The 72,089-nt window shown below is 39.9% G+C and overlaps 1 protein-coding gene across 1 annotated transcript; it reads right to left on the bottom strand.

Annotated features, from left to right (window-relative positions):
• Positions 1 to 10,312: 10,312 nt before the first annotated feature.
• Positions 10,313 to 49,702, bottom strand: UQCC1 (ubiquinol-cytochrome c reductase complex assembly factor 1). The gene is made up of 10 exons (XM_060772427.2): positions 49,607 to 49,702; positions 44,711 to 44,815; positions 43,369 to 43,473; positions 40,277 to 40,384; positions 39,202 to 39,274; positions 37,929 to 37,986; positions 32,029 to 32,137; positions 15,684 to 15,761; positions 15,107 to 15,220; positions 10,313 to 11,842 (listed from the first exon to the last, which is right to left on the bottom strand). The coding sequence occupies exons 1-10, from the start codon at positions 49,628 to 49,630 to the stop codon at positions 11,708 to 11,710; spliced, it is 909 nt and encodes a 302-aa protein (XP_060628410.2). The 5' UTR covers positions 49,631 to 49,702; the 3' UTR covers positions 10,313 to 11,707.
• Positions 49,703 to 72,089: the final 22,387 nt, after the last annotated feature.

Raw genomic sequence — 72,089 nt, forward strand, 5'->3', positions numbered from 1 at the left:
TTAATTTTAAAAAATTGTCAGGAATTGCACAATTTTGCTATATTAGCACTTAGCTATTGCTATATTTTCCCCATTTTAGACCTACATTTCAGATTTCTGCAATTCTGAGGTTTTGAAAATTGAAAATAAAGGAAGCATAATGGGCGGGGACTACACTTGTCCATGTGATAGCTCAGAACGTGGAGAATTACTGTAGAAATGGACAATAGTATGTCATGTATGATGGGAATGAATATGGGAGTGAATATCTGTTTTCATTATAAATGCAATTGAATGAAATACTACAGTAAAATTATTTCCCCCGCTTCCTACCGCTCGCCCTGCTTCCACAATGGATGAGGTCCTTAGTCAGCCAAAACACATGTCTAAGTATATGGATCCAATCTTTCTATTCAAGCAGGCTTTTAAAGAATAATGGGTTATTCCCACTGAAAACCCAGATTTGCACTTTGGGGATACTCCAGGATTTGGTTATGAACCTGAAGGCCCAGGTTTGTCCATGTCCAGGAATGGTTTTGGACATCTAAAGCTAGTTGTTGCTTGGATTATTATATATTTGTACCCTACTTTTTCTCTGTTAAAGGAGACTCCAAGTGGCTGGTGTGCCAACTGCGGCTGTTCCTGGAGAAGTTGATCTGACCACAGTGGTACATGCCTTGGTTACATCCCATTTGGATTACTATAAAACACTCTAAATCAGCTTGTCTTTTAAAAATTGCTTAAAAATCCCAGCTGGCCCAAAGAGCTGTGGCCAGATTATTAACTGGGTCTGGCTACCAGGAGTGACTACTCCCCTGTTGCAACAACTCCAGTGGCTGTCATCTAATTTCTGGGCCCAATTCTGGTTTAGACTTATAAAGCCCTATATGGCATGGGTCTAGGTTATTTCAGGGACCATATCTCTCTTTATGAACCTATTAGAACATTATCATCATCATCCAGAGAGGGTGTTCTCTTTGACCCACCACTCTCTCAACTCAATTGGTGGGAACAAGGGAGAGGATCGTTTTGGTGGCTGCTCCCAAACTCTGGAATTTGCTCCCTTGAGAGACCAGGATGGCTCCGTCTCTGCTTGCCTCTCATAGGCAGGTAAAAACATTCCTCTGCTACCAGGCATGTATAAGCTGGTAATGGGCGGGCTTTTAAAGATGGTGTGATTGAGATTTTAAGATGGGTATATAGTTTTGATAATTTTAATATTTCATTGTTTTAATAACAAATGGTTTGTGTTTTAATTTTTATAATTTAATGTATTCACATTGTTTTTAATTTGCATTTGTTTTATATTTATTGTTAGCTATCTAGAGGCACTATGTGAGGAGAAAGGTGGGATAAAAATAAAGTAAGAAAATAAATACATAAATAAACCTGGCTTCAAATTAAGCCTCGATCAAAGCACTTTAAAATGGAAGCGGAGCATAAATTTATGTGCTGTCAGCTACATTTTGAAACCGTGAAGGCAATTAGGATTCAGGTTTACAGACTTCAGCTTACGGAATTCACTTGGAAAAACAGTTTCAGGAAATTGTCTTGGACTTTTGCTGTAAAAAAGCTGCAGTGACGGCATTCTACTTTGTAGTTGGTTGCTTTGAAGCATTGCTGTGATTGTAGGGTTATTGTGGAAGAAGTGCAACCGGTGCAGACCTCGTGCTTGTTAATATAAATCCTGTCTTTGGAGCTGTAGTCATTAAAGGTACAAGACCACTTCCTCCTGCTGATGGATGTCTCAGCTGATACACTGTGTTTTTCCTAATGAGCCATGGCTTATACAAAATTAATACACCAAGCCACTGCTTCTTAAACTGTGGCTCTCAACCACAAATGGGGTCCCCTTAGCTCCCATGTTGGGGGCATGGAAAAATTGGCAACGGTAAAAGTTTTCTGAACAACCCTTAGTGGCTGTTTTAGTCATTTACACAGATCTGGCAGTGGACTCTGCAGAAGATGCTTCAGTTGTACTTCAGAAAAAGGAGAATCAGTCTGTTTAGCAAGCTTTGTAAATGCTGATGTCTTATCAGTAAACCTTTGTTTTTTATATCTATTTTATATACCTATACACCTGGGGTCATGCAAATATTTCTTGGTCTGAAAAAAAGTGGAAACTTTAAGAAAAGCCTGCACTAAGTCGCCCATTGCAAATACATTAATATTTATTTCCATCACCAAGCAAACTCTCCTTAAAACCATTCCGGGATAAGAATACATTTATTTGTGTTGGTCATTAGAATGACTGGATCAGTCTACCTTTTGTGGTTTTGCTACACAATTGTGGGAACTGCAATCTCTGCATATGCATATGTTGAATTCTAACTGCTAGTAACCCTAACTTGCATGGGCAATGATCATACAGAGAATAATTTTTTCCCTAGTGAGCAGAAACCTATACGTAACCACTCAAATAGCATATAGTGCAAGCCTATACATATCCACTCAGAGGCAAGCCTATACATATCCAGTCACAACCATTTTTCATTAGATAAACAACAACAACATTTTATTATGGTCCAAAGACCCTTATTGCACCGCAGGTGTACAAGGTATGCAGATCAATGAGATTAACAACATCCGGTTGATTAAACACACAAATTGATAAAATTTACAAAAGTTAAAAACTTCTTAAAATACATGTTGGCTAAAAACATAGGTAAAATACTACAAGAAGTGCCAGCGTGTTTCAGCCTGTGTCAGACATTGAGAATTGTCTAATCTTGGCTGCTTTCAGAAAGAAACTTGGCAACTGCCAAGGTCATGTGGGGAAGGCTGTCACTAAGTAGAAACTTCACATAAAATTTCACTGGACTTGCTGGTAAGTTTCTTAGTAGGAGCTTGATTATATATGTGCTCAGGCCTGTTCATAGAAATTGCATGACAGTAGAATGTTGTGGATGCATTTTACTTCCTATTTGTTACATGGGCAGAGTCTTTCATTATATGGGGTACCTGCAAATCTCCCACACAGCAATTCAGACAGGAGCACATTGCACCTTGCTTTGGAAAATAGGCAGTAGTCTTTTGCCACAGTCAAGTTCTTTAGATAGTTTGCTACATGGAAAGGTCCAACATAATGTATGGACAGGGCACTAGGGGAGCAAGATGCATAAGAGCGAGAGTGCAGCTCATAAAAGGCAATGTCCCATAGTCTCTGTTTGATTGACTTGAGAGCCATGTCAAAACCCAGATGCGTTAGGATGGAAGGCTGATGGAGGAGGCTTTTTTAGAATTTATCTTAAACCAACTGCTTATGTACTCATCCTGAGGTAAGTGATGAATCAAACTGGACCCTTACCTAAAAACTAGATCAGAAATAATGAGAAAAAATGTTGTTGTTGACAATCTAATCACAGGGTTTTCATGGCAGGATTTTTTCAGAGCGAGGTTCACCTTTCCCTTCCCAAGTATTAGAAAGTGTGCCTTGTGCATCACCCATTGAGTTCCTATGGCTAAGCAGGATTTGAACCCTCATCTCCAAAATCACAGTCCAACACTCAAGCCACTGGCAGTTGTGGAAATTGAAGAAATTCAAACTGACCATTAGAGAGAAGGAGAGAAAGCTATGAATAAATTAGAAGAATGAGTTTCAGTAGCAAAGGTAAAATGCTACATCTAGAGATACCTGAGAAAATAACTTTCTCTGATCACCTATTAAAGGAGCAGGACAAAATAATGAATTATAAATACCCAAGTTCAAGAGCAGTGAGTGGCACCCACAATAATTTAGACCAGTGTTACTCGTTGCTATATGGAAATGAATCCTATTGAGATTTAAAGATGGGTTCAAAGCCAACCTTAAAAACTCTGGCATAGACACTGAGAACTGGGAAGCCCTGGCCCTTGAGCGCTCCAGCTGGAGGTCAGCTGTGACTAGCAGTGCTGTAGAATTTGAAGAGGCATGAATAGAGGGCTAAAGAGAGAAGCATGCCAAGAAAAAGACGCGTCAAGCCAACTCTGACCGGAACAACTTTCCACCTGGAAACCAATGCCCTCACTGCGGGAGAACATGCAGATCAAGAATAGGGCCCCACAGTCACCTACGGACCCACTGCCAGTACACTGATCTTGGAAGACAGTTCTACTCGGACAACGAGGGATCACCTAAGTAGTAAGTAAGTAAGAATCCTATTGAACTCAAGAGGATTTGAGTTAACTTACATTAATTGCTAAGTATTGAATGACATAGGACTGAAAATAAGAGATTAAAGACATGAAATAATGAAATCATTTGGAAATAAAATTGAAGAGAAATCCAGCTTGAAAGATTTAGGCACACTTTATTCTCAAGAACCAAAGTAATATAATTAATATTTTGGATATTTAAAATCTTAACTGTAATAAAGTCAGAGACTAGTTGCAATACTTCTAAGAAGTTAAGTAAACTGAGTAAACTGAGAGATGTGTCAGTGAAATGAGTGACTGTCAGACTGAAAAAGAACATTGTTTCCTGGAAAAAATAATAATAATTACCAAGCTGAACAGAGTAGTAATTTTGCCTAGTTTCATGTTTAAACAGATGGAAAGTTCCGACTTGTCCCAATCTCTTCTATAATGAATGAATCATCCAAACTGGGAAATGTTTGAAACAACTACTACTTCTAAGTGGAAGTAGCACAAGGGTGAGGTTGAAGGTGCTCACATATTCACGTGAATTGCTGTCATAAAATGATGCTTGTATCATGAAAGCAATAGGTCATACCCTTACCTGTGCTGTTGCTTCACAGAAATTACCTTCCAAATGTTAAAAAAGTAGTCTCAGTATGATATAACTAGAAAGACCTACCTCAAAGAACTGTGGCAACCTTGCACATTGTAATGCACTTAGCGTGTTAAAGAGGACCACACAAATAACAGCAATGAAAATATATGCAACCCTTGCAGAAATTTATTTCGATACTGCAAATTACACAATTGTTTATTATGTTCTATATTGCTTATATTCTTTCAAAATTGCTTAAGTCTGATTCTAATGGAAGCTGCTTAAGGTGTTGTGACATAGGACGGGACATACACATTTAAAATTATCTACATACATTTTTAATCAGAGTCTCCTGAATTAAATTCAGCCTCACCCTCTGCTTCATAAAGAAAAGTACTGCAGTGCATATTGCCTCCTTCAATTCGGAGCTGCCTGTCAGCTTGCTTTACTACTCGCTTTCTCCTAAACAGTAAGCAACAACGTGGTAGGAATTAAGACACCAAGGATTTCCCCAGCCAGCCCCACTTCCCAGTTCAGGAAGCTTTGAGGCTATTTAGTCATATGAGGAAATACCTCTGCAGTCAGAAAACTGAAAGCAAAATCTGAGAAGGAAATATCTTTTTATGGTGAAGAGAAGGGCGTGTGGCTAAATTTATTTGCCCCTGAAAGCTACAATATAAAACATATTTGCCTCAAAGACAAGTTTTGACAGGGTTCTTCTCTAGTTGTTTGAAGAGAAGGAGGTTCATAATAGTATTTTTTTTAATATGCCAAGAATATTGGAATATTTTCCATATCCTCATGATGAACCGTGGTTTCTATTCTAATGGAATTAATAAGCCAGAGACTTGCCTAAACAAATTCATGGCTAGGCTAAGATTTACCTGTAGGCATTATACTGCATAAATCCATGCCTAAAATCCTTCACTGAAGGCACTACAAGAACAATTGCTTAATACCTCTTTGAAAAAAAAGCATCCTTCAGAAATGGAGTTTGCATCTATGCATATCTATTAATACAGTGGGGCAAAGGCTGTGTGCATCACTGATAGCAATATAAGAATCTGCTTTATATTTAGTCAGAAAATTGATCCACTTTGCCCAGTATTTGCCAACTCTGATGAGTAGTGGCTTCCCAGAGTTTCCAAGCAGGATTTGTTCCTAGTCCTATTGAGAAATGCTGGGGAAGGCACCCAGGACAGTAATCATGCAAAAAAGCATGCACTCCACGAAAGAGCTACAGTCTGTCCACACAGCATTCCTCTAATCTGCCCTTGACTCGCTGGAGGGTGTCACAAAATCCTGGAACAGTTTTCAGAAAACATAAGGGGCTTTCAGGTAAAGGTGAAGAGGAAGACTCAGCAATTTCGACAGCTGTTTCTAATGAGGCAGATCCCTGGGTCCCTGACCTTCTGTGCTTCCACTGTGGCATCAGATACAAGCCAACGCACGGCCAGCCTCTCCTCCTTGGAACTCCTCCTGACCAGGCAGGTGAAAAGGGCACCAGAGCTTCCTGCTGAGCGACTGGCCAAGAGCGGGAACAAGGGAGCATGACTTTAGCTTAAAGTGTGGCTTTTGCTCTGCCAGCATTGGCACACAAGGCCAGAGTCCTCTTTCTCGCAAACTTCCTGTTCCTGTGGTCTGTTTAAATCATGAAGTGGGCCATCACTTTTTTTCTTTTATTTTTCTGTTGACCAGTACTAGCTACTTTTGAACTGTGGTGTTAGAGGAAAATTCTGAGAGTGCATTGGACCGCGAGAAGATCCAACCAGTCCATACTTCAGGAAATAAAGCCCGACTGCTCATTGGAGGGAAGGATATTAGAGGCAAAGATGAAGTACTTTGGCCACATCATGAGAAGACAGAAAAGCTTAGAGAAGACAATGATGCTGCGGAAAATGGAAGGAAAAAGGAAGAGGGGCCGACCAAGGATAAGGTGGATGGATGGTATCCTTGAAGTGACTGGCTTGTCTCTGAAGGAGCTGGGGGTGGTGACGGCCTACAGGGAGCTGTGGTGTGGGCTGGTCCATGAAGTCACAGAGTCAGAGGCAACTGAACGAATAAACAGCAATACCAGCTATCTCTATGTTAGAATAAGACAGGTGGTTGCATCAGTGCAGGGGCTCCAATATTAAACCCCTCATAGCCAACAATACAATCTTGCTTCCAAGGAAGCAAGCAAACTGGACTCATATAGACATCATCATCATTCAGCAACTCACAATCTTAGTACCCTAATCTCTTAAGCTCTTGTTGTTATTCACAGTGGTTGTATAAATGCAGGGGTTCTAATATTTAATACCTCCTCCTTAATTCTGATCACATATTCATAGCCAACAATATAGTTTTGTTGCCAAAAAAGCATGCAATCTGATTCCTATCATCTCACAATCCAAGCAGGACCCTAATCTCTTGGAATCATAGAATACTAAGAGTTGGAAAAGACCACATGGGCCATCTAGTCCAACCCCCTGCCATGCAGGAAAAGCACAAAGCAACCCAACAGATGGTCACTCAGCCTCTGTTTTAAAGTTTCCAAGGAAGGCACTTCCACCACACTCCAAAGCAGAGAGTTCCACTGTTGAACACCTTGTACGGTCAGGAGGTTCTTCTCAATATTCAGGTGGAATCTCCTTTCTTGTAATTCGAACCCATTGCTCTGAGTCCTAGTTTAAATGCTAGCAGGAAACAAAACTGCTTCCTCTTCTTTATGGCATCCTTTCCACATATTTATACATGACTATCATGTATTCTCTCAACCTTTTCTTCTGCAGGCTAAACATACCCAGTTCTTTAAGATGCTTCTCATAGGGCATAGTCTCTAGACCTTTGATCATTTCAGTCCCCCTCCTCTGGACACCTTCCAGCTTGTCAACATCTCTTTTGGACATGTGGTGCCCAGAATTGGACCCAGTATTCCAGGTGAGGTCTGACCAAAGTAGAATAGAGAGGCACCATGACTTCCTTCGATTTAGACACTATACTCCTTTTGATGAAGCCCAAAATCCCATTAGCTTTTTAAAGCTGCTGCATCACACTGTTGGCTCATGTTCAACTTGTTGTCCACAAGGACTCTAAGATCTTTCTCACATGGATTGTTGTTACCTACAGTGTTTGCTCCAATGCAGGGGCTCTGATACTAGATGCCTCATTAATTCTGGTCATGTATTCATAGCCAACAATGTGGCCTTGCTTCCAAGGAACCACACAATCTGGGCACATATAGACATCATCAGCATCATCTCACAAACTAATTGGTACTCTCTTTATCTCTTTTTGTTTCTCATAGTTGTACATGGACAGTGACACCATTCCAAGCACTCTGTTTTGCACTGGTGGTGATAGTAGGAACAACAACATTGGCCAACATACATTTTGGAACCTCAAATGTTTGACCTGTTTCTGGGTACATTTGACCTGCTGGTTCCAAAAATGGCATGTGTTTCCCCTATCGGCTCTAGTTTTTGAGATACAGGACATACAGTCTTCTCACCCATAAAGAATCAAGATAACCATATCTAAGAAACTAGAGCTGATGCAGTCTATCCAATGCAATTTTCCAAATCAGTGTCCCAAATAACCCCAGGAACTGTTTAAAGACCAAGATGTCAAGATTTTTTTTTTGTTGAGTTGTGTAATAATAAGTTGTATTTGTTACCCATCGCTACTCTTAACTCAAGGCAAAGTACAACATGATTAAACCATACTACCACTATATTCTGTGGCCAGAAGACATTGCTTTCTACTTTATTTAGTGTAAAGGATGGTACTAATTCCTTCCAACAGTATAAAACAGGTTGAAGTCAGGGTCCCCTGGGCTCCACATGGTTCCAGGGCATTCAAAAGTCTTCAGTGATTCTGGATCATAGGCTCTGCATATCTAGTATATAAGGACTAGATATGCATAAAGCAGAGGCATGTCCCATCCCAGTCCTTTATGGGGTAGACTGGTAGTGCTGTTCTCCCAGGTGTGTCTCCACTACACTGCAGGGTGACAAGTGTCCTGGATGCAGAGGAGTTAAGACTAAAATGAGTATTTCTGAATATGAATTAATGTTTGAAGCTTGGTGCCAAAATATCTACCATTACATTTTCCATCTATTCCAGGAGCAGCAAGGTACACAAAGTAAAGTTTATTTTGGTCCTTGGTATACTTCATTCCCATTAAAAATAAATTAATCAGCAAATTCCTACACAGCTAAACCTTTTTTTTTAATGTAAATACAACACAGCTGTAATGAATTACAAGGTGTTATTATCTCACACATACACTGCATAATACTTCACACATAAGACGTTTCTCTCCTTAGCTCAGCTTGCAACAAAAGCATCTTAAATAAACTGAGAAAAAAACGTTGGGTTTGTAATGTTTTCATAGAAGTGGAATATACCTCACACATATAAAGTTTCTTTATATGACTCATTTTATAACAAGTTAAATTGAGGAAGTTTGCTTTAGGGGGAAAAATAACAAATTGGCTTTTCATGTACAAAGAAAATTAACTGGTAGCTGTTGCCAGAGCAAAGGGTCTAAGGATGTGTCCGGAGCCGCCATCATGTTATATCTAATTTCATTTTAGCTTTGACCCTTACTATCCTGGTACTAATTTTGAAACGCTTCCCATACAAGCCTGCTTCCTACTTTTGGAATTTGTATTTTAAAGCACCCTCAACACAATGACTTTCAAAACTATATATTCATATAGTAAAGGTTTCCCCGACATTAAGTGTAATTGTGTCCGACTCAGGGGAGTTGTGCTGATCTCCATTTCTAAGCCGAAGAGCTGGCGTTATCCGTGGACACCTCCAAGATAATGTAGCCAGCATGACTGCACTGAGCACCATTACGTTCCTGCCATGGCAGTACCTATTGATCTACTCACATTTGTAGGTTTTCGAACTGCTAGGTCGGCAGGAGCTGGAGCTAACAGCGGGAGCTCACTCTGCTCCCCGCATTTGAACTGCCAACCTTTTGGTCAGCAGGTTCAGCTGCTCAGTGGTTTAACCTGCTGCACCACCAAGGGGGGAGGGGGCTTATATTCGTATACATCCCAATAAATCTGATTCTGTTTGTACAAAGGAAGTTTTTACAATTTCGACATCCGATCAAGATGTAACCAAGTTTAGTTTTTATTGAAATAAGTTAAAAGTTATTTAATAGGATATTTCCTTTAAAGAGTTAACACGTTTACAACTTAAATGTATGTTTTAAAATCAAAGAGAAGCAGAACACCAACCCAGATTTAAGGCCCTCTACTTAAGCCAGTAACGAGAATATTTTCTTCCTCTTTAGATAGAGATTTTATGAAGACAACTTGCAGGAAGAAGAGCAGCACATAATGCACTTTTGTACATTTCCAATTTCCCAGAAAAATATAGGTTTCTATGAAGATCATGTCTCTATTTTCCTTATCCCCAGGGATGAGAAATAAATACTGATCTGGAATTGATATTAAAGATCATCCAGTCTTCCACTGCATGCCATAGGAAATTCACTTCTACAGTATTGTGGCTGTAGTTTGGAAAAGTGTTATAAAAAAGGCAGAGGAATCAATGTGCAATCTTGGTCAAACAAGGAAGTGATGCAGAAACACTCTCACATCAAAATGAAAAACATCTATATCCTTTTCACCAAATTTATTAGGATCAAACTCTAAGTTTTGTGGAGACCTATTCTCTCAACATTTCACAAAAGGCATTACATGGTAAAGAGGATTGTATCTCAGTTTATAGTTATGTGCATGAGAGGGGGTTGCATCTTTATAAAGAAGCCAACTTTAATGAAATGCATACAAAAGCCATTTTGAAGTGAAGATACAACTGGAAAACGAGATTAGGAGAAAGAACCACCACTTGGTCAAATTGTTAGTCAGAGATCCTGAGTCACTATTTTAAAGGGAGATGACCTGAGAAAAACAAACTCATAAACCAGAAATGTTCATGCTGCAGAGCTTTGAGAGAGAGAAATGGCTGGCTGAAAAATGTTTTCTAGCCACTGCCTCAGGGTCAAGTTGGACCTTGACATTGACTGTATATTGCATCTAACATGCAGGTTTCTTTAAAAAAGTGCGAAGTGCATCATTGATGAGAGCAGGGAAAGAAATGGCTGAAATAATTGACTAGGATCATTGTAATTTAATGTTCCCTCCTCTCTTGTGAAACCCATCCTCTGAAGATACTATTGTTTTGGTAGGAATCCTTTAATAGCTCCAATGGGGACCCTCCACCCTCCCAGCAATAACAAGTAGCAGAAAGAGATGCTTTTCCTCCCAGGACCATGGTAGGGAAAGAATGGGCTGCAGTTCTTTTCCCAACTGATGCCATTGATTCCATCTCCCCAGCTGCAAATACTGTCTGCACTTTGTAAAACCTGCACATTACATATGTAAATGTATTTCACTTCTATTTGGTTCTTGGACCCTTCCCCAGATCATTAACAAACAAACAAGTTCTACTTTTATGCTGCTGAAGCAAGCAAGAAAACTGTCCCATACCAGCAGTATCGGTTTCAACTTTATCTTAGAAGGCATGCTGCAGGACATCCTCATTACAACCTCAGACACTTGCTGGGTTTTGCATAGCCCGAAGCACCCAATACATGTAAAGGAAGGATTTTCACATTCACACGTGTGTTTTTCACAGGAGAGTAAGTCCCCTGATCCCCTTACCAGACAAAAGGCAGCTTGCTTATCACTTTGGTAAACTATTTTGCTCTTGAAAGATGAACTCTCCCTCTGAGAACCAGTGTGCTGGGACCTGGGTAATGTAATGGCGAGGGAGTCTCCAAATGAAGTAGCAGCATTTAACTACACATGTAATACTAAAAATAGCAGGTTGTTCAGATTTACTAAGGTAGAAACAACTACAAAAGAGTGGCATTTTAACCACTCTTTCGCAGAGTAACACAGCATTTCTTATTCTCTCTTTTAAAAGTCCTATAGCATACACCAAGTCCCACTTCCAGGAATTGTTCCACACAGTCAGCAGCAAACAGTTTCAATCTGTCTGAAAACTATTTCAGAGTCCTTCGTCATTGTATGTCGGTAAAGCAGGCTTCACGATGCTCTGTGCGTTGGTTTCCACCAGGGGGCGCCAGCTCACTTCGCCAGACAGCAGGAGGTCTTCTCCCGGAATCGCATCCAGGTGCTGCAGCTGAGAGTTGCAAGAGGAGAATGGAAATTAATGGCAGCTTAACTACAAAGATGATACATCCAATGGAAGGTTGGATGATTTTGCTATCACCAAAGAAGCAGAACAGTCTACACTCCTAGATACTTACCACGAGTACCCCCAATTGTAACGTGAAGAGGAGCAATCAAATAAGGAAATGATGCAGAAATACTCTCAAGCCACAATGAAAAACAAACTGTGTCCCATGGAACCCTAGGGTTCCACAAAAGTACCACTGGGGTTCCACAAAACAGGTATTTTGTGCTACTCCTATTGCTATGAGATATGTAATCATTGGATACACAGTTTACAGTAAGAGTGATTCACATGTAGTTTGTTTTTCCACATTAATACCATGTTTCTTTTTTATTATTTTTTCTTGTACATTTTTTGCGAGAAAAGACATTTGGGATATTGGGATATTATTCACAAAATATCAGAGAGTAAAATTCACTCAAAAACTAGATGTAACATAAAATATCAGTAGATGTATCTGAATTAGCATAAAATGATCCAGAATATAAATTATGATCAAACAAATCAGGGATAGAGTTAGGGTTCCATGAAAACAAATGCATTCTAAAGAGTTCCATGACCAGAAAACCTTGGGAACCGCTGGCCTAGATTACTCTCTCTTACAGTTTAGATATCAGGCCTGTGCAATCAATGTAGAATATACCTGATTAAGAAGAACACTCAGGGAAGGGAAGGGAAGATAGAATGCCCCATACAGGCAGTGCTGGTCTATTGGAACTGTTAACTTCTTTCCTTGGACTTTGATTTTTTAAAAGGAAATATCAAAAGAAAATGAAAATGAGTCTGTATATCACAGAGAAGCCATAGGGATGCTGAGATTGCATTTCAGAGTATTAGATTAAGCACCTGTTCTGGTTCAAAGACACCTGTTCCAGTTCCATGTTTGTTTAGAATATCAGTATGCACCTTAGAGAAAGAAATTGGGAACATAAGCTTTCACAGACTAAGTGTACTTCCTGTGGGCATGTGAAGAAGTAGTTTTAATTATGAAAACTTATGCTACTGATTTCTTTCTCTTAGTCTCTAAGGCTCTACTTGTTCCAGTGTAATCCCACCTGTCTTCAGTCTCTACATTCAATGTATTTGCAACTCATCTTCTTCAGCATCTGGCAAATGCTGGCCTTCTGGATATCATATATTCTAGAGCATTGCTTCCTTAAATTCCAAATCAAGTCCCATTGGCTCAATGTTGGTGCCATGAAAAAACTGGCAATAGTAAAAGATTTTCAAACACCACCCATTTACACCAATCTGTTAACACCAACATGTAGTGTTTACAGTGGACTCTGCAGAAAATGCTTCAGCTACACTCCATAAAAAGAAAAGAAAATCAGCCTGTTTAGCAAGCCTTGCAAATGCTAACTTATTACCAGTAAATGTTTGGTTTTATACCTATTTTATATATCTGGGGTTGCATAAACATTTATCAGGTGGAAAGAGGTTGTGAGTGGAAAAAAATTATGAAGTCCTGTTCTAGAGCATGAAACCCATGGTAAGTCTTGATGGTATCCATGATTTATGTTCACAGATGCCACAAAACTCCACCTTCATTGTTTTATATCAGTCAGGCAAAAGAATCTAGTCTGGATATATGTAGCAATTATCTAATTGATGAGCCAATCCAAATTCCAGAAAGGGGATCTGATAACCTTTCCAGTGAAGATCTATGAACCACCTCGAAGATTAAGATTGTCTGGGGAGGCCCTGTCCTCAGTACCGCTTTCCTGGCAAACATGACTGGTGGGGATGAGAGACAGGGCCTTCTCAGCGGTGGCCCCTCCACTATGAAACTCCCTCCCCAGTGACATTAGATCAGCCCCCTCCCTCCTAGCCTTCAGAAGGAAAGTAAAAACTTGGCTTTGAGATCAGGCTTTGGGAGAATAGAGCACTGCAATAACAGATTTGGAAAAAGTGCAATGTGTATGAAATGGCATTGGAACTACGATTATGGATGGTGTGATTTTAATATTGAATGTAATGTTTTTAAATGCTTAATATGTATTTTTTTATTTTAATCTTATTAGAATTGTATGTGTTTCAAGGCACTGAATACTTACCTATATGTAAGCCGCCTTACATTTAGGGGTAGAGAAAGGCAGAGTATAAATAGGGTAAATAAATAAATCTATGAAGCACATTTCTTATTACAGCCATATTCACTATGAGAGAGCTCACTGTTCAAATTAATATGGTGATCAATAGTTTCATGTTTTTGTTTATATACACTATATTTACTATTCTAAGTTTTGTTTTCAGTATTTGCCTTGATACTGTTTGAAATGTTCTTGAGCTGTAAATATAAGTTTTTCAGTTTCTTTTTTCAGCCTCCTATTCTGTAACCATTTCCAGATGTTCCCTTTCTCAATTTGTCCTCTTGTACTTTTAATGTGTGACCTGTAATGGTTTGTTTTGCCAGGCTTCAAGATGATTTTTCATAATTTTTCGCTATATGTGCCTTTTGTTTCATCAGTGTTCAATAAATTCTCTCTATATACACATCAATTAACATTTTTCTTTGCTTTCTTTGATGTATTCAACTCAAGGATTTTTCTTCTGCTTCAGTAGTTTGTTTCACTTGTAATAACCCTTGACCACCAATATTACGTGACAGAGATGATCAATATCACTTGAAGGATGCAAAGCACGATTTGCTGTAAACATTTCTAGGGGTTTTTTTTTTTTTTTGAGTGCACCTAGTCAATGCAAGGAATGCAACAAAATGGTTCATCCTGTTTGGCAGGTCATCTCTGTGCTCTGAGAAGATAAGATCAAGGCAATGGTTACGTAAACTATAGGTGAACAAGTATTTTTCACTTGCACCAGTGACTCAACAAAGAAGCACAGAAACACTGTTCTCGTGAAACCTGAAGAAACTAGAGGATTCCCATATTACAGAATGTAAGAGTTTTTTCCTCTCTCAGCGAGTCTTAAACTCATGACAAAGACAGCTGTCACGAGCCCTATAGATCTCCCATCAAAGGACTTATGTGGTTGCTGTTCCATACATTGCCTCAGATAAATTATTTTGCTTATAGCACTGAAACTATATATATGATGATTTCCTGTGGCTAGATAGACGAACCCTAACCTAAATAGAGGGTTTGAGGAGAATTTTGTATCAAATAGCCAGTGTTTTTCACACAATAACACTGAACACTTTAAAAGCAACTGGGGAAAAAGGCAATGCTCAAGTTTCAAATAGTTGCCCACCTGTTTGCGCACGTATTCTACCATTATTTCCAACTCTCTTGGATCATCGCAGTGTTTATTGAACAGATTTCTCCAGATGGCTGCTGCGAGGACATGATCATCTGATAAAATTCCCTAAAATTAAGAAAAAATAAAACAAAAATTTTGGCAAAACAGAGGACCAAGCAGGAAGTGGTTTATATTTCAACAAATTGCTCTTTAACTGGTATTAACATAATCTCAAACTGTAGCAAGCTGAAACTTTTCAACATGATATTCACTTCCAACCACCTTTCATTCACAACAAAAAGCAGTGCTACACAGGGATTATTTGTAGGGAGCAATGTAAGCTTCTGTTACCCACAGCTGAAAAGATACTGGGCTTTTGGTGAACACACAATGTTGTTATACCATACTCCTTCGTCTCATCCCTGTCCTCAGCATTAGACAAGCCAATTTAACAGGTTAGCAAGCAGATTGATTTAGTTTGCAAAAACCAATACAATCAATTCAGAAATCAGGCCAATGCAAGCATACCAGACTCCATTATTTGTTTACCTTCTCTACAGATGTAATATGAAACATATTTTAACATTACCTCATCATATCCAAAAATAGCTGCATAGAAATTCTCTGTCATGCTTCTCATGCTTTCTTTCAGGGAAACAGAATCAATCTGAAAAATAAAACAAAGATCTGAGTCAATGGGGAAGTCAGAAATTATAGCATCATCACAAACCTGAAGTTGATTGCCTGTGTCAGCCACTTTTGGATGGAGCTGAACTACCATATTTCAGACATTCTAAGATGCACACTAATTTCGGAACCACCAACAGAAAAAAAAATTATTTAGACATATAAAAAGCAACTGCAATTCAAAGACACCCATTTCACCCACAGTTCATATGGTCAAAAAGTGTGTCTTATAAGCGATATAATATATTATTATCATAATTGTTGCCCGAGACTTGAGGGGATCCGTTTTTTTTTATTGTAAGGACGATACAAAATAATACTCAGAAAGATAAAGGTTGGGTGTTGATACATTTTGCATATATTAGCAATGCATAGACAGTATATTATCCTTCCAAATACTGAAGGAATATAGAAAATGATATTTGCAGGATAATAATAATAATAATAATAATAATAATAATTATTATTATTATTATTATTATTATTTCAGACATTTATGTCCCCTCCTTCCCACCCCCCGAAGGAGGACTCAGGGCGGCTTACAACCGGGCACCATTAGATGCCAACAACAACAATAATAATAACACAGTTAAACATTAATTAAAACATCGTCATAAGTTTAAAAGAACATTTAAAAGAGACAATCCAAGTCCAGAACCATAATTCAAAATCCATCCATTGTCAATCACATGATTCCTTTATAATTGTTACATGATATGACACCTACTCCACAATGGTAGCAGTTTCATATTGAACATAAGGTGCTTGACATAGAAAATTCCATATTGAATGTCCCTCAAGGGAAACACATAAAGAGACACGGTGATGCTATAGGTAGAAGAGATGCCACAGGACACAGCGAGAAAGAGAAAGCAACTGCAGGATTAAGGACTTTGCCTGCAGAGATCATTCTAGCATATCACTTGCCATATCTGACATACAAAGGAAAGCCATGAATAGCGCCATACACAAACCTGAGAGCTTTGATAAAACAGACCAGTACTGCTTCATCAATGATGTCATCAAAGCCCTATTAATATGCATATAGGCTTGCGGTTACTGCCTTGTAATAATTTCCCCCTCAAACAGCTAATTAGTTCATGTCATAGTATCAAACCTATGGCTTATATATAGTCTTCCATTAAACTGCTATCCTTCATAACTTTATTTTTATAATACATACATACAGCGCAACCACAAGGAAAAAGTTCTTTTATGTCAGTTACTCATATTTTTCCATTTATACAAACTATTAAAATCCATGCATTTATTTTATAGGCTATCAAGATTTGGTCACTGGACTATTACTGAATGTTTAATGAAAAAGTGCTAAACTGAAGAAATCACAGGGTTAAATGATGACTGCAACCTCTGTAATGACTTAATTAAATTTTTATTGAGTACATAAACTATGATGTCACTTTTAGCCAACCAGTCTTGTTCTTTCTAGGCATGTCAGAGACCATGGCTTTTCTCAATAGAACATACTCCTAAATAAGCAGCATTTCTATACTCTAATAAGGGGAGCAGCTCTCATGTAACACACTCAATAAATTATCCTTCCATTTTTAAAACAAACAAATTCCATGAGTTATAATATATTTGCCATGCACTTTTTATGACATAATAAAAATGTTACCTTAAGGATTACTTAACACATACTACAAATGTTACAGCAGGCAATGGCAAGGGGGCAAAGAAAATAAACAGTGCCATTATAGGGACAAGTCCTGGACTTTGCATCCCTAGGGGAGCAGCTCACTGTATAAAAGCAAAAAGCAGCAGCTTTAAGAAAGAGATTAATAAGGAGATAACAAAGCTAAACAAACACGGCAATAAATAAAAATATGACTCTTGCATTGGAAAGGGAGGCAGTACCCTGGATAACATCACATTTTAAAGAGGGCTCTCACCGTACCTGGAGGAAACTGGTTAATACTAGAGAAACACCATCTCATTAAAATAAGTAAATAAACTAAAAGAGGGGCTCTTTAGGAGCATTTGTTTCTCAATCCTGTCTTCCCAACACTGGCAAATCTCAACACCTTGCTTTCAATAGCAATGACTTCACTGGCTACAAGCCTGTTTCAAGTGTCCAGGGTACTAGAGAATTTTAATTTGCTAGCCAGTGATAAAGCTACTACTAAGAGCCACTGGATTTCTCTGGCATTGACAAAAACAAATGTTGGGCCATCAATATGGCAGTCCCTACTCTGGTTCAAAGTAGTTTAGGAACCTTAGGAGGATCAAGCGACAACACCCAAGGCTCTGGGATCCTAGAAGCTAATCAAAAGCCAATGGTTAAGCTTTACATCCAAAAATCCGAAAGCAACTTTAAAGTGTGTGTGTGTGTGTGTGTGTGTGTGAGAGAGAGAGAGAGAGAGAGAGAGAGAGAGAGAGAATACATGTGTGCCCTTGTGTGTATCTATTGAGACTTTTCAAGCTTACTTCTGAAGAAAACACACAGAAATATGCTTCAGTGACTGTTGCAACACTAACTCCATCGTAACAGTGTATTAAATTGGAACCTAAGTTGTTTCTCAGCATAAAGTATCAATGGCTCTCATTTAGAAAAGTATTGAGGTTTTTCTTCTTGTATACGTGCCTTCAAGTCACTTGCTGTCTTACAGTGATTTCATATTATTTCATAAGGTTTTCTTAGGCAAGGAATACTCAAAGGTAGTTTGCCAGTTTCTTCCTCTGAAATATAGTCTACATCAATTGGAGTTTCTGGATGGTCATCCTAGTACAAACTAGAGCAAACCCTGCTTCACTTTCAAAATCAAATAGGATCTGGTGCGTTTGGGGTATTTAGGTTCTTGGCTATATGACATTCAACTGCAAGACGGGTACTTGTAAACAATGTTTTGTTGCACTGAGATGTAATAAATCATGGAACATCATTACAGGAAGAAGTCACAGCAAACCTTGGGCTCATGCACTCCCCTCATGCTGCATCTACAAAAAGTCTGAAGTTTTCACTTTGTTGTTGCTTGTTCTAATCAACTCTCAACTTGGACGAACTGCATATTATATTGGTTTATTTACACCTTTCTCTTCCACAAAGCTCGGTCTAAAGGGCATATCCAAAACAAAAAGAAACACAGTTAATTTTAACTGTGATTTCCTGAAACAAGTCAGCTTGAAGTTATGAAGCTGGCTTGTCTCAAGCAATTCACAGGTAAGTTTAAACACATCCCTTGGGTTTCAGACGCAACACCAAGTGCAACTAATCAGAAATAAAAGCAAGAGCTTCTGAATTATTCTTTCTGGCTGCACATGCCTGAGGTCTAATACAACTCATCCCTGTAGTGAAAGACCATTGTTTAGCATCATGTCCAAACAGTTCTCATAGCAAAATTTGCATTTGACTTCTGAAAGCAGAAGGATACATGTAAAGACTAGTCTCTTCTGGCAGGAATAACCAGATGATTTTTAAATTATGAATTTTGAACTAATTATTGCAATATGTATTCATATTTTGCCATATATTATTTTAAACATATGTATTCCAACTATTGCGATATGTGTTTAGTGATGTGATTTGAGTGTATTTTGATCTGTTGTTGTTCCCTGTCCTGATCCATGAAGAGGGATGGGTAAGAAATAAATATATGATCATCATCATTATCATCATTATAACACTATCTCATTTCTATTCAGTTTCCATTCACATTATCAGTTCTGTCCACACCTGCTACTGTGTTTCTTTTATTTCAACTTTGTATTTATAACTGTAGGCATTTCAGACTTCAGATGTACGTAAAATTCTGACATATACGCTGCCTGAGTTTGTACCTTTCCCCCCTCTTATAAACAGAGATATTTCTAGAATGAATAAATCTTTGCTTCCTCAAATGTTCCTTCTTCCCAGCTCAAGCTTGCCACAAAACAGTTAACAGTTAAATATTTTCTTGCCAATATTTTAAGAGTGCAGAAGGTTCCAAATTGCTGGTAAAACAAACAATGCCAGACTGTGAAAACTCCTGGCTGCCATGCTCTCTGATGTTAACAAGAGTCTCTTTATTACTGTAACCTTTCTGAAGTGAATAAAAGTTATTTCTCTGCCCTACTTCTGCCCCCAAGTAAAAGGAAAAGAAGGAAAGTGAACCACAAAAAGTTACATAGTAAGATGTCCAGAATCCTAGAGAATTCTACTTTTAAACATTTATTTATATATTATTATGTAAACAAAATTTGCTCCGTCGCAAAAAAAATATGATCCATCAATGCAATGTTTTTATTGCTTTTTCAAACTCCAAAACGTTTTTTTTTAATTACTAATGATTGGAGATATATACAATAGACACTTTATGGTGACATTTTCATCTGATGACTTCTGGAGACAGACAAATATTTTTCTTTCTAATATTGGGGGGGGGGGTGTTGTCTTCATTTGAAGCAACATTTATCTCAACTAAGAAGCACAAGAGGTAGATTGCCAGTGTTAAAATTTAAAAACCATTTAATTTGCAGTATTTTTGGATGCACCTTAATTTGCACATTAACAGCAGAATCTAGCCACAATTAAGGACAATTTATTTTGAGAGAGAGAATTATCTACTCTATATAGTCATGTCTAAGTCTAGAAGTTTTAGTTAAAAAATCAACCCCTAAAACCTGGGTCAACTTATCCATGCGTCAATGTAAATACTATACCTTAACAAAGGGAAATAGTTTATCACTTAAATAAGAAAGGGAGAGAAACACGCATTGACCACTGAAAGAGCAGGCTGTTCGGAGGACCAATTTGAGTCCCAGAAAAGGCCGGTTGACAAATCCATTAGTGTGGCTCTTACAATGATATGGGCTCCAGATCATGATCAATTCATGCTCAAGGTCTGTGCCTGTGGCACCTGTTAGCCTCCAGATATCTATGAACAAGGAGAGTTCATTAAAGATTCCCCCTGACCCACTTCTCTTTATCACAGGACACTGAAACTACACATGTATAATGATATATCTTTAGGTTACCTGCCAATTTACAACTCTGAACTGGTAACAGTCTTGATTTTACAGGTGCTGAAGTGGTGTGAAGTTTGATAATGGACCCAGTGCAATACAGAGTAGTCATCAAGTTCCTTTACTTTAAAGGCTGCACACCAAAGGAGACATTCAATGAGAACAAAGAGATTTATGGTGATAAATATAGTAAGTAAATAAATAAATAATTCCCCATCATATGATGTAGTCAAGAACTGGCATTGTCAATTCCAATGTGGTCGGACTTTGGTGGAAACAGCTCCAATTCCAGGGCAACCCCACTCTGCTATTGATGAATACATCATCCAGCAAGTAGAGGTTGCCATTTTGGAAAATTACCACAGAACCATGTCAAGATTAGTGTAAGGTCCATGGAAAAAATCATCCAAGACCATCTTTGCATGTATAAAGTATCTATCTGCTCCCTGGGTCCCTTGGGTCTCAGGCTCTATTGACTATGTGCCATGGAAACCAGGAGGACTATTTCAACAGACTGAACACACAGGATGAAAGCTGAGTCCGTCACTATGATTCTGAGACTAAAGTCAAGTCAATACAATGGAAGCATCAAGGCTCACCACCTCCAAAGAAGGCAAGTGCCCAACTCTTGGCAGGCAAGATCATGCTCATACTATTTTGGAACCAAGACGGAGTAGTATTGATGAATTTCCTAGCAAAGGGTACAGTTATTATTGGAGCATACTATGCTTCACAACTGCGGAAATTGCAGGAAGCCATCAAAATCAAGAGACGTGGCATTCTCACCAAAGGTGTCCACCTTCTGCAAGACAATGCAACAGTTCACAATTCACATGCTGCCCAAATGGAAGCATGCTCCTGTAGCTTTGAAATTCTACCGCATCCCCCTTATTCACCTGACCTCGCACCATCGGATTTCCACCTCTTTCCAATAATGAAGTTATTTTCTCAGATGATGAGACTCTGATTTCCAAAGTCACAAGTAACCTGTTGACTTCTACAAGCGAGGTGTTTACAATTGCTTAAAAAGATGGGGGAAGTGTGTGTCCCTAGGTGGCACCTATGCAGAGGATTAATAACTGTGCCAAATTTAATTGCCCTCAATCCACAGGAAGTGGGTCTGGAGAAATCTTCAATGAATGCCCCTTGTAACCAAGTGGTCTTTAGCTCCTGCCAAAGGATTTTTAGGTAGAGTGGGGTAGAAAAATGTCCAACCTTGATGATGGCCAAAGTCTTCTTTCAAAACCAGTAGCACCTTCCAAACAATAAGAGGCAGAGTAGATGGAGTGGCTCTGCTCAAAATAAGTGTTATAAGCTTGAAAGAGGTTTTGATGCAAGGAAGGATAATCTGATTGATGAGGATCAGGTCAAAATATTTTTAAAAGTAAGGATTTAAGAAAGTATCATGTTTTCAAATACTTCAAAGGGAAGAAAGGATAATGGGATGGAATCATTGCATACAAAATAATGAGAACCAGACAAAGTTTAAGAAATAAAAAGATTCAATCACGATACCGTAGACGCCTGATGCTACATGAACAGTACCCAGATTGATCAAACATAGTATGAAGAATATGAATACACTTCTTCATATTTGACTATATTTCTGAGGCAGTTACAGTTCTCCAAAATTTGTGTATGATGTAAATTCCATTTGGCCTTTCCAAGGCATATTACTGATGAAAAGCCTTTTCATGGTACCCAATGAACTAGCCACCACCACTTCTTACACCATTGCATCTTCCAGCCACTTGGAAATGACCTTTTACAGCATGGAATCAATGTCTATTTTAGACAAATATGTGGCTTTGGGTGGAGACTATTCCAAGAAAACTATACAAACCACTTTCACCCCCACATACTGACTTACTGATTCAACAAGACTGGCTTTACTGCTGAACATTATAGCTCTGACCACAAGCAGAAGGAGAAGCAGAAGAGCAAGTGAGAAGGCTAGAACTATAAGAAATATGTTTAAAATCTGGGCTCTCTATATGATATACTTTCCCCCTTTTCTAGTCTTTCTATCTCTTGCATGTATTTATGAATTGCCATTCCCACAGCAATTACATCCAAAAGTCATCATGAGGTAAGTCTGGGGTTTCTAAATGTACTTTTGCTGTCAAAAATGCTGAAAACAAAGGCATTCTATTCCAATATTTAGAAAACAGAAATAGCTCCATACCACATCCAATATTAAAAGACATTTCTGTCTCTGACATTCCCATTGTACAGTACATACTAGGAAAGATAGAGAACAAAACTTTTTCCCTATTGTCCCTTTGCTCTATTCAAACTATATGAAGAAGCAAATGGAATTGTAGCTGCTTCTCTTTTGATTGCTACATATTGGATGAAAAGCGTGAATGAGCTGTTCATTTTTTCAGTACTGTTCACTGCTTAGAGTCCATGTTAAGAGAAAAGGTGGGTAAAGGTAAAGGTTTTCCCCTGACATTAAGCCCAGACGTGTCCGACTCTGGGGTGTGGTGCTCATCTCCATTTCTACGCCGAAGAGCCGGTGTTGTCCATAGACAACTCCAAGGTCATGTGGCCGTTACCTTCCCGCCGGAGCGGTACCTATTGATCTACTCACATTTGCATGTTTTCGAACTGCTAGGTTGGCAGAAGCTGGGCTGACAGTGGAAAGAGTAAAAGCTGCATATAAATGATCATGATGATACTATGGTATTTCACTGATTCTACAATGTATTTTCTCTCCAGAAAAATTAAGTTCAACAAAAGGGATGTGTCTTAGAATTACTGGCTTCCTAGAATTACAGATTTGTTTGTTGTTTTAAATAAAGAGGATCAGGAGGGAAGCCTGGTGTCATGGCCAGAAAGCCTTTGTGCCCCTGCAATAACTGCTGCCACCATATCCTCAACCTCCACACCTCTCATGCTGCCAGTGCTTGGGTGCATGGGGCTTCTGCATTCCAGGTTGTTGCTACTGGCCTGGTCATTGCTGTTGCCTCATTGTTGCTGGGTTTGTCACAAAGAGAGAGGATTGGAGCAGTGGTGTTGTCTTTCTGGAAGCAGCAAGGACCAAGAGGAATCCCTGTGTGCCAGGAGCGTGAGGCTTGAGCTCTCTATTGCTCCTGACACACAGAGCATCCTCTCACTCTTCACCACCTCCTCTCCTGATGGAGAACCTGAACTTCTCTCTCTCTCTCTCGCTGGGCTGCATGCATGGTGCTATCGGAAGTGGAGATGGCTGCACAGAAAGAGAGCATAGAGAGTAAGAAGTCCAGGCCCTCCATAATTGACACCTTTCATATGCAAATCCTATCAACTCTAGGAAGAGTTGTCAAAGGTGAGAGATCATAGGAGCTGCCGCCCAACAACTTCTGGAGGAACACACTGGTCAACTCTGCGCAACCTAGCCCTTTCCTTGCTTTACCTTTGGGTCTGTAGTGAAATGTCTCCACATCTATACTTTCAATATAGCACAATGAGTCAATTCCACAAAACTATATTTAAAGTGCCCGCTTTGCAATTGTTTATATGCACTGATGCAGCCTCCCTCTACGGTAAAAAGGGAACACTACATAATTCTCCCACCAAAAATCAGAACCTAGCAGACAGCTGTCAGTTATGCAGTTCTGAACTAAATGCACTGCACACTTTGTCCTGAGTTATCAATTCTAAACATAGTGGTTCCCTTTCTTGCTATTAAGAAATGCTGTCTGTTGTCAGATGATATCCAAACTGAAAGTGTAACACCTATGAAATAGAGGAAAATACAATGAATCCTGTATTGATCTTGAGTGCTACAGCTACTGTTATTTTAAGCCAAGACTAACTGTACTGGGGACATGGAAGGGGGAGAGGGGAGTGTGACTTTTATTTCAATTAGTTGGAGAATACCAAGCCAGATTCTCTTTTTAGCTTCACTGGTGTAACCCTGGTAAACTTCAGCCGAACCACACTAGAGAAACTGAACACAGAATAAGGGCTACTGTGTATAAATAACTCCTGTTAAAATATAACAAAGAATTCATTGTACTCTAAAGTGCAGAGCCAATAAATGAATTCAAGAGACACTTAGATGTGTTTCTGGAAAAGGAGGGGCTTGAGTGGTCTGGTGGGAAAGCAGGAAGGTGGGATTAAGATAAATTAAAATGTGGTTGGCATGTTGGTCTGGATGGCCCCTTCCTGCTCCAATCATCTTGTACAGCTTTTAAAACATGCTCAGCTACAAATCAGGAGTTTACACTGAACAAACAAGTCTTATGCGTTACGGGATTAAAGTGTCCCTCCAACTGGAGAGCAAGACTTTTGTTAAAAGGATGTTTATTCGCCATAAATCTTATCTTAAGCTTTTCTATAGCATTTCAATTTCTACATAGAAAGTCAAAATTGTCAAGAGAGAAGAGGATAGGACACAAACAGACAAAATAAAATGGAGCTGAAGAACTGGGAGCAGGTTGTAGAACTGCATGTTTCCCACCACTTTCTATTCTGTTGTTGTATGCAAACTCCAAAGTTCCTTTCAAATCAGAAATCTCAAAGAGAGTTTAGGAGCAATGTGGAAATTATTTAAAAGGAGCTAATGGTCAAAGAACATGTAGTTATATTAACAAAAAAGGGATTTAGTGTCATGGGGCACCAAACCAGAATATAGAGCAAGTCAAATAAAGGGGCGGCTAAAAACAAAGGAGTCCCAGAAGACTCCCCAAATCCTACTTAACTTTTACATCAGCAGAGCATCTATGATCATTTGGGGATACTTATAGTATAGTTTCTAATGAACTATACTTGGGGTGAGGGGAGGAACAAAAGAAAAAATAATGATTAGACCAAATCAAAGGTTAAAAAGTTACAGGTTTTCAAGTTTTCCAGAACACTGAAGAGTGAAACTGTGTTGCCAGTAAGCCACAGTATTAAACCAACTTCATATCATAGTTTAATATTCTAAATTGTGTCAAAGCTGCAGGAGAGACTCTGGGGCCTGAGTATTTGCCATCTGGCTTTGTTGCCGTGCTCAGCCCTGGGCTTACCCACAAGGAGACCACGAGGCCAGCGGATGTGCTCCAGTACATGTAGTGTTGCTGGCATGTGGCTATCTCAGCTGTTCCGGGGTCTTTTCCATTTCCCGTCCGCTGCCTTTGCTGCTTCCCGTGCCACCAGCGCCCATCCCTTCTTGGCCTAAGCCCGCTGGGCTGCTCCTGAGGGCCCTCTCCATCTGGTCTTAGATATCATCCCAGAGTTCTTTTGACTATTGTCCACTCAAGTTCTAATTAGGCTTCATCATTGTGCCTGGTCGGTGAATTCCACTCTAAACTGGACATTGAGTATTGATATCAAATACTTTACTTCGCAATTTAAACCTCAGCACTCCTGCACTTTAAGATCTTGTGTTTTAAAATTGTGGCACCTGTATCCTAACCCTGTTGCCTTCTACACTCACACTTTACATCGCCTTACCCCATGGTAAAAATGCATAAGACCACTTTTACTAGCAGGCTCATGTTTGGCCTGTGGGGGCAGGGTGATTGGAAAACTATGTTTTTAATCTGTTTTATTGCATTTATATGTTTTAACTGTTTTATAATTTGAAATGTTATACAGTGCTTCTTCACAACTTCGCAGTTCCTTTTTTTGTGGACTCGCTGTTTCATGGTTTTTCAATATGGGCTTAAGAACATTTGTTTGTATGGAGAGGTTGCCACTGCGGATAAAGCTGGAGCCCAAGATTACATGAACAAGGAGAGTTATGGAGTGTATAAGTGTGTGAGGAGGGTTTATAAAGACTTAAAATAGTGTATAATTACTAAAATAATGTATAAATATTAAAATAAATATAACGTCCCTACTTCACAGATATTCACTTTTCGCAGGTGGTCCTGGAATGTAACACCAGTGATAAGTGAGAAAACACCGTATTTATCCAGTTCTTGTGGGTTTTTTTGGGCTATATGGCCATGTTCTAGAGGCATTTCTCCTGACGTTTCGCCTGCATCTATGGCAGGCATCCTCAGAGGGTGAGGTCTGGAGCTGGGAAAAAGGGGGTTTATATATCTGTGGAAAGACCAGGGTGAGACAAAAGGCTACTGTAAGATGGGCTAGGTGTGAATCTTTTCAATTGACCACCTTGATTAGCATACAATGGGCTGACTGTGCCTGGAGCAAACTCTTAATGAAAGGTGATTAGATGTCCCTGCCTGTTTTTCTCTCTGTTGTTTTAATTTTAGAATTTTTTAAAACTGGTAGCCAAATTTTGTTAATTTTCATGGTTTCTTCCTTTCTGTTGAAATTGTCCACATGTTTGTGGATTTCAATGGCTTCTCTGTGTAGCCTGACATGGTGGTTGTGAGAGTGGTCCAGCATTTTTGTGTTCTCAAATAGAATGCTGTGTCCAGGTTGGTTCATCAGGTGCTCTGCTATGGCTGATTTCTCTGGTTGGAGTAGTCTGCAGTGCCTTTCATGTTCCTTGATGCGTGTCTGGGCGCTGCGTTTGGTGGTCCCTATGTAGACTTGTCCACAGCTGCATGGTACACGGTAGACTCCTGCAGAGGTGAGAGGATCCCTCTTGTCCTTTGCTGAACGTAGCATTTGTTGAATTTTCTTGGTGGGTTTGTAGATTGTTTGTATGTTGTGTTTCCTCATCAGCTTCCCTATGCGGTCAGTGGTTCCCTTGATGTATGGCAGGGACACTTTTCCTCTGGGTGGATCTTCATCTTTATTCTTGTGGCTTGTTCTTGGTCTTGCAGCTCTTCTGATGTCTGAGGTGGAGTATCCATTGGCCTGTAGAGCCCAGTTGAGGTGGTTCAGTTCATCTTGGAGGAGGTGGGGTTCACAGATTCTTTTTGCACGGTCTGCCAAGGCTTTGATGGTGCTTCTTTTTTGACTTGGGTGATGGTTGGAGTTTTTATGTAGATATCTATCTGTGTGTGTGGGTTTTCTGTAGACGGTGTGACCCAATTGTTGATCTGGTTTGCGGATGACTAGGACATCTAGAAAAGGCAGTCTTCCTTCCTTTTCTATTTCCATAGTGAACTGGATGTTAGGGTGGATGCTGTTAAGATGTTCCAGGAACCTGTTGAGTTCTTCTTCTCCATGGCTCCAAATGGTGAAAGTGTCATCCACATATCTGAACCATATAGTGGGCTTTTTGGTTGCTGTTTCAAGAGCTTGTTTTTCAAATTGTTCCATGCAGAAGTTAGCTATGACTGGGCTGAGAGGGCTCCCCATAGCTACTCCATCTTTCTGTTCGTAGAATTCATTGTCCCACTGAAAATAGCTGGTGGTGAGGCAATGGTGAAACAGCGCCGTGATGTCTTCTGGGAACCTCTGGTTGATGAGTGCCATGGTGTCTGCAACTGGGACCATGGTAAATAGAGACACCACATCGAAGCTGATCAGTTTATCATTTGTATTTAGCTTGAGATTGCTGATTTTTTCAATGAAGTGGGCTGAATACAAATGATAAACTGATCAGCTTCGATGTGGTGTCTCTATTTACCATGGTCCCAGTTGCAGATCTAGCAACTAAAACATAATTATTCTTGTTATTCATATATTTTAAGAGGGATTAGATGACTCACATGATAATTTTCAATGAGCAACTGTTTTAATTTAAGCCTTTACAGAATAAAGGCACACATTGTTTTTCTGGGTTCCATCCCCGGCTCTCGTTCACAAAAGCTGGTAGTTTAGGCAACTCATGTCTACTAGATGGAAGGCAGAGACAAGGGCTGGACAAGATCAAAAGGGGATCTTTATCAAGCCTTGTGTTTCTACTAACAAGCGGAATCACTGCATCTAGCCAATGTTCATGTTTGTTTTTAAGTTTGGGTAGAAAAGTCACAAGTGGAAAAATTAGGTAAAGAACACTGGTTAGCCACAAAACTGGACACACCTGGCTGCATAACCACCGAAAGAAACTGACTTCATTAGTTCTAGGGGCAGCAGAGTAAAATTTATATATGAAATCTGCCTGCACCAGTAGAATTGCTGAGGCCAAAGGCTTTCTTTATGTTTTTACAGCTGTGTCAAGTTTTGGTTCCCACTTCTGCCAACAATCGGGAGTGCTGAAGGAGCCCAGGTTAAAGGGTCCCAAAACTTTGCAGCTGAGATTCAAACTGTAACAATTTTAAAGCTAATCTATGAATTAATATGCTATTTAAAACTGGGATAAGCATACGTTTGAAGTGAAAAATAGTGGATTCTATTAGTTCAAGTCATGATGTCTTTACGCCTGTATGTAATACCAGATGGCACATTCTAGCATGAAACAAAGCTACCAGTTCAAAAAGTTCATTTTAACTTTAATTTTCTTCATTGCCTGTATGATTTTACTTACTTCCTCAAAAATATTATCTCAATTTCATTTTATTCATCAAAGTTACCTTTCAATGGTAGACTAATTCATTTTCAGCCTTTTAATAAACTCTAAATAAAGCTTGTATCGAAAGAGTGCTTCCTTGATACAAATATTTCCCAGTATCTGTCATTGACACTAACAACCTTACTGTCCATGATTACTAAATCATAAGCTCCTAAACTCAAAATTGATATATCCCAAGTAAAATTAGAACTGCTAGAAGATATTCTTCTACTTTGGGAGCAGCATGCTGTTTTACCATTCTTGTGGGAGGTTTCTCGAATGTCCCCGCATGAGAAGCTGGAGCTGACAGATGGGAGCTCACCTCGCTCCCCAGATTTAAACCACCGACCTTTCAGTTGGCAGTCCTGTCAGCACAAGGGTATAACCCATTGCGCCACCAGGCATCACCATAGTGAATGATGGATAGGAGAGAAAGGAGTAGCCACAACTACACCCCTGAGTCCTGTTACTGAAGAACTGATGGGATATAAAGGTATGAAATAAATAAGGAATTTGAGAAGCTACTTCTTGGCAATGATCCAATGGGAGTAATAAGTACCTGGTAGAAGCTATGAAAGGAAATGGAGCAGCTTTTAATAACAGGGCTTAATGGGAAAATTATTCTCAAAATAATGCATCTTTTAACAATATGAAAAGGATTTGGTAACCTTATAAAGTAGACAGTGCCCGGCTCCACAAAGGTTAAATACGTTAATGTGTAACTGTTGGAGATGTATGGAAGTAGGCACATATAATAGTCATATGCTTGCTTCTACTTTTTCACAAGAAAATGTTGGCTATTTTGGAAGAAACTGAAAATTTGACACATTTTGTTTTGCTAATGGATTCATTAATAGTATTGTTTTGTTATGTTATGTGAAAACAACAGCAGAATCAGAAGATGAACAGTGAACTGCAGACTTATCAACATTTACACAATACTGAATTTCTAATACCTGGGAAAACTTTCCCTCAACAAGGACAACATGTATGCTCAGATTATATAATTTGCTTTATACCTGAAGGAGCACCTCTTTGTATATATATTATACCTGCCCAAGAATCGAGGCCAAGAGGGGTCCTCCTCTGCATTCCACCCAGGCGGGTAATATGAATGCACGGAGGAGCGCCTTCACAAGTATGGCGCTGCAACTGTGCAATGTACTTCCCTTAGAGCAGAGGTTCTCAACCTTTTTTTGACCAGGGACTACTTGACCAGGGACCACTCTCCAACATTAGTACCAAAAGGGTTACGAATCAGTTTTTGGTCAACTTTAGATTCAGTTTGGTTATTTGGGGTGCTGATTCAGAAAACTGCATTGGATAAGCCACATCAGCTCTAGTTTCTGATATAGAACATATGCCGTCCAGTAGTTGCCATCTGCTCACCCACAGAAAACCATATTTAATCATTTAGAGCTGATGTGGTAGTAGTAATATTTCGTAGGTGGTAAGTCTCTCCCCTCCTAATATCCTCATTGCCTCGGCACTGTAAAAGGGTTTTGAGAAAACTAGTCACTCTCATTGCCGCATAGTTTCAAGCCAACGGTGTAGTAATGGTGAGGCCGCGGACCATATTTCCGTTCTTGTGGACCACTAGTGGTCCACAGACCACAGGCTGGGAACCACTGCCTTAGAGATTGACTGACATTAATATCATTCTTACCAGGATCAAGCCAAAATGCATTTTTTTTATCAAGGTCTTCAGAGACTAAGTTCATACATATACATATGCTTATACATAATTCTAAGTACATGATCTTCACGCTCAGACTGTGCTTACTATTTATTTTTATTTTATTTGCTGCATTTATATACCCCTTTTCCCCTCCTGAGGGGACTCAAAGTGGTTTCCAACATAATAATGGCAAAATTCAATGCCGTACATACATATGATAAACAAGACATATAACTAGACATTATCATATAACTATAAATTAAAGCTCTAACCATATTAAACATAAAACATAGAATGACATTTGAACATAACCAAAGTTCAAACATAAAGATCATACAAAGATCATACAATAACATTTATGTTAAAACCCACCCGTTAAACAACACAATTTAAAATCACACAATCCAAAATCAAATCCGTAGTTGTACTATAATTAGGTGTTATCATAGGCTGCGTACTTTTCTTATAATATGAAAGGGGTTGTTTCAGTAGTATCATATGCTTTTCTTAAGGCCACCTGAGGAGTTGTTAGATATCTCTTAATTCTCAGATATTCTCAAAGTTATAAGTATCCAAGAAGATTGGCACTTTTCTACAACCCTTATCCCTTCCCAGTAAATTAGGGCAGACAGCTAGAGCTCTCTTTTTTTTAAACAGGGATCTCCAAGGGCTGCAAAGACTGTTCAAATTTCAGAAATAAAAAATCCAGAAGTAGCCTGAAATCTTGAGTTTTGATTTATGCATATATTTTAAATTGTGACTTGCCCATCCCAAAGGAGCTGCAAAAACAGCGTAAAGGGACACTTACAGCCCTCCAGCTACATTTTACAACCGGGGTAAGCAAACGATCGAAGTGCAATTTAGTCTATGAAATATGGACATTTGCAAGGAACTGGTTCACAGACCACAGAACTAATCAAAGTTAGCAAAAAAAAAACAAAACCATTTGGTCAAAACCTGGGTTTACTTTGTACTTTTTTAAAGAAACAGCCTTTTTGTTTAACAGTAACCTACTATGACTGAGAAAACATGAATATTAATACATATTAATAATTGCAGTTTTTTCAGCTTAAGATAAGATAAATACATATAAATAATTATCTCTATTAGTGTATGGGAACAAACCAATGGGCATACAATCTGTTCACTCTCTGTTACTGTTCTGAGTATGTTAAACAGTAAACTCTTTGATGCAACATTGACCACTGGAGTTTTAAAACGCAATAAAACAGTGAAATAACAAATGGACACATAAACTTGTATTAGACAGAGACTACTCACCCCCATGACCTTCCCACGCTGCTCAACATCCTCCCACATGGAGTGAACTATATAGCGGCACATGTATTTTCCTGCTCGGCCCTCTTGCTTCATTCGTACTAAACACATCCTACAAAAAATTAGGGAAACATTTAGAATTCTGGAAATCATGACTGTAAGATCATAAACTTGGATAACTACCAAGTGAGATAAAGATGATACAGCTTTTACGTGCCATAGTTATAGAGCAGGTTGTGGCTGATTATGACACATGAAGCTCACAATTTGCTTTAGCTTGGAATTGCATCACTAATAATGGATTACTTGAAATAGCAGCAGAATAGAAATTAACTGGAAGCTAACAGCACTTTCTTGTCTATCAAAACATAGGTGGAGTTAAAGGGAACCCACACCCAAGTGAAGTGTGAATTCACTAAACCTTTTGGCTGACTTAAAAGAATCACAGCTACAGGACTACCGTACGCTGATCACTGGAAAAAGAAAAATGTAGAGGCAGCTTAAGAATGGGTTATTTGGAGGAACCTAGGCATGTGATAGCAGTTCAAAAAATATATATAATTAAGCAAATGGGCAGTGACAAGATAACCAGGTTGTGGATGACTCTGCTGCATATACAGTATAAATGGAACAGGTATTTATTCTACTTGGCTGTTCTGTCAGTTTCAAATATTGTAAACTTCTTTCCAAGTAGGCTAGGAACTTTGGGAAAAGACGGATTTACACATATCAGTCTGCAGCAACAAAACAATGTTGAGAAGAGTTACACTTGCAACTGCTCAATCAAGATTTAATTCTTGACTGAATAAAAATTAAGACTGCTAATATTACTTCTTATTGTGCTCTCTTTTCTAAACACATATATGGCATAAAAAACATATAATGAATCAAGGGGGCAGAAACCACAAATGTCACATTGTTTTCCGCCAGTACAGCTTTCCGAAAAAACAGTTTCTATCAATGGAAAGTGGCTTTCTGTTTGCTTTATGCTTGTCTAACTTTTGTCAAGTGTAGAGTGGTCATAGGAGCTTGCATTAATAATTTTAAAAATGATCCAAAATGACACAAAGGATTATAAGCCATCACTGATGGAGTAAGAACCAATCTTTTTCAGTTTGTACTTAGACCAATTCTTGAAAAGACACTGTGTGTTTGGATGTATAGTGCTGTCACAGAGTAATTTAGCAGCACCCTGAGTGAGATCATGGAATCTGGAGCTTATTTTTTTAAAAACAGTACTTCGTTTACAACAACTGCCAGTGGAGGTTAAAATGACAGGTTTTCTTAGATTTTCTAGCTAGATCAACACAGCTGCAAAATCTTTTATTGTTTAACTATAAGGCCATGTTTTAATATTCAATTATTCAGCTGCCAAGCTATCTTTGATTACTTAGAAAATTTGAGGGCAAAGGCATTATTTTAAAGTTATATTTTAGAAACTTTGCCAGAGGAGCTTACTTCTATTTCATTAGTTTTGCTATACATATAGATCTTTTCTAAATTAAGAACTGCAAGGTGTATGCATCTTGCCCATCATAATTAACATTCCTATTTGATCTAGTGTTTAAGCCTCCTTCTGGTGAACCATTACTCCCCTTATTACACCTTTACAATCTTCCCTGTCTTCCATGATTAAATTCAAAACTTACAGGAGGTTCTCAGATAAACCTCTATCCAGGAAGTGAGAAGAAATAAACATGCTTTGCTACGCTGTACCCACCCATGTCTTCAAAACAGGTTACAACCGTTATACTTATGTTTAAGACTTGTAGACGTGATATTTACTTGTTTAATTTTTTTTTGCAGTGATGCTTTAGTTTCTCTGCTGTCATACACTCTTAACCAAGATGGATAATAATACATATAAAGGGTAAACTATGTTCATTTTATTAAATGTCTTTCTTTTCTTTTGAGACTATCATGGCACAGAAAGTATTTAAAAAAAAACCAAAATACCCAAGGTTTCTAGGATCAGTCTCTATAAAATTGCATTCATGACTTCTCCATCTATGGATTCAACCAACTATGTCTTGAAAATATTCAAGAGAAAAATGCCAAAAGCAAACCTTGATTCTGAAGCACACCAAATAGGAAAAGATTACAGCAGGGCATGCTCATTGTAGCCAAACCCTGCTGTAGCCTTTTGCTATTTCATAGATCCTCAGGCTTTATCTGGCATTTCTTTGAACTGTTCACCAGTTTATAAAAATGATACCATTTTACTACGTTATTGCATACAATGGGACTTAAGCATCACATATTCTGTTAAGCAATGAGGTCCTGAAATCATATCCCAAAAGATACTGTATCTTGAGTTTTCTATAATAATTTTGGCTGATATATCACTATATGTTAAATGAAACCAATATTGAATGCTTACACATTCTTCATAGCTAATATATTAATTCTATAGAAACTGCAATGACTTTATGAACTATGGGGTTGTACTGCATTCACTACAATCTGAACTATTCACCCAAACCCCTTTAATAACAATGAAGGTAGTATCTTCAGTCTTAGACAAAAGTACAACCTTGGCTGCAAATGCATGTAGCTCAGAATAACTGATTTCAGTTGATAGCCAGGCATAAATCCAATTGTTTGGATGAACAAGGGTAAATCCACAGAGTCAATGAGAGCTTTGCAAGTCAATACTTATATCAGGTTTACTGAGGCCCCTTCCACACAGCTAAATAAAATCCCACATTATCCACTTTGATCTGGGATATATGGCAGTATGGACTCACATAACCAAGTTCAAAGCAGATATTGTGGGTTATTGTCTTGATATTCTGGGTTATATGGCTGTGTGGAAGGGCCTTAAGTCAACATGTCTAATTTTAGTTGGGACTAACTATTGGACTTGGGTTCTATTTGTTAGCAATTCTGCTAACTGAATAGCAGCAAACCCAAATAAAAAACAATCATTCATCATAGGGAAGGATCAATACCATAGAGATTAACATGCTTTCAAAAGTGTCTACTTTTAAATTACTTTACTGTTGCTGTAACTTTCTATCTCAATAAACTGTCACAAATTAATTTGAAATGCATATATAGAAGAACACAGAACTTTGTAATTAAATAACAAACAAGATATAAACCAGGATTATAAATAATACATTATACAAAATACTATCTATAAAACAATACTAGACGTGTTCACCTACAAAACTTCCTCACCTCTTCAACACAGAATGAATACCACAAACACAGTCCAAAACAGTCAGGCCATAATTAATATCCAAATGCCTGGCAAAATAAATACATCTTTGCCTGATACTGGATACCAGCCAAACATCACTGAGTGGAGCATTTCATGAACACAGGTGTAACACAAAAAAGGGGAATATCATATCTCGAGTTTCTCTTGGAGAAAGCACTGAAAGAACTGCCTCTGTTTCTGATCTCAGGTACTGAGTTGATTCATGAGGAGGATGTGGACCTTACAGTACTGGCTTCCTGTCATCTGATGGCTTATAGGCTTAAATCAGCATTTTGCGCCTTGACCTGAAATTAACTTGCAATCAGAAGTGGAGCCCATGTATTCACATCACTTAGTACCATTCAACAGCCTGGCCAAAGATATCCGCACCAGCCAATTTCTAAATAACATTTAGGCAATCTAAAGTACAACACATGGCAGTAATTCAGCACAAAGTAGAACCTTAGCCTATCTTGTGGCTAAGCCCTGGCTAACTTAGCTAGAGGAAATATTGGTTGAGCACACCTACCATCACATTGGCTTGAGATGAAATGAATGAAGGGTTCATTAGTATACTAGTAGAAATGCATCCCCAAATCCTCACTTTAACAATATAATTATTTTTTAATATATTTTTGAGGTGGTCTGGGGGGAACTAGGTGCATCTTATGGGACTTTAGGGATGTACTTTGCCCAGATCTGAGACAGATGTCAAACGGTATGGAGGGTAGAATCAATTCCTGTGGAACACCATACTGGATGCCTCATGGGGATGAATGCCTAAGCACCATCCTAAGTACTACTCTCTAGAAACAGCCATCCATATAGTAGCAGAACCCACTGAAACTCAGTGACCTCCAATACAGACAGCTCCCATAGAAAGATACTAAGATCAATAATAATGCAGAGAGATCAAATAGCAATAAGACCACCTGACAAAAGATCATCATGCAAGGTGATCCAGACAGATTCAAAACTGGGCCTGGATCCTAATTAAGATGACACTAGAAAATCAGTCTTATCCAAGTTTGTATGTATGAAATTAGTGAGCATGTGCTCTTAGGTCTGACCCAGGAAAGGAAGCTGCACTGCACAGCTAGTCCTTTTTTCCTTCATGTTGTACATTTATTGAAGAGGCATTTAGATACTAGGCTCATGTTAGAGTAGAAAGATTCCATTGATTTAACATAAATTACAACACGAAAAGGTAAAACAAGAAGCAACAGTAAGAATCAATGGATCTAAAGTTATGATGGATTCAATAGAAAAGACAGTTTAGTTAAGTTTTTTATAGGCCACAGCATCGGCCTGACAATTACTTTTATTTTTTGTAAATTAAATAAACATCCCTACTCAAAGAAATACATTGATATGTCACCAATAGTAGTTGTGGTCCCTTAAGATGGTTTTAGGTAGCTAGTCTAGTTCTGGCCAAAACTGACTACATTCTGTAGGTGCCCCTCTGCATGCACCTTGGCCATTGTGCAGTTTAAGAAACAAAAAAAATCATGTCTCCACAAAACATCATTTTTATTCAGCCCCTCTGTCATTCTTAGTTTACATGAGCTATTCATATCAAGCAACAGTCCAGATGCAATTACCCTATTCTCTAATATTGAGATTTGCTAGCATCTTCCAGCATTTGATAATTTCAGGTTTGGCTGCAGACAAATTAGGTTTTTGTGCTACAGTGGCTCATTTTTATCTAAGAATAGAGAAAGAATCAACAAAGTACCAGTGTTTTTGCTCTGCTGGTTGGTAAAGCTTGTCTAAAATTATTGAGGCATTCTGGATTTTTCAGAAATAGCCCCTCCAGAACTTCTTCTATGATTACAAATTCTAAAAAAGGAATTTTATTAAATGCAGCACACCAAATATATACACGTTTCAAATGTTTTGCCGAACTAATATCTGTTGTAAACTAACATCACACATCAATAAAATAGAGATAATATATTTTAGAACTCTGCAGTAATTAAGAATGGGAGAAAGAAGATTATAGCATAAATGTATGCTAGGTCAAGTTGTTAATTTTTGTTCACTAACACCTTTTGATCTTCTCAGTTGCTATATTTGTACAAAAAATCTACTGTCATTGGCTTCCAGAGGGCTGGGCAATTAGGAAAAATAATTTCCTTCCTTCTACACCACTGTTACACCACTTTGACCTTTTCAAATCAAAACTCTAGGCAAAATCAATTTTTCATCTAATTATTTTTCTTGGCTACTTATTTAACACAAGAAGGGAAAGCTTACTTTCTGAGGTGTTAAATATTCTACATGTAACCAAACTGGAGTTCACTTAATCTGTAGGTACATTTTAGAGGTGCAAATGTAAATGTCAATGGTGCAATTTGTTAAAGGCTTCTGACAACCAGCAAGTAAAATCACCATACATTATCACAACTTAAACCACTTTTTACGTAGATGTGAGTTTTTCCTAAAACAGCTAAATAAGAGACCTTTCCATTCAAACTGAATGAAGCTTTCAAAGATACTCACAAGCCATATCCTCCCCACTACTACACTTTAGAACTACTATAAATATTACACTTCTTTGACCTTTGTTTCTAAAAGTTGCTCAGGAGTTAGCGTGGTGAAGTTTGATATTTTTGTTACCAGAAGCGACAGCCTTCTCTTTCAGCCAGTATGGAAGCTGCAAAATGTAGAAAATATAATTTTCTAGAGTTTTACTTACCAGACATGAAGCTGTGATACTAAAAACCAAGAGTTCAATGTGTCAGGCATCTGAAATCCTTTAAAAATGAATTATAACCATTTCAATTACTTGATTATTTTAATAGATTGTTTAAAAATAAGTACATTAATTAGCTGTGGTCCAATGACTTCACCCCCACCCAGTCTTCTTTTCTCAAATTCGGTGCTTGCAAGGTATACAACACAAGGGTCTTAGGGGAAGGACCACATGTTTCCAAGTTGCCATGTTAAGAAACAAACCCACTATGGACTACAATGGTATCATCTATCACTGTTGCTAGAAAAATTCCTCCATGGGAACTGAGGAATGTTTGAAGCAGCCAATTATAGATTAACTTTTGAATCACATTAGGCTAACTTAATAACAGCAAAGAAGCTCAATAGTGCATTGGGGAGATTTGGCAAGCGTGGTTCTGACCCATTTGACTAAACAGAACACTGGTGTAACTCTACAACCCTCTCTTAGGCAGAAATATAAGCAATTTCACGAGTTTACAAGATTAAAATCAAGAGGAGCAACCAGAACAAATACCATCCAATGATCTAAAAGTGAATACAATAAACACTACCTTAATTTATTATTTATTATTTATTCAGAACTTTTATATACCCGTCTTCTCGACCTCCGCAGAGGGACTCAGTCCGGTTCACAACAAAAGATTCATAAACAGTAGTTTAAAACATCTCATCCCATGATACACTAACACATTAAAATAGTCATATAATTACATAAGGCCAAGTCGTCAGAATGAAATCACAATTCATCGCCTTAAAACAAATGAAAACAAAGTTAACATTATATTATGCTGCTTTTGCTATTTGGATTTTCACCAATGGACCAACATATAAACTTGAATATGGCTACAAGTGGAAATAGTATTTTAAAGGCTACAATCCCATACACAGAAACTGAAGACTCAATCCCTAAGTGAAACTTGTTTTGGACAATTATGCAAACTGCTTTATTATGACATGGCTCTAAAGTCCAGCATTTGATGTCTTTCCAAGTCAGAAATGTATATATATTCAGTAACCCCTTTCTTTTTTCAATGGGCAAAATAAAGGTCATGTTGCTTGCTTTGTTTCACAGTCAATGTGAAACAAATGTCCTCCTAAGAGTAAATAACTGATTAGAAAAAACTGAGCAATATCGGATTATGAAACTCACAAAACTGTGGCCTGTTTTACTTCAGCCATAACCTGACGAAGAGATATAAAAGGAAGCAATATGACAAAAACGATGGAAAACTTACTGTTAAAAAATTCTTCATAGTCTGTTTTTTCCACACAACATGTGTACATACGCAGTGCTGCTATTTTAATTTTCTGAAAAGGAAAAACAGTTATAACAGTTTACAACATGTTATAACAGCCCCATTTTCATCAATCACACCAACATTATGTATAATATTTATTTAGTGGCTATCAATGAACAAATAATAAAATCATGTTGCTATCTCAAATAATTTATAAAGATTACTGTGCAAACCGTTTTCATACTTCTGAAATGTTCAGGACTGTGTTTTCTGCTGATCGTTATTTAAATGTGATCCATCTCTTCCCACCAAAACTTTAGCTTACTTGAAACATACCGATGACTGAATATTCAGTTTAAAATAGGTTTGCTAATAATATCCTGTTTTGACCAACATACTGTGCTCCTACAGACATTTAATTTTAGCAAATATTGGTTTACCAAAACTAAACTGAGTTTATGAAGATCATGAACAACAGCATCTTTTAACGTTCTAGTAATCAGGCCACATTGGTACATGCCTTGGTTATATCCCGTTTGGACAAGTGTAATGTGCTCTACATGGGCTGCCTTTGAAAAGTGCTCAGAATCTTCTGTTGGTCCAAAGAGCAGCAGCCACGTTGCTAACTGGGGCTGGCCACTGGAAGCGTACAATCCCTCTGTTGAAACAGCTCCACTGGCTGCCAGGCACAATTCAAAATTCTAGTTCCTGGTAAGTGTGTTTAGTAATTTAGCCAAAAAGTTGACTACTTAATCACAACCGACTGCATTCCAGAGTTTATGCCATAACAAATTTGTTGATCTTACAGTGCTTTCAAAGGGCTAATGTTTCACATACACAAGCTTTCAGTAATTCTGCTTCTAAATTAACGATGGCCATGATCCTACACACAATGATCTGGTGGTTAGTCTGAGTAAATTCAATGGGATTTCTGCACAGACATGCATATGATTGTGTTATACAGACATTCAAGTAACTCCTGTAAACAAGGATTGGGGCTAGTTTATTTTGGTGATCTCTCCTTTGTCAAAGTAGATGAAATGGAGCAAGTCTATGAAAATGAAACATTTACCCATTTGTTATATTTTAGTGGTCCGGTGAAGCCCATTGCTTCTATCATCTTCGTGAAAGCACCTACTTTCTCTTCAGATGGCTGAAGAGAATCTTTGGTTGTAAAAACCTGTAACAATATAAAAGACATTGTGGAAGGCATTTTTTTTAATTAAGAAAGTGTTTTCCATATGTGAAAACTATGTTCTATTACAAGGTTATTTCATTAGCTTAAAATGGATAACAGTTTGGAGAGGAGGAAGTAAACAGAGGAAGGACTGAATTCTCATCCAGCAGGCTTAAGGGAAAGTTCAATAAGAAAGAAAATGAGTGGAGGGAATAAAGATGGATAAAACAGTGAGGAAGTGCAGAAAATAAAGGGTTTCTAACACTTGTGAAGCTTGGTACTTCTGCTAGATTCGAATAATGTAGCATTTATACATATGAACCTCTCCTGAGAATGAATGCAGAACCCGCTTGCCCCAGAGGCTGGGGCATAAAAAGAACCATGCCTGCAGGGCCTCAGGCCTAAGCAAGAAGTGACGGTACCATCACCAGGGGCTTTGAGGGAAGGGGCAGCATTTATATCCCTTGCTGCCTCTGGCTCAGCTTCTAGGGCAGTGGCTCTCAACCTGGGGTCCCCAGATGTTTTTGGCCTTCAACTCCCAGAAATCCTAACAGCTGGTAAACTGGCTGGGATTTCTGGGAGTTGTAGGCCAAAAACATCTGGGGACCCCAGGTTGAGAACCACTGTTCTAGGGACTCACTCAGCTTCTGGGAACAGCTTGGTGCTGCTGGACTCTGTCTTGACTGGTCTCCATTTCAGCATCCTTGGGTCAGCACAGCAATACCAACATTTGTTTCTTCCAGCCATGGCCCTTGATTCACCTGAGCCCTCTCTTGAGTGAACCCTGCCACCCGGTTTGGCATCTCATTCTTCCCCTGAAGGAACATCTGCTCTGTTAAAACTATTTTTAATATGTTTTATTGCATTTATATGTTTAAAATGTTTTATAATTTGATATGTTATATTTATTATTTGTTGCACTTACTGCATTTATGTGTTTTAATTGTTTATAATTTGATATGTTATATTTATTATATGTTGTATGATGCGGCATTCAATGTTGCCATAATCTGTAAGCCACTCTGAGTCCCCTTCAGAGTGGCTTTACACCCCGCTTGAGAAGAGCGGGGTATAAATACAGTAAGTAAATAAATAAATAAGTTCTCAGGTTACACAGCCTCTCTTAAGTAGACACAAGATGGAAGGCACGTCTCAGGATATTTTTCCATCAGCAAAATGAATGAGAAGTTGTAAAAACATGACACATTCTAAACGAAATGGAATGGGAGGGCAAAGTTGTATGGTCAGACCCTGCAACTATAACTCTGCATTTTTAGAAAGCTATTAAAGCAGATAAACTAATTAAATGTTTCTATATATTCAGTGGTGAAACTTGCTTTAACAGTAACAGCTAATGCTTCAATTATGCCTATGATTCAATAAAAAAGCTCTTTTGCTTGTGGCATAAACTAAACTTGCAATTAACATCGCAGTCCCAGTGAAAATTGATATACCTGGATCAAAATATTAAAACTGTAAATCATGTCCTTACCTAAAGTACTCTGTTTTCTAAATTAGCTTTAGTAGGAGATTCTTTTTTTTAAATGTTTAGCTATTTTTATTCCATGCTTGTAATGGAAAATAATGTTTTGTATCCAGCCCATGGGTCCCTTGCATTCCAAGGGACAGAGATTAAAAACCCTTGCAAGCCTCTGTTTTTGTGACAGAACAGCAAGACTATCTCAGGAAATCATATTTTTGATGAGGTAGGATGAGAAATATTATAAACAGACTGCAAATTTGTATTTGTTCGGACCAAGGGCATAACATTTAAATTAATGGGTTTATCTTTATTAATGCAACAATGTTGCAATATCATATTAATAACTAAAATCTATTTTTGCAACCTTCAATGTCTTATTCTACAATCAAATCTCTACATTCTCCCTCTGTGCTCCATAGTATGCATCCCTCTGTCTGTACTTCTACAGACCCATTAGTGTCCCTCTTCTTTTTCTTCATTTCAAACCATTTCCCTTCTCCTTTCACAGCCCAATCTATTTTCCCATCAAGATGCCACTATATCACTTGTCACACACTCATTATTTCCATGATGTTAACTGTTCTTCCTTCAATCTGTGTTTGGTTTGTTTTATACCCGCATTCTCTAATCAACCACAATGAATACAGGACTTCCACACAGTGACGTAGCCTAACAAACAGATGGGTCAAGCCATCCAGCTGGATCAAACATGTTGGAACAACTGGGGACCATTCCACTATGTATCTCTAATCAAATAAATTTCTACTGCAAAGCAATCATATTGACATAACACCCTCTAATCATACTCTCTCTTTTTGATGTCCTTGCATAGGTCTTTATCTCAAGAGAGAAGAGAAAGGGTCTAAACAATGGGCAACAGATCAGGGTTTCAGATAACTCTTTGCTAGAGTTAGATGATTTTGCATCAAAGATCATTTTCAGAAGATAATTTGCACACACAGCCTATTCAGTATAAAAGCTACCTATTCAGTATAAAAACATTCAGTATAAAAACTGCTGAAGAACTATCACCTCCATGGCTCCCAGTAAGCAGCTCCATAAAGTACCTTGATGGTCCCACCTCACCCTTGAATATTCTGACTACTGATCAGCTATTCTTTCTCCATTCATTTATCAAAATCTTTAAAATAATATGTACCAGTTACTTGGGGGTTTAGTGCTTCTCCTTTACAATAAGATTATAGAAATCATGAGTTTAGGCTTCTACCTGATACTTAGAGGTAAGGTAAGGTAAGGTAGTCCCCTGACATTAAGTCCAGTCATGTCTGACTCTGGGGTATGGTCTCCATTTCTAAGCCAAAGAGCCAGCGTTGTCCGTAGACACCTCCAAGGTCATGTGGCCGGCATGACTGCATGGAGCACCGTTACTTTCCCGCCGGAGCGGTACCTATTGGTCTACTGCACATCCTTGTACAATATAACTGTTCTACTCCAATATGTTCAAACAACACAGATATAATACAGAACATAATTTTGTCCTCACCATTTTTGTGTGATGAAATGTTCTATTGGGCTGTTTTACTGTCCCAACAGTTTGTATCAATCCACAGCATACACTGGTTAGACGTGATTGGCTGTTCTTGTATTTCTGAAAAAAATAACAAAAAGAAATGGTAAACACGTAAGACAGCAGTACAAAATTGGGTTGCTGTTAGGGTAAAAAACAACATATCCATAACCGTCACGAGTACATTTTGGAGGGAAAGGAATGGTATAAATAAAATTATTCGGTTTATACAAATTACACATTGGGTTTCATTCTCCATTAGTACAGTAGCTCAGATTAAAAAGCCCAATAAAGTCCTCAATCTTACACAAAATAAGAGAATAAAGGATAGGATCAAATACTCTAATATTGACCAAAATTTACCAGCTTGATAACATCGTAAAAATAGAAAACGATCTTTTGCTTACACACATTTTCTTCCCAACGAATTCAGTGCTACCATTACCTTCCTCCAAATAGACAAGAAGAAAGCAGACTGCATAGTTTCTGCAACAGTTCTTGGCCTATCTTTGTGAATGCTCTTACTAGTTTTTATAGGTGCAAAACTTCAACATCTAGAAAAATATTGCTCCATTGCAAAGAACTAGGATCAAGCACGACTTTTTCTGTCTTTTGCTTAGTATGTTTGTTACTGGTGTGATAAACTATTCTAAAATGTAAATTCAATACAGGTTTTTTTAATGCAATGAGAAATCTGTCTAGGAAAACTTACACCAAAGGTAAGTCTAATGGGATAGCCTTAGCTTTTTGTGCTGTTTTGTCATGACAGTTTTTCTGTATGTTTGCTATAATGTACTTAATTATTAAGTTACCTTTTTACTAATAATTCAATAGCAAACACCCATGACAAATCTCTTAAAATATGGTTCACCAGTCTGCATCTTTAGACACTCATTGGTTTGATTCAATTATAATCAAGCACTTAACTATCTAACATAATTTCCTGATGCAGAGTTTAGTTTGGCATTGTTTCCGATTAGTCTAATTGTTAAGCCAGTAATAAAGCAGTATATAAAAGAGACTTTTTTTTTCTCTCTCTCAAATTATTAAACATTTACGATGGACAATATTGTTTTACATTATGCATAACATGTTGCACCTAAAAAAGAAGACATAATAAAGATTAATACAACAAGCCATACCTGACTCCAATTATGACATTCCTAAAATTAGTAAACTACAAACTGTGTGTGGTTCGCAATTTATTTCTTCCAATCATTTCCAAGCCATCCAATAATTTGTAATAACATGATACATTCATGTTCCCAACCATGCATCTCAAGCAAGCAAGCAAGCAAATAAATAAATAAAATCTCACCTGGAGAGTGCCATGAAGCATTCTGCCCCATTGTGGTTGAGCTAAAGTTGTTTGTATCAATCCGCTGCATAATGCAATCCATTTAGATTCTCCAGCTCGACGCTTCTAGAGAGGAAGAAAAGTTAAGGGGAATAAATATGAACAAGTAAACTTGCTTTTTTAAAAACGTGATTAAGTGCATTATATTTATCTTCCATTAACACTGCAATTAAATACTTATTTGAAAAAAAAGGTTCTAAAAGTTGTTAGCAAAATTTAACAGTGCAATTCACTCTGTTATACTTGCAAGTAATATTATACTTGCAGTTTACAATTATGAACAACTTCAAAAGGAGAAGCATTTGATCAGGCAAATTGTCAGTTGTAACTATTCTATCCATTCAGCTTTTCAAGATATGTTCATTTCTGTTTCAAGTCTTCATCCCAATAGATTTTGGGGGAAAAAGTAATGTTCTCCATTGTATTTATCTTGCAACAGCATGCAAAACCAACTATTTTCCTTTACACCAACCTATTTACATATACATGAAGTCCCCAAGTTACAAACATCCAACTTACAAATTATTCATAATTAAGAACAGGGGTGAGTCAACAGTAAGTGAAAGAAACCCACCCCCAAGGAAGAGAAAGTCACTCCTAAAAGAGGGGAAAAGGCCACTACATGGAAGCTTTATGACCAATCCTTGTTTCCACAACAAGCCGATTTGTTTCACATTTCCAGTTGTCACAAGGACAGAAAATGAGGTGAAATCCTCTGAACAGGGGCACAGACATCAAAACAAACACCACAGGGGTGTAAACCCTATGCTACCTGAAGCTCTCTCTATATATATATCTGGTCTAACTTACATACAAATTCAACTTAAGAACAAACCTACAGAACCAATCTTGTTTGTGACTCGGGGACTGCCTGGACTAGCATATACATCTGGAGTTGCTCAGGTGTCCTTGGGACTGCGGTTCCCTGCTTTCTCCCTTCTCCAGCCAATTTCACAAGATCTTCATGGCAACAGTGGTAAGGCTCTTTGTGGCTCTTGCTTTCTTTCCTTCCTCCCTCCATTTTCCGCATATACCTTCTCCCTTTCTTTTCTTTTCCTTCTTCTTGGTTTCCCTCTTACACTTTCCACCTTCCTTTTTCTTTCTTCTTCCCATGCTTTCCCTCACTCACCTTCCCCTTCCCCTTCTTTTCTTTCCCTTCATTAATTTTTTCTCTTCCCTTCTTTTTCTATATGCCTTCCTTTCATCTCTTCTTTCTTCTTTCCTTTCTTTCACCTTTTTCTCTTTTCTTTCCTTCCCTCATATCTTTCCCAATGTCATTCCACCTTGTCTTTGTTGTTGTGTGCCTTCACATTGTTTCTTACATATGGTGTCTTTAGGATGGTTTTTTCTTATCAAGATTTACTCTGAGAGCAGTTGCCATTGCCTTCCTCTGAGACTGAAAGAGTGTGACTTGCCAAAGGTCACCCAGTAGTTTTCCATGGCCAAGTGGGAATCTGAAACCCAGTATTCCAAATTCTTAGTCCATCATTTAATCTACTTCACAATGCTTGCTCTTATCCCAACTTGGTAGGAGTTGGGATGAGAGTAAGCTATCCATATAAGTAAGCTATCCTTGAAGAGAAAGCTTATCACCTTTCTAGCAAAAACATACAAAATGATATTCAAAGGGAACAGGGAAACTCATAAGATTACAAAACCCATAACAAATGCTTAAAAGCAACACGGGAGAAAAAACCAAGAAGAATGACTACAGTGCCAAATGAAAATGGTAAGAGATTCTGTGTTTCTACTGTTAAAGGTCCTCTAGAGCACCAGTCAAAATAGCCATTAATTAGCTGAAACTAATGAAACAAATTAAATCACAAAATATTTATACACACAGTTCTAGATATTTAGTGTGAAAAGACCCAGTGCTGCTACTTATAGGATTAGCACAGGAGTAATCACAACATTCTTCATTACAGATATAACTACATATCAGGAAATGACCATTGGCTCCAAGCAAACCACTCCTTGCCTTCCATGCCCTGAGAATCAGGGCACATATTGCTCACCACAACTGTGTCTTAATATTATATTTTACACATGACATATTCTGGACAATATTTATTTTATCAAAGAACCCAATTTGTATACCCTTTCCACCACTTTCCCTCCCACTGGAATTGTGTCTGGAAACCATACCCTATAAAGAACAGCTTAGAGAGTTGGTATGTTTATCTAGACAAAGAGAAAGTTAAGTGGAGAAATGATAGCCAGCCATGTTAGCATAACTGAAAAAACATCATATTGATGAGACTTCAGAGAACAGGTTACGGAGTAATGGATTCAAACAATAAGAAAAGATATTCCAGGGCAGCAGAAAACGGGCTTGTTCCCTCCTCCCTTTGACTTCTCTTCACATATTTGTACATGGACTTCATTATGTCTCCTCTCAGCCAACTCTTCTACAGGCTAAACATGCCCAGCTCTTTAAGCCACTCCTCATACAGCTTGTTCTCCAGACCCTCGATCATCATAGTCTGGACACATTCCAGCTTGTCAACATCTCCCTTCAATTGTGGTGCCCAGAATTGGACACAGTATTCCAGGTGTGTTCTGATCAAGACAGAATAGAGGGGAATCATACTCAAGGTGCACAGAGTATATAATATTCATTATATAGTTCAGTGTAATGCAATGTATTCACATAGAGCGAAGTGAAAAGGAGCAACAGTTCTCAAACATAAAGTTTTAACTGTAATGTTTGAGAGCGGCTGCTCCTTTTCAATTTACTTTATATGACTGTATTACAACTTTATGTTTGAGAGCTGTTGCTCCTTTTCACTTCACTATGTGAATACGCTATGGAACATCTTCCTAATGAGATCAGGTCAGCCCCTTCCCTCTTGTCCTTTAGAAGAATAAAAAAAAAACATGGCTGCGGGACCAAGCTTTTGGGACTGTGCAATGAGGCAGCGATAGGAACCCTTAGTATGCCAACCAAATTCAATGTGATTTTAATGCTTTTGTATGTGTATGGTCTAATATGTTTCGGCATTGAATGTTTGCCGTTTATATGTTGTGCTCTGCCCTGAGTCCCCTTTGGGGTGAGAAGGGCGTAATATAAATGCTTTAAATAATAAATAATAATACACTGAATTACAATGAACTATATACAGAATATTATATACTATATACACCTCGAGTATTATTTCTCTTTACATAGATTATTTTGTGTATTTTGACATCCAACAAGTATTCTGGGATAGTGTTTAGTAGAATAATGGGGGATTCTGACTTCCCAGGATCTAGACCAGGGGTCTTCAAACTAAGGCCTGGGGGCCGGATACGGCCCTCCAAGGTCATTTACCCAGCCCTCGCTCAGGGTCAACCTATGCCTGAAACTATTTGAAAGCAAACAACAACAACAACAACAACAACAACAACAACAACAATCCTATCAGCCAAAAGCAGGCCCACACTTCCCACTGAAATACTAATAAGTTTATATTTGGGTTGTTGTAGGTTTTTCCGGGCTATATGGCCATGTTCTAGAGGCATTTTCTCCTGACGTTTTGCCTGCATCTATGGCAAGCATCCTCAGCCCGCAAAAACCCACAACAACCCAGTGATTCCGGCCATGAAAGCCTTCGACAATACAAGTTTATATTTGTATTGTACATTATATATTTTAATTATTGTATTGTTTTTAAGTGTTTTTTGCATTACAAATATGTGCAGTGTGCATAGGAATTCATTCATAGTTTTTTCAAATTATAATCGGCCCTCCAACAGTTTGAGAGACTGTGACTTGGCCCTCTGTTTAAAAAGTTTGTGGACCCTGATCTAAACTCCTATTTTCGCAGACCAAAATCCCATTGGCTTTTTAGCTGTCCCATCACATTGTTGGTTCATGTTTAACTTGCCTTTAGAAAGATCTTGAAGACCTGGCTATTCCGATGTGCCTTCCCAGAATAGGAAATCTCCAATACCAAGTCCCAGAAGCACTTTATTAGAACTAAGATTGCTGCACACAGCACACTGCACTTGCCCTATAAGCCTTACATACCACCTGTCACGTCAGCACTTTTAATCCTGTACCCATTACTCTGGCCCGGCCCAGTTTTACTGTATTGTTTTTTGTTTGCTGTATTGTGTCTTAGTGTATTGTTTATTGTTTACTGCTGAGATTGCTTTAATTGTTTTAATTTGCCTTAGGTTTTGTATTGCTGTATTGTGTGTTGAGGCCTTGGCCTTTGTAAGCCGCATCAAGTCCCTCGGGAGATGCTAGTGGGGTACAAATAAAGTTTAATAATAATAATAATAATAATTGTTGTGCGCTATCTTTTTCACACATCCTGCTGTCGAGCCAGGCATTGTCCCCCATTCTGTATTTTTGCATTTCATTTTTTTTCCTGCCTAAGTGGAGTATCTTGCATTTGTCCCTGTTGAAGTTCATTTTGTGAGTTTTGGCCAATCTGTCTTCTGGAGTATTAGCTATTGGCAAGCAATGAGGTACCCAATTGAATGAATGCTGTTTGACACCACTTTGAAAATGGGAGTAAGAGCCCCATCCCTCCAGGACCATAAGGTCCTGGAGGGATGGGGCTCTTACTCCCATTTTCAGGGGCTCTTACTCCCATTTTCAGGGGCTCTTACTCCCATTTTCAGGGCCTCTCTCCCTGCACAGGGTCCTCCACACGCTTCCCTGTCCCTCCCCAAGGCTCAACACCCTCTGCAGAAGGGTCACCGCGCTCAGAGTGGCAACAAATCCGCAGGAAGCGGCGTGAAGGGCGCGGGGGAAGGCCTTGGCGGCGGGCCCCTTCCCCTCAGTCCTTGCGGCCTGCTCTCACGGCGCTGAGCCGCCCCTCTCCCCTCAGAGAAGCGCCCGGCAGGCTTCGGAGTTCCACTCACCACAACCCTCACCAGCGCCGCCATCACGCCTCAAGGACGCGCTTCCGCTTCCGCCAAACATCAAAGCACTTCCGCTCTTTCATGCGCCGCCGGGAAATCCAAACAGACAAAGTGGGGAGAGGAGAGGGAAGGCGTCGGGTCACGGCTCTTGCAGTTTGCAGTAGGGACTCCACTTGAACTGGCATGGCTCGGTGTTATGGAAAACTGGGAGTTGTAGTTTCCTTCCTTATTCTGCTGAAACAAAAAAGGCCTTTGCATGCTAGCAGAGGAAAACAAGGCAGTCAGAATAGCCTCCTTCAGAAGGTGGGATCGTTTCACTGTAGAATCAATTCGGGACCACCAAATTCGGGACCATCAGGTGCTCTGCTATGGCTGACTTCTCTGGTTGGAGTAGTCTGCAGTGCCTTTCATGTTCCTTGATTCGTGTTTGGCCCAAACACGAATCAAGGAACATGAAAGGCACTGCAGACTACTCCAACCAGAGAAGTCAGCCATAGCAGAGCACCTGATGAACCAGCCTGGACACAGCATATTATCCGAGAACTCAGAAATGTTGGACCACTCCAACAACCACCATGTCAGGCTACACAGAGAAGCCATTGAAATCCACAAGCATGTGGACAATTTCAACAGAAAGGAGGAGACCATGAAAATGAACAAAATCTGGCTACCAGTATTAAAAAACTCTAAAATTACAACAGCACAACAACAGAGAGGAAACAACCAGGCACATCTTAACACCTCTCAACAGAACATTTTCCCAGGCTCAGCCAGGCCTTCAAATGCCAATGAAGGTGGTCAGCTGAAACATTCACACCTAGCTTCAGCAGAGAGCTCTTTGCCCCACCCCAGTCATTCCACAGATATATAAACCCATTTTCCTATTTCCAACAGACCTCACTACCTCTGAGGATGCTTGCCATAGATGCAGGTGAAACGTCAGGGGGGAAAATGTCTCTAGAACATGGCCCTATAGCCCGAAAAAACCTACAAGAACTTAATCAATTAATTAATTAGAATTCCCCCCCCCCCCGCGGGCAGGAAGCAGCTAGGCTTTGAAACTGCAAGGCTATTCGATGCTAATCAAGCATTCACAACTGCCTCAAACAGAGAAGAGTTATTTCTCCCATGAAAATGAACAAAATCTAGCTACAAGTTTTAAAAAACTCTAAAATCAGTAAATAAAGAGCAATACCTTCCTTATTCTGCTGAAACAAAAAGGACTTTGCATGTTAGCAGAGGAAAACAAGGCAGTCAGAATAGCCTCCTTCAGAAGGTGGGGTTGTCTGCATTGTAGAATTAATTAATTAGTTAGAATAATGCCGCCCCCCCCCGGGCAGGAAGCAGCTAGGCTTTGAAGCTGCAAGGCTATTCAGTGCTATTCAAGCTGGCCAGTTGCAGCATTCACACTTGATTCAAACAGACAAGAGTTCTTTCTCCCATGAAAATGAACAAAATCTAGCTACAAGTTTTAAAAAACTCTAAAATCAGTAAATAAAAAGCAATACCTTCCTTATTCTGCTGAAACAAAAAGGCCTTTGCATGTTAGCAGAGGAAAACAAGTCAGTCAGAATAGCCTCCTTCAGAAGGTGGGGTCGTCTGCACTGTAGAATTAATTAATTAGAATCTCCCCCCTCCCCTGGGTAGGAAGCAGCTAGGCTTTGAAGCTGCAAGGCTATTCGGTGCTAATCAAGCTGGCCAATTGCAGCACTCACACTTGCTTCAAACAGACGAGTTCCTTCTCCAATGAAAATGAACAAAATCTGGCTACAAGTTTTTAAAAAATCCTCTAAAATCAGTAAACAAAGAGCAACAGTCAAAAAGCAGGGGAATTCCAGACAAGCAATCAGGGCCAGCTAACACCTCCAAACGCATAAACAAAGGATTCCCCAGGCAGCAATCAGCCAGACTTTGAATCTGTAAGGTCAAGGTGGCCAATTGCAATATTCACACTTGCCTCAAGCAGACAAGAGTTCTTTCTTCCATCCTGGACATTCCACTGATATATAAACCCCACTTGCCTAGTTTCCAACAGACCTCACAACTTCTGAGGATGGCTGCCATAGATGTGGGTGAAATGTCAGGAGATAATGTTTCTGGAACAGGGTCATACAGCCCGGAGACATGAGGGTCATGTATAAATATGTGAGGGGAAGTCATAGGGAGGAGGGAGCAAGCTTGTTTTCTGCTGCCCTGGAGACTAGGACGCGGGGCAATAGGTTAAAACAGGGGTCCACAAACTTTTTAAACAGAGGGCCAGGTCACAGTCCCTCAAACTGTTGGAGGGCCAGATTATAATTTGAAAAAAAATGAATGAATTCCTATGCACACTGCACATATCTTATTTGTAATGCAACACTTAAAAACAATACAATAATTAAAATGAAGAATAATTTTAACAAATATATACTTATTAATATTTCAATAGGAAGTGTGGGCCTCCTTTTGGCTGATGAGAGGATTGTTGTGTGCTTTCAAGTCGTTTCAGACTTAGGTTGACGCTGAGCGAGGGCCAGGTAAATGATCTTGGAGGGCCACATCCGGCCCTTGGGCCTTAGTTTGAGGACCCCTGGGTTAAAGCTACAGGAAAGGAGATTCCCCCTGAACATTAGGAAGAACTTCCTGACTGTGTTGAGGGCAGATCAGCAGGAGAATTCTCTGGCCCGGAGACTGGTGCAGGCTCTTTCTTTGGAAGCTTTTAAGCAGAGGCTGGATGGCCATCTGTTGGGAGGGCTTTGAATGCTATTTTCCTGCTTCTTGGCAGGGGGTTGGACTGGATGGCCCTTGAGGTCTCTTCCAACTCTATGATTCTATGAAAACTCATAGCAGTGATTCAAGCCATGAAAGCCTTTGACAACACATAGAATCAATGCAGTTTGGCATTACTTTAATTGTGGGTGTTCAATACTATAGGATCCAGGGATTTGTAGTTTTCAGTGGTCTTTTTTAGCTGCCTCTGTCAAATTAGTGCTGGTGTCTTGCCAAACTGCAAATCCCAGGATTCCATTTGGCATTTAAAGTAGTGCTGCACTGCATCAATTATACTGTGTAGATTCACCCTAGTTCTCACCCATTCAACCCATCAGGGATTACCTGCCAGGATCTAGCTCAGGCATGTTCAAACTCCGGCCCTCCTGATATTTTGGACTTCAACTCCCATAGAAGACTGTTAGGAATTGTGGGAGCTGAAGTCCAAAACACCTGGAGGGCTGAAGTTTGCCTGTGCCTGAGTTAGCAATGGGTTTCCATATCCGCAGTTCAGAGGAGTGCAGTTTTGGCCTCTTCGGGATGCGAAAATCGCATCCCGGGCAGGCTGGCAGCCATCTGCAGCCTGGGAAATGAAAGGTATATGCAGAGGAAAGTTTGGAGGCAGTAAAGGACACAAAGTAACACCAAGACAAGAAAACGTTACAATTAATGGAAACTTTATTGGGAGATTTGTTACAATGTTAGGAAGGGGAAGAAAGCATGGCAGAAAAGGAGTCTTTGGTTGAAGCTGCTGCTGTGGCCACATTCCCATTGATGTTGGCTCAAGCGGGCAACAGAGAACTGCGGAACTCCCTGCTGCAGGTCAGATCAGTTTCAAGGCAGGGGCTCCTGGCTGGCTCGCCATTAATTCCATAGCATTGAGCAATGGCTGTGGTGTCAAGCTATATTATTTCTACAGTGTGGATGCACCCTAGTCTTTTTTATGATATACAAGCTGTTCTGAGAGCTTTCCCAACTGTAGTGAACAATATATATGCTATAAATAGCATTAATAATTTTGTGATTTGCCAAAGAGAGTGGATATGTTCTTATCAAGGATTTTCATACATGTATGTCCTACACAGTTCAAGGAGCTTCCAATTAGCAATTTCACATTCATCTTCACTGTTACAGGGAAGCAGATATAAATCAGTTGGACTTTTAAACATAGCTATATCTATTTAGATGCAACCTTACATGCTCATTCTTCTGAATGACATTTTTAGATATGAATTATAAAGATGCAAGTTGCTATCAGCTATATATTTTGGTCTCAAAAGAGCTATTATTAATTATTAGCATTTGCCTGCCAATTTTTTTTTTTTTTTTTTGGAGACATAGCATTCATTTTGTCATTCCCAACCTTCACCTGAGACTTGGCTGTAAAATGTCTATCATTTAACAAGAGTATCCAGTTCTACTGTTAATGTACGCAAACCATCTCTAGCAACATATTGGCAAGGCCCCAGGTAGGCACCTTGCCAAATTATATTGGCAGAGGTTTTTCCCTAGCCTATTTTTAAATGATTTCCAGCAAAGGGGATTCCATCATAATCACCTTTGTTAATTTGTCCTGCTTACTAACAAGTTTTGCATAAACAATTCCTTTTTTAAATTACATAAAAGCTCAGAATAGTATTGTAAATCAAAACCCACAGTCTTACCTTTCAGTGCCTGTAGAAAACCATTGTTTTCTATTTGCTTTATGGCAAATTTTTACAAATACATTTGAAACCAGTTGCTAGGACTGGCTAGTATGAATGCTTTCCCCGAAGTATTTCTAATACCTTCAATTTGTATTCATAGAGATCACATTCTAAAGTGCCTAGCCTCCTTTCTTCTTAGTTGTCCACCTTTGCTCTAAAATCACTGCTTAAGTCTAGATCCAGTGTTCACTGACATGTTCTTTTAGAAACTTTGGAATGAGAAATTTGCATACAACATCAGCGTAATGACATGTTTAAAATTACTACCACATTGGGTTGCTGTGAGTTTTCTGGGCTGTATGGCCATATTCCAGAAGCATTCTCTCCCACATCTATGGCAGGCATCCTTAGAGGTGAGGAGTCTGTTGGAAACTAGGCAAGTGAAATATATATATATGTGGAATGTCCAGGGTGGGAGAAAGAACTCTTGTCTGCTTGAGGCAAGTGTGAATACTGCAATTGGCCACGTTGATTAGCATTTAATGACCTTACAGATTCAAAACCTGGCTGATTGCTGCCTGGGGAAGCCTTTTTTGGAGGTGTTAGCTGGCCCTGATCTCTTCTTGTCTGGAATCCCCCTGCTTTTTGACTGTTGCTCTTTATTTACTGTCCTGATTTTAGAGTTTTTTAAAAACTTGTAGCCAGATTTTGTTCATTTTCATGGTTTCCTCCTTTCTGTTGAAATTGTCCAACGTTACCATGTTAGCTATTGGTATGTGCTAGCAGTTAGGATGTAGTATTGGACTCAAATCCTTATCACATAACATTGTTATAAGCTCTGTCCTCTGCTTTAACAATGAGACCCTTGGATTTGTAGTTTAGGGAGAGGGTATTTTAAAATCTCAGTCAGAAAAACCACCAAGAAAGAAAAAGGCCTCTGAGAAAAGCAATGTTTGGTGGAAGGATAAACAGCACTGGCTTGTGGGGACAAAGAAGTTTCTAATTCAGATTAATACTCCCTCCTCATGAGTACTTGGAATAACGCTAAGAAAGATCAACAAGAAAGAAAAATAGTACAAGAACTAAGGGGTGGGAGTTGGTGCAATAATCCAGTTACTGAACAGCAATTCCTAATACTCCTAGCTGGAAGTTGCAGTTCAACTATGTTGAGAGGGTCAAACGGATCCAGCACCGGGACTAAAAGGCACCTAGCAAAGAAGGTGTTGTGTTATTTTTTTTAGTGATTTAACATATATCTAATCTGGCCATTCAGAACAGAAGGCATGTTTATCATGATCACTTAAGTTAATTTAAAACCAATATGGAAGAAAGTGTTTTCACTGTGCAGAAGATGATTGGAAGTCCTGGCACCAATTTGAGATGGTGATTACATCAACTACTGACTACTGATGCATAGTAAGAGCTTGCTGTTGTGGGCATTAATTGTCTAGCTCCTGTAATTTGAAGTTAGTTTTGAACTACATTAAATGAACAAGGTAGATGGGGCCAGGGAGAGAAGGTACCTATAAGGCTATTAATCCATTCTCCACTTTACGTAGTTTAAGCTATTTCAGGCATCAAACAGTCTATCCCACCAGCATTAATTCTTCCACATTAAATGGTAATGCCAATTTGATTAACCTTTGTCTACCTTCACAGAGGACTGTGTTTGACTAGTTGCTTAGAAGTTCCTTTCCCTCAAGTAGCAGAAAACTTTGTGAACCATGACGCCAACTCAGCCAATTGGTATCAGAGTTCTCACAACCACAATATCCTCTTGGGTGTTAACACTGTAAAAGTCTTGGTAGCCAACAAAATTAATAAAACCAGTGGACACTGAACACCGCAACCACTTTAATAATAAGTAGTTTCTCTGATCTAGTGTGTTGGTTTTATTTTGGTCTACTCTGCTGAGAACAAGCACATGACAAGGAAGTTGCAAAGTGTTTGAGGGACTGAACTAATTTACTGAGGTTTGTTTTTGTTTGGCATAATGTTTTCTGCAATGCAGTTGTGTCATGTCTCTTCTGTGATCTCAGGTCTTGCTCAGCAGATTCTCCATAAATGAGTTATTTGTCTGTCAACTGCTGCCCTGGACTAGGCTCTGTACTTTGTGCCAATCCAATCTGGATGTATCCTGTTGGGACTTCCTTTCATGTTTCTGGTGCCAAAATCAACCTACACCACAACTTACTTGCATCCATTTGATTTCTATTAATTATTTCATTTTTCCCCTTTCCTCTTCTAGTTCTTGCCATCAGAATAATAACAAAATACTTTGATGTTACTCTTTTTGTGTCAACATTTATCCTTCCGTTCCCTTGTGGCTATGGTGTTTGTACATACTAAAGCAGATTACCCATTAGTTCATTAATAGCCTCCATGGGTTTCAATGGATTTTAGCAGAATCTTGCAAATTTTCCAAAGGGCACAGCTAAGGCTTTGGTCAAAACCTTGGCTAAATACAAAAAATGTCTAGCAATGCAAGTATGATAATTTTGGTTCAAGAACTTGAAGTAAATTGTAGGAAGTGATATTGTTATGTGCTATCGATGCTCTCAACCTGTGACTGATTTTTTTTTTTTGCAGAAAGAATTTAGCTTCTTCAGTTTCAACTTCCAGTTATACAATCTGTTTGATTTTGATATTCGCATCAGTTGATGTCTATGCATACAGCTGTCTCTTTGTTTGCCTCAATAATGTCTTTGCAGTGAAAAAACTGTAGGTCTCACAAAATTTAATGAGTTGCTCTTTTACTTCATTTCTTAATCTTAGGTCAAATTTCCCCACAATATTAGGTTTTGTTGTTTTCTTCTTTGGCATCCCAATTACCTATTGTATGGGTAGGTTTTCTTGAAGTTATTGTTGTGGTTCAGCACCAACTTGATGGGAATGATGGGAATGGGAGTGAGGAGCGTGCAGATGGGATTGAGAATAGTGCAGATGTGGGCTCTCAGCTTTCTTCCCATGAATTTAGAGACAGGTCTGTGTCTTCAATGTCTTCACAAGATCGGAATGTGGGTGATAAGACAGTTGCTGGGAAGCAAGGTCAGACGGTCGGTGGGATGCAAGGCCGCGCAGGACAGGTGGTGCGAAGGAGTGCGCGGCTGGCAGAGAAGTGTTGACCTCATCTGTGGGAAAACTGCTCGTTAAGGCTTGTTTGATGTTTGCTGTTTTGCTGTGAAACGTATAAGTAATCTGCCTGGACAGGGATCCTGTGTTAGTTCAACGTTGCAATATGGCTTGCAGTAGCCCAGTTCGGGGCTAGGGATTTAGCAACGGCCTGCTTCATGTAACCTTAAGCTGCTTCCTGGTTTGGGGCTTCTTGTTTTGCTTCATGTCTTCTGCTTAAACTTCAAAGGATTATATTGGACTTTTTACCTTGTAACCACTGAATTTTTTACTGCTTTTACTCTGATTGTTTCAATAAACTTTTTACCTCTCAAGATTGGCTGGTTTTGTCAGAGAAAGCAAGGTGAATCTATTCTGAGGCACAACAGTTTGAACTAACCACCAACAAAGTCCTTGCTTCTCACAGCCACTATGAATCCCGCTGAGGCTCAGGCGATGCAACAACAGCTGGTGACCCTTCAGCAGCAGATAGCAACGATGCAAGGGCAAGCAGCAGCTAACCTTCCGGTCCAGCCGCTAAGGACTCCCATGGCGTTGCCTAACAAGTTCTCCGGAGACAGCCAACGGGTCAAGGACTTCCTGGGGCAGTGTGATGCCTATCTCACAGTGCGGGCCGCGGAGTTCCCGGATGAAGCCGCCAAGGTGGGCTTTGCCTACAGTCTGTTGGAGGGCCCGGCCCTCTCCTGGGCCACCGCGTTACGTGAGGCTGCTTCCCCTGTGTGCAACACCGCCAAGGCTTTTATGGATGAACTGCACAAAGTATGGGGAGGCCAAGTGCACCGGGAGATGGCGGATCGTAAGTTGCGAGCTCTCAAGCAGAAAGAAGGACGTTTGGCCGAATACATCTCAGAATTTCGTGTTTTGCAGCGGGAGCTTGCCTGGAATGATGCCGCCTACATGAGCGCTTTCAAGGCGGGGCTCACCCAGGAGATGCAGTTGGAGGTGGCCCGTTCCGCTGTTCCAGCCGATTTGGAGGAGTTGATGTCCCTGTGTATCCGGGTTGATGGGACTATGACTACCCAACGCCATATCCTTGCCGGCTCTCGGCCAGTTGGTCGAAGGGGGGCCGATGCAGGGGTACCACGTTGCTTGGGACCGCCGCCAGCTCATGTGCCTGACGCAGAGGAGCCCATGCAGTTGGGTTCCATGCGCCCCAAAATCGATGCGGCGGAAAAGGCGCGGAGACAACGGCTGAACCTGTGTTGGTATTGTGGGGGCAGTGGACATTTTTCTCGGGAGTGCCCCGTAAAGAAGAAGACGACCCCTCGCCTGGCGGGGGCCTCTGGTTCAGCGGAGGCCGTGGCGCCCCCGGCCCAGAGTTCGGGTGAGCAATGGGCCGAACAGCCGGCGGGGGAAGGCAACGACCGAGTTTAGCTGGGCTCGCTGACTCGGTCTCCATCCCGTTTCCAGAGCCCGCGACTGGGGTGCTGTTCTTTCTCTTGGTTTCGTTTTGTATAGCTCAAAAGACTCCCACAGCGGTGCACGCCTTGGTCGACTGTGGGGCCACTAACAATTTCATGGACAGTCGATTTGTGGAACACCTTGGATTACAATGCTTAGACCTTCAGCCTCCCCGGGATGTACAAAACTTTGATGGGCGCTCGCTGAAAGCCGGGCCGGTCGCTCGCTATACGGCGCCCGTACAGATGAAGGTCGGGGACCATGTGGAAGAGGTCTCCTTTTTGGTCACGGACCTTCCACACGCTGTGGTGTTGGGGATTCCATGGCTGGCCAAGCACAACCCGACCATTTGGTGGTCCCAGAAACAGTTACGGTTCACTTCGGCCTTTTGCAAAGACCATTGCGGCGGGGAGCGGAAGTGTCGGCTCGCAGAGGTTGCCGCACAGGCTACGGGCCAGCTGCCCGCCAAATACCAAGATTTCTGGGACGTTTTCAGCGAAAAGGAGGCGGAGAGACTTCCTCCCCACCGTCCATACGACTGCGCTATTGACTTGATTCCGGGCGCCCCGATTCCGCGTGGGCGGTTGTATTCTCTCTCGGAGCCAGAGCTGGCAGCTCTCCGGGAGTTCTTGGATACCAACCTACGCAAGGGGTTCATTCGTCCCTCGCAGTCGCCGGCCGGCTCCCCAGTTTTGTTCGTCAAGAAAAAATCAGGGGAGCTGAGACTCTGTAATGACTATCGGGCATTGAACAACATCACGATCAAGAACCGTTATCCGCTTCCCCTCATCCCGGAGTTGCTCAACCGGTTGCGAGGAGCTCGGATTTTCACCAAATTGGACCTAAGGGGGGCTTATAATTTGGTGCGTATCCGGGAAGGGGACGAGTGGAAGACAGCCTTCCAGACCCGTTTCGGGAGCTTTGAATACAGAGTTATGGGTTTCGGACTCTGCAACGCTCCAGCCATGTTCCAGCACTTCGTCAACGACGTCTTCCGCGACTTTTTAGACCGTTTTTTGGTCATTTACCTGGACGACTTCCTGATTTACTCGACGAATCCCCGTGACCACACTCAACAGGTGCGTGCGGTGCTTCAGCGCCTGAGAGATCATGGACTGTACGCGAAGCTGGAGAAGTGCGCTTTCGACCTAGAGGAAGTAGACTTCCTGGGACACCACATCTCGGCGGAGGGAATCTCCATGGACCCCACTAAAGTCTCCGCGGTGTTGGAATGGAAATCCCCTGGGAGCAAAAAGGACATCCAAAGATTCATGGGGTTCGCCAATTATTACCGCAAATTCATCCCCGACTTTGCCCGCTGGGCGGACCTTATTACCCAATGCCTGAGAGGTAAACGGCCGTTCCTATGGACTGAGGCGGCTGAAAGAGGGTTTCAGCGGCTCAAAGAACTTTTCACTTCCCAGCCTATCCTGCAACATCCTGATCCTACTAAGCTGTTTGTGGTGCAGGCCGACGCGTCGGATGTGGCGGTCGGGGCAGTGTTGCTACAACCTGCGGGGGATCATCTCCAGCCCTGTGCATATTTTTCTCGACAGTTGACTGCCCCAGAAAGAAACTACACCATTTGGGAAAAAGAGCTCCTAGCCATCAAGTCAGCGTTTGAGACTTGGAGACATTGGCTAGAGGGTGCTCCCCAACCAGTGGAAGTTCATACGGATCACCGCAATCTGGAATATCTCCGTACGTCCCGGAAGTTAAACCAACGACAGCAGCGTTGGGCATTGTTTTTTGAGAGATTCAACTTCCGAATTTGCTATGTGCCGGCGGCCCAAAACAAACAAGCAGATGCTTTGTCGCGCAAGCCGGAATATACTCGGGGCCAAGAAGACTCCCCAGAGTCCTGTATTTTGCGGCCAGAAAACTTTGCATTCACCAGCACAACGAGGCCCCCTTCGACTTTGGCTGAAAGAATCCGGGCACGGCAGCAAGAAGACTTGTGGGTGCAAGAACAACTGGAGGCCGGATTAAAGTTCCCATTTCAAGAAATAGATGGGATGCTGTGTCATCGTTCACAGGTCTATGTGCCGCTCGGCCCCGAGCGGGAGGAAATCTTAAAACTATGCCATGATACCAAGCCGGCGGGACATTTTGGAATTTTTAAAACACTGCAGCTAATACTGAGGGACTTCTGGTGGCCCAAGATCCGGCGAGAGGTCGAGAAATATGTCAACGGCTGTCCTGTTTGTCACCGCGCCAAGAATCCTACTGGCAAACCGGCTGGTTTGCTACAACCTCTGCCTACTCCGAGTCGGCCCTGGGAAATTGTGTCGGCCGATTTCATCACGGATTTACCAGAATCCCAAGGTTTCACTACCATTCTGGTGGTGGTGGATCTTTTTACCAAGATGGGACACTTCATTCCCTGTGGGGGAGTGCCTACTGCCAAAGAAACTGCCGATTTATTCCTAAGCCACATTTTCCGTCTTCATGGACTTCCAAAGAGCTTGGTGACCGACCGTGGGGCTCAATTTACCTCGCACTTCTGGAAGGAGATACAACGACAGTTAGGCATCGCGAGTCGGATGTCGTCGGCGCATCATCCACAGTCTGATGGCCAGACCGAGAAGACCAACGCCACCCTTGAACAATACTTGAGATGTTTTGTCAATTATCAACAGGACAATTGGGCCTCGCTTCTTGCTGTAGCCGAGTTTGCCTACAACAATGCTACTCACAGGTCGACTAAAGAGGCCCCGTTCTTTGCTAACTATGGATACCACCCCCGGTTCTTTCCCTCCGTGATTGGGCCTGGGGAGGTCCCTGCTGCTACCACTTGGCTGCAGGAGCTCTCAGCGATTCAAGAGATCTTAAAGGCTCAGCTTGAACAGGCAAAAGAGGATTACAAACGGATGGCTGATACCCATCGTCAACCAGGTCCACCGATTCAAGTGGGAGATCGTGTTTGGCTGTCCACTAAACATCTGCCTATCCAACGCCCCTCTCGGAAGCTTGACGCCCGTTTTGTGGGACCATACCCAGTGGTGGAACAGTTAAATCCTGTGACCTTTAAACTAAAACTTCCGCACGGCATGCGGATTCATCCAGTTTTCCATCGATCTTTGCTGCGACCCGCCACGGAAGTCCGGCCGGATGCTGGCGGGGCTCCTCCGCCCCCCCCCGATTCTACGCGATGGCGAGGAGGAGTTCGAAGTAGCGGACATTTTAGACTCTCGTCGTCATCACCGCAAGTTACAGTACTTGGTGGACTGGGTGGGCTATGGGCCTGAGGAGCGCTGTTGGGTGGATGCTCGGGATGTTCATGCTCCTCTCCTAGTGTCCCGTTTTCACCGGGCCTACCCGGCCAAGCCCGGGCCGGTGGGGGCCCCACGGGGGGGCCCTAGGGGGGGGGATAGTGTTGTGGTTCAGCACCAACTTGATGGGAATGATGGGAATGGGAGTGAGGAGCGTGCAGATGGGATTGAGAATAGTGCAGATGTGGGCTCTCAGCTTTCTTCCCATGAATTTAGAGACAGGTCTGTGTCTTCAATGTCTTCACAAGATCGGAATGTGGGTGATAAGACAGTTGCTGGGAAGCAAGGTCAGACGGTCGGTGGGATGCAAGGCCGCGCAGGACAGGTGGTGCGAAGGAGTGCGCGGCTGGCAGAGAAGTGTTGACCTCATCTGTGGGAAAACTGCTCGTTAAGGCTTGTTTGATGTTTGCTGTTTTGCTGTGAAACGTATAAGTAATCTGCCTGGACAGGGATCCTGTGTTAGTTCAACGTTGCAATATGGCTTGCAGTAGCCCAGTTCGGGGCTAGGGATTTAGCAACGGCCTGCTTCGTGTAACCTTAAGCTGCTTCCTGGTTTGGGGCTTCTTGTTTTGCTTCATGTCTTCTGCTTAAACTTCAAAGGATTATATTGGACTTTTTACCTTGTAACCACTGAATTTTTTACTGCTTTTACTCTGATTGTTTCAATAAACTTTTTACCTCTCAAGATTGGCTGGTTTTGTCAGAGAAAGCAAGGTGAATCTATTCTGAGGCACAACAGTTATGTTGATGTTATTCCATCATACATTCCATTATGTCCCCTGATGATTTTGCTGCATCTCTCCTTGCTATTAACACTACCCCATTTCTTTTTAGATTTTAATTTCCCGAGAAAAACACTGTGTAAATATGTGATTAAAATGTCCATTTTCTGTTTGCTTTAGCTTGTTCACGCATAGTATTCCAGTGTTTATATGTTCCATTTCTTGATTTACAGTGTATACCTTTTCATAGTGATCCTGCTTTTATCCCATTTTTCTACTATATATCTCTATCTATTGTATTTTTGGCTTTTCCTTTGAGCACACAACCATTTAACATTTCTTTCAGCTTGAGTCCAATTGCATCATTAGCCTCAGTGCAGGGAAAAACTGTTAATTGCTTACACTGTACTGATTAAACAAGATTAAACTACCCAGTGAAGTAACTTTGGGATTTGAAGTGAGATGGTATATGAGAACAGGTGTCTGACATCAACAATTAACTTACTAAATGCTCATCTACAAAATCTTGGTACAGGTAAGATAGAGATACTGTTGACAGTTCTTCTGAGTGTGTAGGTGTGCTAAGCAAAGTACAGCCCCGGAGCTACATTAGACTCTCCAATGGTGTTTCAAAACTAGAATTGAGCTTCCTAGCCATTTTAGGTTTTGTTTCTTGACATTTTGAGCACTCCAGGTCACTTTCAAAAGATCCTGGAGCAGAAGATTGGCCTCAGACTCTCTCATAATTGGCCAATTCTGATATAAATTGTGCCTATTTCACTCCTCTTTGGAGATCGGTTTCACAGTCTGGATGGCGATGTGGTTTTCTTATGTTCTCCAAGAGGTGCCAGCCACATAGACAACTAGGTGACATTTGGTAGCCTATTCATACCCCAGGAACAGCCACATTAGATTTCTGAAACATGTTGTAACTGTGAATATCCTTGAACATTTCTTAGAAATTTGAGTAACTGCAGAAAACATTGAGCTGTTGACTGGAAGAAGCATACATTATAACCATTAACAATCAACTAGCTCAGTTTGTGTTTCTGATTACAATTCAAAGTGTTGGTTTTGGTTTTTAAACTCCTACATGTATGTGTTGTACGCTGTGTATTGAAAGCAGTGACAGACTGAATTCTGACTATTAGAATTTATGTCATTAAAAAGATTATCGAAAACTGAAGCCTGATTCAAGAGACAACCATTTAGATTTAAGATGAGCATAGAATATTTTCTGACTTGCAACTCATGGTGCCTTGAAACAGAAATCCTCTCCTGGTTTCACCAATCTTTGTTAATTTTACCTCCTAATGAATATACTTTTGGTTGGCAAGTAAATCATTTTCTCATTACTATTGAATGGAAGTTGGAAATCATTCCTAGCATTCCCCAAATTAGCTGGAAATAGACTCTGATTTAAATAACTGCTTGTTCCCATATTAATCTGCCCAGTCATTTAGATAAGCTTTATTGACATTGGTTTCCCTGGACAATTATGCTTTCTAACACTAAAGGCCAAGCCAAATAAAAACTTCTAACTTTTTCACAAAGGCCCCTTCTACACAGCTGAATAAAATCCCACATAATCGTGAGATTTTCTGCCTTGATATTCTGGATTATATGGCTGTGTGGAAGGACCCTTAGATGTCAAAAAAGTTGGCACTGGGTAGGCACTACACAAATTGCCTTATCTTCCCTTCTGTTATTTATTTTTCTACAATAATTGTCAGGTGTTTGATTTAGTGTAGAAAATGTCCCTTTCATGATAGATACCAAGGAGCAACCTTCAAAAGGAAATGCTTCAGAGATAACTGATATGGACGGAATCATGGGAAACGTGTCTTAAAGCATCTAGGTGGAAAGAGTCTCACTGCTGATAATCCCAAAGTACAGGAGCCCAGGAAGGCTTTTAATCAAAATTAATCAAAATAAGTGGTGTATGGCACCACTGGATATGTTCCGATGTCAATAATAACATAATGATGATAATGATAATATAGTAGAGTCTCACTTATCCGACCTTTGCTCATCCAACATTCTGTATTATCCAACTCGGTCTGCCTCCCGTTTGGATCCACAGCTGTTTCAATACATTGCAATGTTTTGGTGCCAAATTCGTAAATACAGTAATTACTACATAATGTTACTGTGTATTAAACTGCTTTTTCTGATTTGTTGATTTGTTGTAAAACATGATGTTTTGGTGCTTAATTTGACATTTTAATAGGCTTTTCCTTAATCCTTATTATTCAACATTTTCGCTTATCCAGCGTTCTTCTGGCCCATTTACGTTGGATAAGTGAGGCTCTACTGTCATAATCATCATCATCATCATCATCATCATCTGGCACAAGCCAATAATTGTGATCCCAGTGGTGGTTGGCATGCTAGATGTAGTGCCTAAAGACCTTGACCAGCACTTGAAAACAATCGGCCTCAACAAAATTACCATCTGTCAGCTGCAAAGGGCCAACCTACTCAAATCTGCATGTATTATTCACTGATAAATCACATAGTTTTAGACACTTAGGGAATGTTCGATGTGGGATCCAATACAAAAAGCCAGCATAGCTATCTTGTTTGCTGTGTACTAATCTTGTGTATCTAATAATAATAATAATAATAATAATAATAATAATAATAATAATGTATTACTCGTTTCTCCTCCTTGTGGCTCAAGGTATTTTTTCGTTTCTTACTAAAAACCAATAAAATATTTTTTGAAAAACAGGACAAAACACAGAACAATTAAAATATGTATAACAAGAAACACACAGGAAAAATTGAGGTTATAATTCACTGATAAAACACAGGTTAAAATTCACTCTAGTACTGAACTAGTTTGTCCCTAAAACAAAGGAGAAAATCTTCTGGTTTAGAGATTTGAAAGTAGTAAATGCCTGTAGACTATTTAACTGACATAGCTTTTCTATAATCATTCCAACCCAGGAATATATTGAGATACAAACTTGTTTTAATGTAGTGTTGTTAAAAGGCCTGCTTGCTTAAAAAATTATATCAAATAGGTTTTACCTGTTATTTGCTTTTAGATCCTGTATTATTATTATTATTTGGGGAAAATCAGTCAATAAATATGGTATAATTTCTGTTCATCTTAACATCCTTTGACAGCACAGCAGATGTCTAGAACAGAAATACTGAAGAGTCTGTTGATTGCAGAGATTTATCTGTGGACAAACAAATCTAGATTTTGGCAGATCTGGTTATTTAGAAGACAAGCTGTGTTCCATATTCAATAGAGTGTTTTAATTATATGCGTGAATGCATTTGATGTGAAATAGAAGGTCAAGAAGGTTGAGGTACCATCTATGAGAAAACATTTTCCAGATTTTGGCTTTCTCCGAGGTAATATGCAAGCGCAATTAAAACAGAACCTGGAAATACAGAGTACAGTACCCTATTCAAAGCTTGTTGTATGAGCTGAACTCCCTTCATTGATAGTTTTCCAAAACACACAGCTGCAATAATCTTTATCCAGGGGCAGGGAATAAATTAAGTCTGAACACCTTCTCCGCATATAGTGTGGTACAGTGTGCTGCCCTGTACGCTGTATAACCTCTTTTTGGTAATGGAAAGCTGAAGCAGGCAGGAGTGGAAAACCTGTCTGACCAGCAAAGGTTTTCTTCTTTAAACAGCACATGAATGAACAGAAAAACCTGATTAAGTAGAAGGCAGCTTAATCGCTGTGATGTCCTGTTGCTGAAACAATGTCTGCTGGAGTCGTCAAGCCTTCCAGTTGGGCCCCACGCCAAAACATATTCAGAAATTGACAGGGAGGGATGAAATGCCAGGAGCATCCTGCTGGGCAGGTAGCAGCAAACAGGGCCCCCGCAGATGATCAGCTAAAGTAAATAAATGTGCCACGATTCTAACAGGAGCAGTAGAAACCACTTGACTTACAAGTTGGGTAAAATTTTCCATTCTCTCCCTATGATTTTCACTTCATCCTTTACTCTAAAGTCCACTCAAGAGACTGAAATCAGAAGACAGACTTTCTTGGTGAAGCGTGCAGTAATGACCTCTGCCCTGTTCCATTTTTTGTTGTTTCATCATTTCCAGCTGTGTTGACCAGAGAAAGAAGACAGAGGAGTCTTAAATGGTATAGATTTCAGTTTTTTAAAACACACAGAGGAGCATTTACTAGTTAAATGTAATTTAACAAATACAGACAGCAAAATATATCATTCAGTAAATTCTTAGCCGCCTTTCCTAATATACCTTCCGACTATCCTGATTTGGGAAGGACAGTCCCAGCGAATCCTTCTTAGCCCCTCTTTTTCAGTTGCTTTGCCCATCTACCCTCAGTTTACTTCAGTTACTGTAAATTGATTTCAAAGAGGAAAAGCAGTTTTCATTCATAGAATCATAGAGTTGGAAGAGACCCCAAGGGTCATCCAGTCCAACCCCGTGCTGTGCAGGAACACAAAATCAAGGCACTTCCAACAGATGACCATCCAGCCTCTGCCTAGGTAAAGGTCAAGGTTTCCCCTGACATTAAGTCTAATTGTTTCTGACTCTGGGAGGTGGTGCTTATCTCCGTAGACACCTCCAAGGTCATGTAGCCAGCATGACTGCATGGAGCGCCATTACCTTCTTGCAGAAGTGGTACCTATTGATCTACTCACATTTGCATGTTTCCAAACTGCTAGGTTAACAGCAGTGGATTAAACTCTTGTGCAGGCTGGACTGCTGACCTGAAGATTGGGTTGCTGATCTGAAGGTTGCCTGCTCAAATCCATGAGACGGGTGAGCTCCCATTTGTCAGCTCTAGCTTACAGTGACATGAGAGAAGCCTCCCAGGAGGATGCTACCACATCCGGGCACCCCCTGGGTAATGTCTCTATAGACAGCCAATTCTTTCACACCAGAAGCGACTTGCAGTATAAGTTGATTCTGACACGATAAAAAAAAAGTTATTTCTGCACTTATAAGTGCATAAAGTAAGATCTCTGTATCTGTGGGGAATACATTCCCAGCCAGATAACTTCTGGTCCCAGCATACCATAAATATGTATTGGGAGGCCTAGGAATCCTTTGGGGGAATATATCCTAGAGTTGCTTGGAGGACCTAGCAAATTCCTAAGGAGACCAATATCCTCCCAGGAGTGGGCAATTGAAACTGTGGATATGGGTTTCAGTCTTGAAAGTTAGTGATATTTGGCATATATATATCTAGCTTGGGTATTTTAACTATACAATCCCAAATAACCTGTAAAATAAGGCTAATCAGAACCACAAACTAAAACTAAAATTAAAAAAATCTTATCAGACTTAGTTAAGATGTTGTAAAAGAAGTATCTTTTAACACCTTTTATTATACAAGGGTCAAGGCGTTTTTATGTTTCTTAAAAGCAGCTTCAAATAGCCCACATACTGGGTTACTGCATCTTTCATATGGCTGCTGTATAAACAAGCACACTTTATACAGGAAATGACATAACTGTGTAAAAGTGTACATGGAGTTTAGGCACATATTCAAACACTAATGGGACTGCATTGTTTTAAATGGCATACTTTTATGTTTACCTATTCAGCTTAGTGCTCATATTTTAGCCAAATACAACAAAAATTACCAACACATACCTGTCTCATAGTGTACTGTTTATTTGAAATTTGGACCTTTAAAAAGACTCACTAGGGGCAGATAATGACCATAGAAAGTAAATACAAATGACACATTCTCTGTGCAAAAGAAAGAGAAACCTGCCATCGTAAAGGTGGAAGGCTGAACTTTTAACCTGTACTGTTTTACCACTGATGTTTCTTCTCATTTTTACCATGAAGCTAATGCCAATTCCCAAGTGGAAAGCAGGGCTGTTGGCAATAACAATAATTCAGGACGCCAGTCTTCACACTCTCTTGGAATCTGATAGTTGATAAAGTTAAGGCTACAGAGGCTTTAAGCCTTAAAAATGTTCTGTATTTTTATTCTTCTAGTTACACTGGCAACAGCAAAATTCATCACACAAGAGAAAAAATCCACTTAAAATCTGGTTTCTGCCTCCTGCAGAATCCTGGGATTTGAAGTTCAGTGAAGCTATTCAAGGCTCTTCCCTAAACGACAAACCCCAGAATTCTGCAGGAGGCAGAAACCAGATTTTAAATGGATTTTTCCCTAGTGTGATGAGGCATGCATGATGTAGCCATTAATTTAAACATGATTCTGGTAAACTTGACTACAATTGCATGAGCACATGGCATCACAAATGATTCCCAAGATTCCCAAATAGTTTGCTGGATGCAGGAACTTGGACTAAAATTATCCTGTGGTAAATGACATGTCTGATCTTACCAAAGCTTCATGTAGAGTAGGCCATCTTTCTAGCTTTAGAAATGGTCAGATAATCCACCAAAATAGTTCACAAGATTTCTTGTTTGTTTTCAGAATCTGTCAGTCCACTGTATAGTGCTTTTGAACATGGGAGTGTAATTACCAACCTGAGAAGAAGTATTTTATCTGTTTTTAAAATGTTGCTTATTTCATAGGATCCTAGAGTTGTAAGAGACCTCACGGGCCGTCCAATACAACCCCCTGACAAGAAGCAGGAAAATTACATCCAAAGCACTCCTGACAGATGGCCTTCTATCTTCTGTTTAGAAGTCTCTAAAGAAGGAGCTTCCACTACACTCCAGGACAGAGAGTTCCACTGCTAAACAGCTTTCACAGTTAGGAAGTGCTTCCTAATGTTCAGGTGGAATCTCCTTTCCTGTAGTTTGAAGCCATTGTTCGGGTTGTGGCCAGGTGAAACAGACAAGACAGAGATGTAATGTGTGATACTGGAAAATGAACACTGGTTATTTACAGACGGGGAAGGACCAGACAAGTGTGAAGGTGTGAGTACTCCTAGGACCTTATCCCATTGGGGGGTAGTGTCATGTAGTTGTGGCGTTTAGTCCTGTAGTGTTGCAAATCACTATATTCCGTTTTTCATTACTTATCATATATATGAATTTGCTGGTTTCTCTGTCACTAACAGTTTTCATCCTTATTCCACAAATGGGTAGATTGTCCACCTTTTTAGAAAATGGGTTTTATTGAACATTGTGAGGGATTTAGCTTTCACGATATCAAGATTTGCATTATTAAACATGAAGAAAAATAGCAATCTACTAAAGTAGCATTTTTTTCATTTTAAATGTTGAAAACAATACCAAAAAGTATTTAGCAGCTGCATTATGACAGAGTACAGAGAACTCACTTCAGACAATCCTCTGAAGATGCCAACCATAGATGCAGGTGAAATGTCAGGAGAAAATGCTTCTAGAACATCCATTCAGCCTGGAAACCACATAATACCCCAGTGATTCTGGTCATGAAACTCTTGGACAATACAGAAAATTTTGTTTTTGTCCTAGAGATTCTCCCCCAACAAGAACACATTTAATCTTGCCTGTTTTAACATATTGTTCTTAATATTGTTCCATCTCTAAACATAATTATTTTGAGACAAAGTATCATTCACATTTGTTGTTGTAATATCTACATGTTTAACAATTTCAAAGCCTGTTTATTCCATCAATCATCGTCAATCCTCTACATTCTTATTTTCCACTAACATCTTTCTCTTTTGATTAATCTTCAAACCTGGCAATATACCAACATCTTTTTACTTTTCCATCAACACTTCTATAGACTCCAATAGGTTTTCCAAAACTATCACTAAGCCATCAAGTGCCTTTAATTTATGAGTCTCTTTTGAAATCCTTATTCCCGTAAATTTCGGTATTCAATACCTGAAGGATGAAAATGAACAAAAGTAGAGCTTGCAAACATCTTTGTCTTATGCCTTTTTGACGCTTGTAAATTCTCATTATCCATTAGTAACTAACTGTGCTTTCTGTGATGTATACATGGACTTTAATTCATTTAATAAAACATTTCCTAAGTTCATATTGTCCAAAAATATGCATTACCTTTTTTGATGGTAACTGCTAGAACCTTTTAGCCAGTATGGCTAATGGAAACCAGGAACTGTAGTTAAAAAAATATTTTTCCAGACTCTGAATGGCACCTTATGTCTCCTTTGTATGTAATAATTTTGAGTCCTATTCAGTCACTTCAGTTATAAGTACGTATGTATATTCCTTCTGTGAGGAGGGAAGTGTACTCACTCCACTGGCTCCATCATCCCTTCATGTTACAAAAGAGGCTGAAGTAAAGCCTGTTGTATTTATAGAGGTTCTCCATGTGATCCAAAACACTACTTTTTCTGCATTGTCAGTCATATAAAGAGGAGCAGGCTCTCCATTTCAGACATGTCATTTTTTCACGTAAAGTGCAGGGAAGGGGACTCATTTAAATGGTCAGGTAAGTATCCTATTGGCAGAACATTCAGTTGTAACCACTAATATTTTGGGCCAACACTCTTAAGACCTCATCACATTAAGGATGAGATTCTCCATCCTTGTGGCAAATCCGGTGGGGCCTGACCAAGGACGTGGGGAACCCATTGCCCCGCATCACCCATCTTAACCCTCACCCCATTCCACGGGGGGAGTGCCTGCCGTCCGGCTTCCCCACATTGTTGCCTATGCAATATGGGAAGCCTCCTGTCCTGCTGGGGCAGTGGCTTACCGTGCTTTCACTTCACTGCGGGCACAACAACTGGAGTCGTGTACTTCCAGGAGTGGCCGCAAGGGAGGTTCCAGACCAAGTACAGTCCGAAGACCCAAAGACCTCAACGATGGAGCAGGTGGAGGATAACATGGTACATGTTTCAACGGCTGTGAAGGTGGAAGAAGGCTGCAACAGATTGAGAAGCAACGGTTATCTTGTTAAACTATGCCACCAGTGGAACCTCACTCTGTGAAGACTGTGTGTTGATCAGTTGTGCACTGACCTCCACACATTAAAAAAATTCACCACAGGTATCTTCCAAGGAAAATAAAAACAAACCAACAAAAGTCCCACAGCGATCAGCAAGTGGCAATGAGGGCAGGACTGTGAAATCTGGAAGCCCCTAGTCACAGACTGGCACATGGGCAGTGGATGGAGAAGTAGATTGAAGTTGCTGCAAGTGAAGTGAGAGTATTGTACTATAGGCAGTTTTGCCCATCTGATGAGGCCCTTTGCAAGATTGCAGCACAGATACATACAGTAAAACAAGCTAATGCCCCCTCCCCCCTGCACGCACACACATATAATCCATTGCAACTTCATAAGGGAGGAGTACAAATATACCTACAATGACTGTACAAGCAGCAAGCCATTTTCCTGGAGCAGGAAAATGGCTGAAGAGCGAAGTGGTATCACCTTTGTCTCTATTTTTCCCTGACAGATACCTACTTTATCTCTGATATAGAAATGGCTCAATCTCTTTCACTCCTTCTCTGTCTCTCCTTCCACACTCAATAAGTTGATTTCCTACAGATTTAGTTTCCCTAATATGTTCATCAGCATTACTCACGGTTCCTCTGAGTCTACTGACCTGTTTACTCCAGATAGGCTCATGTACTTTGCAAGCAGTGCAAATACAACTATGCCAGGTTGCTAACAGGAGCGGCACTCAGGGAGCACACCACTCCCCTGCTGAGCCAG

This window comes from Anolis sagrei, chromosome 4 (genome assembly GCF_037176765.1).
Source record: "Anolis sagrei isolate rAnoSag1 chromosome 4, rAnoSag1.mat, whole genome shotgun sequence".
Taxonomy (NCBI): domain Eukaryota; kingdom Metazoa; phylum Chordata; class Lepidosauria; order Squamata; family Dactyloidae; genus Anolis; species Anolis sagrei.

Excerpts from the sequence above, each read along its gene's own strand:
- UQCC1 (XM_060772427.2), bottom strand. The coding sequence starts at position 49,630 with ATGGCGGCGCTGGTGAGGGTTGTG. Across the intron at positions 43,474-44,710 it reads TGCTTCATGGCACTCTCCAG|AAATACAAGAACAGCCAATC; the intron begins GTGAGATTTTAT and ends TATTTTTTTCAG. Across the intron at positions 40,385-43,368 it reads CATTTCATCACACAAAAATG|GTTTTTACAACCAAAGATTC; the intron begins GTGAGGACAAAA and ends ATATTGTTACAG.